This window comes from Petaurus breviceps, unplaced genomic scaffold, assembly GCF_028583685.1.
Source record: "Petaurus breviceps papuanus isolate PSGF00001 unplaced genomic scaffold, PetGlider_PUasm1.0 90330, whole genome shotgun sequence".
Classification (NCBI taxonomy): Eukaryota; Metazoa; Chordata; class Mammalia; order Diprotodontia; family Petauridae; genus Petaurus; species Petaurus breviceps.
The window spans coordinates 514,391-586,479 of record NW_027187219.1 but is presented as its reverse complement, the minus strand read 5'-3'; the positions used below and the strand labels follow the sequence as shown (position 1 = coordinate 586,479).

Sequence of the window (72,089 nt, the reverse complement as noted above, 5' to 3'; positions counted from 1 at the left end):
TATAGGTTTCTGGTATTAGAAAGGACTTTCTAGGATCTAGAATCCTAATAATCAATTCTTGTACTTTTTTATCTGAAGAATTCTTTCTTCTCTTAAAATGATCAAGGACTCTGAAAAGCTTTTGTTTATGTGGACCATATATTTTAACATTTATAATATTAAAATTAAAATGTCTTAGCATTGTTATGAAAATAATATGAATTTTGCAAATTCCTTAAAGGGTTCCCAAAGTCTTCAGGGATCCACAAAGAAAATTTTGGGACTGTTGTTCAAGAGCACCATTGGGGTTCAGTATTAGTAGTAAATAAAGCTTTGTAGAAGAATACATGGTGCCAGGCAATTCCAAAAGCAATAACTCTCTTATATTCAGGTATCTGAAAGTCCCCTGTTTTAGCTGGAAATACCCAAGAGAGTAAGAATAAGGAAGCAGGAACAGCACAGAAAAGATATCAGGAAAGAATATTCCCCCTAAGCATGTCCATGGCTGCCACATCTGACTAGGATAACTCTTTGATCCCCCTCTCTGAAGATTGATTTAGGCTAGTTGTGATGGAAACCCTCTTAATGATAGGCATCGAAAACTGGGATGAAGGAATGAGTGTCTTCCCCCTTACTGGGGGAGGTTGAATTGCTGAAAAACATTGAAGAAGGAATTCTTGTTCAAGCATGGGCTGGGATCAATAGCCACTGAGGTCATTTACAGTTCTAGAATGCCTCTGATTCATAAGATGAATATATCAATTTAGCTCTTTAAAGGAGTCAGGGAAGGAAGTCAGTCTGAAAGATTCAGGTTAGCATGAATCATGGTCCTTCATTCTTCTCAGAATACAGATTAACTGCTAGAGTAAGGAGGTACTCACATAAGATTGAACCACACACCACTTCATTCCTTCTCAAGATTCTTCTATTGATGGGACAGAAGACCTCTTTGAGGTTTGGGTGGTTGGATTAGGAAAACAACTTTAAGATGTGCAGTGTCCTGCAAAAGAAAGCTGTACTGCTCCCTCATTTTCCACCCGACTCATGACTAGCTTCTTTGGTTGATGATTACATGGACAGTATGTAGAAAAAATGAAAAAAAAACCTTTTTTCTCCCAAATAGACCAAACAAATCATGTTGAATTATGGGAAATCAACCACATTGCCTTGTCCCTGAGTCTTGTGTCATCCCCTCACTGTGATTCTCTAACCCATCTAGCATCTATGACCTCTTGATGCCCAGTGAACTCCATTATTTGTCCATTATTTCTTGACTCTTGTGGCAATAGTCATGTCTTCTATGAATCATGGAAAAGCCCTGACAACAACAGCAGAAAACCCCCAAGGACTTCTATCAGACATTAGGGCTGTGTCCCCAAAGATTAGTGGCATAATTACACGTTATACAGTTAGCAGGCTGAGGACTTCTCAGTGCCTCAAAGGAGCAATTTCCCTCTGCAAGCACCTACATTCTCATGCCTTTATATATGTACTTCCAGACCTCTAGATATGGAAATCTTATCCTGACACCATTTAGGCTCACTTTTTGAAACTAATGTGCATTCAAGTGGCTGACCATTATTATTATCATTGTGGAAAAACTATTTTTCCATACTTTAGTCTAGCTATTGATTTTGCTTACAGAAAATTCTATATGTAAGTATTGACACAGATTGATAAGAGTCAATGTGTGGGAGAATGCTGATCTTTCATCACCATTAACTGAGGAAGCGTTTCTCCAATGGGATCTCTTCTCTCTTCCCTGACTTATGATTCTGATTAGAGATGAGTAAATAAAGGTGCTCTGCCACTCCTATCCCTTGGAATTTTGCCAACGACTCTGAAGGATCCAGGTAGGTCTCTAATTTTTAAAGTGCTAATGTCAGAATTTACTCAGATTTACAATACTAGTGTCACATTTAAAACAAAACAAAACAAAAATATGGTGTGTGTGTAAAGGGTTCTTAACCTCATGTTTTGAACTCCAAATGCACATGTTCCCATATAATATAATCTAATGGATTATAAGACTCAGAACTAAAATGGATTTCAGAGGTTGTGTAGTTTTGTTGATGAGGAAATTGAGACCCAGAAAGTATAAGAGATTTATCCAACATCGTACATATAATAAGGAACAGAACCAGATGTTGAACTCATGACCTCTCACCCAATTTTTTATGTCACAACTAATTCATATATCTATTATTTGTACTTCTGTGCCCTTCAAAGTACATGATAAAGAATTTGAATTTTTAACTCTTTTCCAGATATTTTAAAGGATAGCGTTTATTTAATTACTAGAAAGCCTATAAATGACTACAGAATATAAATAGTATTAAACATAGAGACCATTTATTGTTCAATCATTTTAAGTCATGTCTAACTCTCTGTGACTTTGGGGTTATCTTGGCAAAGATACTGGAGTGTTTGCCATTTCCATCTCAAGTTCATTTTACAGATGAGGAAACTGAGGCTAGTAGTTAAATGACTTGCCCAAGGTCACACAAATAATAAGTGCCAGGCTAGATTTGAACTCAGTCTTCCTGACTCCAGGCCCAAAGTTCAATTCACCTAGCTGCCCTATAGACCATATAAATAATAAATCTAAAAAAAGATCATTAAAGTCTACTCCACAATTTTACAAATGGTGCCAAGACCTAGAGAGGAAATGTGACTTGATTAAGGGCATAGAACAATTTAGTGGTAGAAAGGACTGGAGCAGAGATTTCTTACCTCTGAGATCACTCAGATTTTCACTATGCTAAATATCCTTAAAGAGCATAGGATTTAAAATCAGTGTACTTTAGTTCATATCTGGATCTTCCACTTGCTGCTTATGTGATTTGGGGAAAGTCACTTCATCCCTGTGGGCCTCAGTCCATTCATCTATAAAGGAGGGGGTTAATAGAGATTTCTCTACTTTACTTTATAGCTCAGAATCTATTAAGCTATGAACTCCTCTTTAGAAATATTTTTTCTTAAGTACTGTTTACAAAGTCTTCCTTTCAATATTTTGTGTTCGATTGAAATCAATTAATTCAAATGAATTTGGTAGACACTTTATTAAATATTTATACTATTCTAGGCAATTTAATAGGTACAAGGATACAAAAAGAAAACAGATAATGCCCTCAAGTGGTTTATATTCTGCTGAGTGATGATGATGTTTTAAAGTTTGCAAAGCTCTTCAGACATGGTATCTCTTCTGATATTCCTGAAATCTAGAAACAAATGTACATAGAGAAATAAACACAAAACATGCAAAAGCAGAAACAAAGTAATTTCTTGAGGAGGGAATGCCCTAACCACCAGAGAAAGAATGAAGTTGTGTGTGTGTGTGTGTGTGTGTGTGTATTTGAAGGTGGTATTTGAGTAGAACCATGAAAGAAGTTAGGGATTCTAAGAAGATATGATGAAGCAGACCATTGTAAGTTATGAGTCACCTTGGATGAAGACACTGATGTGAAAGATATTAGTTTGTGTACAGAGAATTGAAAAGAGACCAATCAGCCTAGAATATAGATTGTATGATTTGAAATCATATAAAGTCAGTCCAGAAATATGGATTTAAAGCAGGTTATGAGGTACTTTACATCCCTAAAAGAGGAATTGTTATTTTATCATAGAAGTTATAGGAAGCAACAGAAGGTCTTTCAACTGTTTGGTACCATATGCTTTAGAAATGTAAATTTGGCAGATTTGTAGTAGTATATCAGAAAGAGGAGAGAATGACAACAGAAGGCAAAAAAGTAGATAAGTGTAATGGTCCAGACAAGAGGTTATGAATGATTGAATTAGAAAAGTGACTGAGTGGTGAGAAAGGAATAAACGTGAGATGTTGCAGAAACTGTAGGGGGTGAAGGAGAGTCAAAAGGATGAAAGATGATAATTTCTCAAATATTTACTAAGTGAAAGGCACTGTGCTAAGTTTTGGGTGTGCAAATATAAGAATGATCATAGCTGGTTATAGTGTATACTTGTATTTTTTAAAAAAGACATTTTTTATTTTTGCTTTTTGGAGGGGGAAGGCAAGGCAGTTTGGGTAAAGTGATTTACCCAAGGTTACATGGCTAGTAAGTGCTAAGCGTCTGAGACCGAATTTGAACTCAGGTCCTTCTGACCCTAGGGCTCGTGGTCTATTCACTATGCCACCTAGCCACCCCCAAAAAAACTGATAATACCACCATTTATTTAGAGCCAGAAGAGAACTTGAATGTGGTCTATCTAGTCCAATATCTACACTGAAATGTGAGGCAACTGGCAGAGGTTAGCAGACTTACTCTAAATCACTGCAGTAATAAGTGACAGAGGAAGAATCCAAACTGTTCTCTTATTCCAAGCCCAGAACTCTTTCTAGTTTAACATATATTTATCTTAGAAAATCAACAGGAATGTCAAGACTCTTTGTTTGCTTGCATTTCTTAGCCTTAAAGTGGCTTGAGATGATGTGAGAGGCCACTCCTTGAAAGTCAGACATAGGACTATAAACTTGATGGAGTGGAGTCCCAAAGGTGGGGAATTTGTGGCCTTAAGGTCACATATGGCCTTCTACATCCTTAAGTGCAAAATTTGGATTCAGTCAAAAGGCTGGACTTAAGGATTTAGAAGGCCACCTGTGGCCCTAAGGCTGCAGGTTCCACACTCCTTGTATGCAATGGGGACATCACAGAGCAACAAAGAACAGATAGGATGAAAGATATTATTTGAAGAGTTTTCAGAATAGATGGTGATTGACTTGATGGATTTAGATGAACTATCTGAGAGAATACAGAAAGAGAAGGGTAGAAGGTCCAGAGCTGAGTGATAAGGAATGCTTTTTAATAGGAGAAAGAGAACTTAGCAAAGGAGACAAAGAAAGAATAATTAGAGCTAACTGAGGAAAAACAAAAATGCCATCTCACAAAAGTCAGAAGAGAGTTCCAAGAACTGTCTTGAATGGCCAACAGGGAATGAGAATAAAGAAATGATGTTTGGCTGTACAGATAAGCAGGTTCCCACTGGTGAGAATGGATAGAGTAAGTTTATTTAGTAGAGTAGTAGGTTTACACAAGGTTAAGGAGGTTATATGTGCTGAGCAGATGGAGGTGTTAATTAAATACAAGTATGCACACATACACACATATATGCATATACACGTATATGCATACGGTCATATATACATTGATATACCACACATATGTGTATATACATACACACATATATATTTATATACATATGAGTACACCAATAGAGGTATTAACCCTATACAAGTGACCCTTATCACCAGAGGTCCTCAGCTCACTCACAACTGACCTTGTATTACTTTCTAGGGAGACAGAGCTATGAACCTCATTCCCTGGGAGGATGGCTCCACAAACACACAATCTTTTTAGGTTCAGTTTGGCATGTATTCCACAGTATTCTAATCTAATGCTCTTTCTTTGTTCTTGACTGGCAGCAGAAATCCATTAGCAAAGTTCAAAGATATCTGAGAGGGGATATCGAGAAAGTAGATGAAGAATAAAGAATATTTGTATCTGAAGTCATCCAGCATCTTCAATTTTTGTTAATGTATTATGTATTGCAGAGGATAATTTTTCTTTTTTTCTCCTGTTGTGACTGATGCCCTGAATCAAATTCCAAATCACCTCTATGGAGAACAGCACAGAAGTGAATGAATTCATCCTTGTGGGATTGACAGATACCCCAGAGCTTCAAGTGCCCCTCTTCATTACATTCACATTCATCTATTTTGTAACCCTGGTGGGGAACCTGGGAATGATAGCACTAATTTACTTGGATCCTCAACTCCATACTCCCATGTACTTTTTCCTCAGTAATCTCTCCTTGGTGGATTGTATTTATTCTTCAGCTGTTACTCCCAAAGTGATGGCTGGGCTTCTCACAGGAAACAAGGTCATCTCCCACAATGGCTGTGCTGCTCAGATGTTCTTCTTTGTGGCCTTTGCTAGTGTGGACTGTTTTCTCCTGGCTGTTATGGCCTACGATCGCCATGCAGCTATATGTAAGCCTCTCCATTATACCACCACCATGAGAGCAAATGTGTGCATACAACTGGTGATTGGCTGCTACATCTGGGGAATCATTGAGTCCTCCATCCACACTGGTTTTACCTTTCGCCTCTCCTTCTGTGGTTCAAATATAGTCCATCATTTTTTCTGTGACATTCCCCCAATTCTGGCTCTTTCCTGCTCTGATATCCATATCAATGAAGTGACACTCTTCATCTTGGCTGCCTTCAATGTCTTTTTTGCCCTCATCATCATTATGACTTCCTACCTGTTAATTTTCATCACCATTCTGAGAATGCATTCTGCTGAGGGCCGACAGAAAGCCTTTTCCACCTGTGCCTCACACCTGACAGCAGTATCCATATTCTATGGGACTGTGATCTTCATGTACTTACAACCGAACTCAAGTCATTCTATGGACAATGACCAAATGGCCTCAGTGTTCTACACAATAGTAATTCCCATGCTGAATCCTCTGGTCTATAGTCTGAGGAACAAAGAGGTCAATAAAGCCTTTAAGAAAGCTATTGAGAGGGCAAAGTCGCTAAATTTATGATTTAAATTGGGGAAAATATACTATATGTAATGGATGAATCCTAAGTCTACTTAAAATATCCTGTTTATTCTTCTATACCACAAAAAATTCTGTGTGTGTGTGTGTGTGTGTGTGTGTATGATTTGAAGCACTACTTGAGATTCACTTCACAGATTCCCTCAATAAACATACTCATAAATGTTCCTTTCTTCTCCTATTTTCTTTAGTTTTGCAGCTCTTTACCACATAATCTAACACATTGATGCATCTTTCATCATTTGCATTAGAAACTGTTTCAGATTTTTGTGTCTTGTCATGTTTATCAGATTATAAACTTAAGGGTACAGACACCCAATTCTATTTTCTTTTTAGGTCTGCAGTGTCTTGTATTATGATGGTCACAGCGTTGAATACAATAAATGCTTACAGGGTGATGGTGGTGTTTTTTTCTCCAAGAACTTTTATTTTATTTTTATTAATTTGTTTACTTTTAGTTTACAAGATTCAGTCACACAATCCTTCGAGTTCCAATTTTTCTCCCCCTCTCCTCCCTCCCATGGTGGCATGCAATCATATATAGTATCTGCAAATACCTTTACATTAAACATTAATCAGGTTGTAAAGAAGGATTATAACTGACAGAATGAACAATGGGAAAGAGGAAACAAAACAAAACAAGATAAAGAAAGAGAGCACGTAGTTTGCTTCAATCTGCATTCAAACTCTGTAGTTCTTTCTCTGGATGCAGGTATCTCTTTCCATCATGAGTCTTTTAGAGTTGTCTTATAACTTTGCATTGCTGAGAATAGCCTAGTTTATCAAAGTTGGTCATTGCACATACATTGTGTCTGTGATTGTGTACAAATTTCTCCTGGTTCTGCTCTTCTCACTCAACATCAATTTGTATAAGTCTCTCCTTGTTATTATGAAGTCCGTCTGCTCCTCATTTCTTATAGCATGATCGTATTCCATTACATTCATATACCACAACTTCTTCAGCCATTCCCCAATTGATGGGCATCCCCTTAATATCCAAATTTTTGCTGCCACAAAAAGAGTTGCTATAAATATTTTTGCACATATGGGGCCTCTTCCCACTTTTATGATCACTTTGGGACATAACCTTAGAAGTGGTATTGCTGGGTCAAAGGTTATGCACTTATTTATACTCCTTTGGGCATAGTTCCAGATTGCTTGCATCAGTTCACAACTCCACCAACAATGGATTAATGTTCCAATTTTCCAAATGCTCTCCGGCATTTATCATTTTCCTGTTTTGTCATCTTAGCCAATCTCGCTGATGAGATGTGGTACCTCAGAGTTGTTTTGATTTGCATTTCTCTAATCAATAGTGATTTAGAGCATTTTTTTTCATATGCTTATAGTTATCTTTAATTTCTTTCTCTGAAAACTTCCTGTTCATATCTTTTGACCATTTATCAATTGGGGAATGACTTTTATTCTTATACATTTGATTAAATTCTCTGTATAATTTAGAAATTAGGCCTTAATCAGAGGCACTAGTTGTAAAAAATTCTTTCCCAATTTTCCACTTCCCTCTTAATCTTGAAGTGCTACTAAAATGAAATTATACCTATGGACCTTTGTCTTCTGTCTTTTGAAGTCTTTTATGGATAATTTAGTGAATCTAGGTATAATTCCAAATTGTGTTTCATTTTGGTTGAAGAAATTCACAATTCTACCAAGAGTGTGTGAGTGCATCTCTCCTCCCATATCTTGTTCAACACTTGTCATTTTCATTTTTGCTGTCTTTTATAATCATATGAATATGTAACAAATTATTTTATTTAGAATTGTAGAATACTCTTTCATGTGATGTTTATAGCTTGCATTTCTTCTTTTGAAAACTGTGTAGCCATATAATTTGACTATTATTCAGCTAGAAAATAACATTTGTTCTTACATGTTTCTAGAAATAAGCTATCATCATTCTACATATTTATAAGATTATTCTACAATCAAAATATTTGTTGAAAATATTTTCCTATTAACTGATGCTTTTATAATTTTAATGACATTGATTTTGTTTGTTCAAAACATTGTCAATAACCTTGTCTGTTCAATCTTTTATTATCACCTCTAAACAATTTTTTTACTTAAGAAATCTGCTTCACTCAAGAAATGCACTTCCTTCCCTTATTATTAGAAGTTGGGAACAATTCAACCTTATATATTCTATCTAACTTTTTTATATGTTAGATTTATTGACCTGCTTTTTCTCATGGTCCTGTTTGTTACAAGGAATAGCTCATTGGATAAGGGAATAAGTTGGACTATATTTTGAAATGAATTGTAATATAAAAATAATATCAATGTAACTTTAAAAATATCTCCTGAATGTCATGGAAATATATAATTATTAATAGGTACTGCTGTGAATCAAAATTATTAATACAGAGATCTAGGAGGTAAAAACCTAGGTTTATTAATATATGCTTCAGCATTGGCCTAGAGTTCTTTATTAAATATAAGCTCTGAACAAAGCTTTCCTGAGGTATATATACTTTCTAATTATGTCAAACAACAAAATGAAAGGAACAGTTTTGTATTTGTAGCCACTAGGAGATAGGATTCACAAATGCCTAAGAAGATTAAACAGAGGGAGAGAGAGAGAGAAAGAGAGAGAGAGAGAGAGAGAGAGAGAGAGAGAGAGAGATTTACCTTTCAGGGATACATTTGTAACATTTACATTTCAAGTAGGCTTGTGAAATTTGCATTTCAAAAATATATTTATAAGTTCTATTGCAGGCTAACTAAAAGAAAGGAGGTTTACATGCAAAAGATAGCTGAAGAAGAAACTCAGGTCAGAATTAGTTGCAGTTTTATTAATAAACACAGAGAAGGTGATGTCTGGGATTTATAACCATCTGATAGGTATCATAAATTCCTTTACCCCCATCTGCTTTCTAATTTCAGTTAAAAATAATTGAGAATCTTAGCTAGTGAAGGACACCATAAGGAAATCCTCAGTCTGCTACACAACTTTCCTCACAAGGAAAGGGATCTGTACTGAATCCAAATAATAACAGAGAAAGGGGCATCAGAAATTCTTATGATAGATATGGTTGTGAAAGTCAACTCCATTCTTTAATTCTGGAAGTGATCTAACCTTTTATATTGGTAATTCAATTTATTCATATCATAATACATATCTATAGCTCTCTCTCTATATATACATATACATATTATTACCTATAGTGTTTAAGCATAGTGTAGTTTCCCTATCATCCATCCATCCACCCATCCACCTATCCACCTATGTATGTATGTATGTATCTATCTATCTATATCAAAGGAGAATGGATCTAGATAATAAAAGGTAAAGATGAGTACACAGGGATAACTAGACATTAAGACTATGATAATTACAAACCTCAATTTATACCTTTCAGGCCTAGATGCATATGAAAATATAAGCAAGAAAGAAGCAAAGGATATGAACAAAACTTTAGAAAAATAAGATGTAATGAAAATTGCTCGGAAAAATGGAAAGTAGTCAGAAAGTAGGCATACACAACATCTTGCACCATATACCAATATTAACTCAAAATGGGTACATGTTTCATACATAAAGGGTTATACCATGAAAAAACTCATTGAGCATGAATGGAATTATCTGTCAGATCTCTGAATAGGGCAAATAGTATACGACCGAACAAGAGATAGAGAGGTTCATGGGAGGTTAAAATGGATAATTTTGATTACATAAAATTTGGAAGTTTCTGTACAACCAAAATCAATGCCACCAAAATCAGAAGAAAAGTAGGAAACTTGGAAAATATTAGCAGTGTTTCTCTGATAAATAACTAATTTCTCAAACACGTAGTAACTGAGCCAAATAGTCAAAGGATAGCTTTCAGAGGAAGAAGTCAATGTTACATGAAAGAAGACAGTTACATGAAAAATGCTCTGAAATATCATTTTAGAATTAGAAAAATCCAAATTAAAACAATTCCAAGAAACCAAGTCATACCTATCAGATCGGCTAACATTACATAAAAACAAAATAGCAAATGCTGCAGGGAATATGGGAAAATAAATATACCAATACACTGTTGGTGGAATTAGGAACTTGTCCAACAATTTTCAAGAGCAAGATGAAACTATGCCCCCAAAACTATAAAACTGTTCATGTTTTTTGGTCCAGCAAAACAGCAACTTAGTCTAAATCCTATGAATGTCAAAAGAAATGGAAAAGGAGTTATATTTACAAAAAATATTTAATTACTTCTTTTATGCTGGCAAAGATTTGAAAACCGAGGGGATGTTTATTACTTGGGGAATGACTGGACAAGTTATGGCATATGAATATGTTGGAACATTATTATGATCTAATAAATGATGATGGTGATAGTTTTAGATGTGAAATGAAATGACCAGTACCAGGAAAACAATTCACATAGTAACAGCAATATATTATAAAGATAATTAACTGTGAAAAACTTAGGTACTCTGATCAATACAATTCCAAAGGAACAATTATGATAAATTATATCCACCTCCAGACAGAGAACTGAGGCTCCAGAGTACAGAGTAAAGCATACTTGTTCTCTTTCTTTTTCTTATTTTTTTCCTTTTGGGGGAAATTTGACTTCTGCATATATGTGTTTTGCATAATTTCATATAGGAATTTTATTTCTTGACTTCACAATGGGTGGGGGAGGGAAAGGGAGAGAATTTGGAACTGAAAATAAAATTAAATTGAATGTAAAAAAGAGGAGTTTGATGAAATAACTCTCTGGTGATTAGTGAATGGGAATAGAAAGTAGTACAAATTTCAGATTGCAGATATGAGTATATGTGAACAGTAACAGAATGGATTACATCACTTTAGGAGCACTGAAAATATCCAGATCCCCATCCTGAGATGCCCCTAACATTCTGATTCAGTTTTGGGTCTGAGCACTATGGCTATGGGCTTGTGCTTGTTTGAAAATTCTAGTACACTGATGCTGGACTTAGCATCTATCAGTCAACTAGGAAGTTTTGAATATTTTGAGGGACAGAACTGCTGACCTCCCCTCCCCTTCCACTCTCCCCTCCCCCCTCCCCACACACACACCTTGCTTTGGTCTGGGATTCCTGCCCTGATTATTTCACTTTAGGCTTCATCATGGTCTAGAAGCTAAAATGGGTCCTTGTTCTGCTCCTGGTTCAGAGCCACACAGCTATTATTTTCTTGTGAATGTGTTCCTTGCTTGGTAGACAGTCTAGACCCCATGACTCTACCCTCCATCACCCCTTTATGGAAGTCCCTTCCTCAATCTACCATTGATAGGTGACTTGAAGTGGGTGCTAAGCACCAGAGCTGCCAAGTAGCACCCTTTCCTTCAACATGCACTCATTAGAGGAGCCCTGGAACCTCTTCCTACCTGGTTTTCCTTTCCTGGTGCACAACTTTCGTCCTGTTTCAGTTCTTGGGAGATATGATGTTTTGCTCAGTGTATGTCTGGTCAGATCCCATCAGCAGTGGCCACACACCTCTGCTCTCTGTCTTCCTACCCTGTGCTGGAATGGAAAATGATTCACTGTGATTTTTTTTCTTGGATTTCTTTATCAGGACTCTTGTTGAGGTTTGTTTTGTCTTAGTTTATTTTTTAGATATTTGTGAAGGGATTTGACTTAGGAAACTGTGCTGTACTTCATCCTACTATGGATGGAGTTATATGTAATTATATGTATTGGAATTATATGTAATGTATGTAATATAGATATATGTAATTATATGTAATATAGATATACTAAATTTCTTTTCAATAAGATCAGAGTTGAAATAAGGCTTGACTTTATATAGTGCATGAAATGCTAGCTATAGCCATGTCACACAAAACAAGGAATAATCAGACAAAAATAAATCAGTTAACAATTTTTGCAGATAATTTGGTAGTCTATTTGAGGAACCATAAAAACCATCTAAAATCAATAAAACAATAATATTGGCAAAATAGTAGGATATTTAAAAATATATAAATTGTCAGACTTTTTGTATAATACCAATGAAATCAAGTATGAAGGGATAGATGATGTCCATTAAAAATAACCACTGTTGAATACCTCCCCATTATGTTGAAGGAGGCGATATTTTGTATTCAAGTGTAGAAATTTATACTTATCTGGTTATTTTTATCTCACCGAGTCTGACCCAACTTTCTACTCTATTGAAAACTTTTTGGATCCTAAATCTACCATTCCCTCAAAACAATAGCTAATGTTCTCAGATATGAGTCATCTGAAGATGTGACAAAATATCTTATTGCCTTTTTTGTATCATTTTTTAGAGTTTTAGTGTTTTATATCCCTAACACTTAACATAGCTCTTATCCTACAGTGATTAATAAATGCACAATTATTGTATCTGAAGTAGAATTTTAAATCTAGATCTCCCCAACTCCAAGATCAGAACACTCTTTGCTATGCTAGACTACCTCAATGTATTAGTAGTATAATATGATCTCTTCCCTTTATTCTTCATGTGTTCGTCACTTAATTTATTAAAATGTTATTTCTATTCAACAAAATGAATTGAACAAAGAAAATTATGAGGACATCTGACAGATAAGAGTAAATATTTGAGTTCCTCCAAATTACCTTTTTTAATGCTTCCAGAATATGCCACATAAAACATTTGTAATTATTAATTAGAATTCTATAAATTTGTGCTTAGAGTTTTATTTAGAATTATATGCAGAATAAAATTAAAATGTTTCAATTATAAATGAATAAGATGCATTTTCTTAAGAGTATTTTTTGGCAAAAGTTATTGTTTTTCTCTATATCTTGTCCTCAAGAATAGCTGGAGAAAGCTTGTCAGAGGCTCTACTTAAAACTTGAAAATGATTACTATAAGATTCCCCTAGTTACCATTGAACTAGAATTTTAAGTGTATGTGTCCACAGAGCTAAGAAGCAGAGAAGGATGAGATCAATAAAGTTTGGGGAAACAGGCAAATTGGGAGCTCTGAGTAGATATATTAAAAGAATAGCAATGATATTCAGAATAAGAATATCATTTATAATTTATAAATTACCATCCTGATAATGATCATGAGAATTAGAGTATGGAAATAAGCTTATTTGTGTGTGACAAATGAGGAAATCAAGGTTCATCTGGGATAAGTGATGTCTAATGTTTTTTTTTTGGTTGTTTTGTTTTTGTTTTGCTTTTTGAAGGGAATTGGGGTTAAGTAACTTGCCCAAGGTTACACAGCTAGTCTTTTTGTGGGGGTGTTAAGTGTCTGAGGCCGGAACCGAACTCTGGTCTTCCTGACTCCAGGCCGGCGCTTTACTCACTCATTTTACCCCCGATGTCTAATGTTTTACATTGATATCCAATTTCATTCCAGATCTTCTAACACCAAGTTCAGTGATTTTTTTTCACTGCCTCTTTTTGTAGAGAGCTTTTCAATAACTTACATCTCTTTCTTGTTCAATATCACATTTGATCTTTACCAAAACTTTTTGATTGCTTTCAGGTCTGATATTTCACCCATTTCAAAGAAGAATAAACTAAGACTTGTAGATGTTCCATGACTTAACCAATGCCACCTTAGAGATGGTAGAAGCAACACTAGAAGCCAGTTTCGTCAATGGTCTTGCCCAAGTCCCTTTTTACCTCATTTTGCTAATAAGAAGTTAAGAATGACAAAGTACCCATGAGAAAATGTTTTTTCTCCATGGTGAGAGCAGAATTTAATGGCTTGTTTTGCAAGTATCTGCCAAGTATTTCCAAGGTAGAACCATGTCCCAAGAGCTGCAGGGCTTCCAGGGCTACATAAAGTCCCTTTCTCTTCCATGCCATCAGCTATTGACATTGAAACATTCCACTATAAGGCTCAGTGCTGGGGAATGAGTTGGTGGATCAAATTCCCTTATTCATTCACTCACTCATCTAATTCCTTTTCTGTTTAATGAGGCTGAGCTGAATGGAGGGTAGGGGAGCATTGCTAACCTGGAGTGATGCCTCTGTCCCTAGAAACTTTTGAAATCTTCCCCCAATGACTAGTGAAGGGTTTCTCCAATACAATTCTATGTTTCCTAGGCCTGGGACTTTGAGGTCAAACCCTGAATATAATGTTCTTGGCTAACTCTGCTTTTGGAGTCTTGGCTACCTTTCTCCATAATCAAGCCAGCTAGGTTCTAGGATATCCAATTCCAAGACTGCAGTAGACTATAGACACCAAAATGGCATACTGGAAACATTGCTGGATGTGTAAGTAGGGAGACTTGCACAGAGAAACCTTCAGCACCTCAGACAGTGACTCACTTTCCCTATGGGTAAGTCACTTCACTTCCATTTTCCTTATCCATAAACTGTGCATAACTAGTCTTGTGGTACTTATTTCATAGGGCTGTGTTAGGGCTCAAATGAAATAATTTGTGGAAATTTTGTTCAGATGTCCAAGGGCTCTATGAACACCTGTTATTATCCACTACGTACAGTTTTTCAAGCTCATCATCCTTTAGTAACTGAAAGAGTCATTGGAGGGATGGGTGATTGTGTAGTCCAAATGAACACCTAATTTTATAATATAGATTAAGTATACTGTGTGAAAGGTGCTGTAGTAAAAACTTTAGGGAGGGATTTGATAAGAAATTTAGGTGAGATAGACTCCTTGCCCTGAGTAATAGTAGCTCACATTTCTATAACACTTAGAAAGAGCTTCAATTTTCTCATTTGAATCTCCCCAAAACTGTGTCAAATAATTACATTAATTATTATGTCCTTCCCCCTTTTACATATAAGTAATCTGGAGCTAATAGACTTTAGTGATTTGTCCAGACATATACAATTACTAAGCATCTGAGGTGGGATTTAAGTCCACATCTTCTAAACTCAAAGATCACAGTTTTCTACTAGACCACAGCGCCACCCTAGTACTTTGTAGCATAGTATTACCTCTGTCCTCTTTTCTTTGTTTTTGTGTTATTCGAGCACCTGCTCATTCATCATCATGTAAAAGCCCAATAACTTGTAGTGATCATGGTAAGTTTCTTGTCAATAGCATTTATTCTTGACATTTTCCTAACAAATGCTGGGTGACCTCCATATCCTAAGAAATATTATTCCCATTTTCCAAATGAGCAGACAGAGATGTAAAAGGATTAATTAACTTCCATGAAATCAAAGAAGAAATTAGTGAATATCCAAACAATATTAGAATCCAAGTCTTCAGATTTCTATTTAATAATATTTCCAAGACAGTGCTATTCACTAACATATGGACATTTCACAGTAGAAAACAAATCACTTCGTCAGCCCTGGTGACTAAGAAGGGCTCTCTCTAAACATGGGAACTCAGGAGGACCCATCCTTGAGTACATCAGTGAAAAGAATGCTCATAGACTATGTGCAACCATATTTAATTTAATAGTATCAATTATAAAAATGGTACAGGTGCCACGTATGAGACAAACAATACTATTAATCTATCTAAGATAGATTATACAAAGATATACTAAGATAGATTATACAAAACTATATATCCATCTAAGTTAGTTGTTTCCTACTTAATATAGCTCCTATTTTGTTAAAGGAAAAATAGTCATTGTCATTGGTTGAAAAAGTAGATTTTTTTCTACTCCTCTAAAAGTATATAAGATAAAGTTTTATTTATTTACTCTGTCCTTACCTATCTGTTTCACATTAACCACATTAGGATAAAAGCTTCTTCACTGTGGTGTTATGCAGACTAATAGATATATCTTTAAAATGAATACAGGTCAAAAGTGTAATAGGATCATTGACACAGAGATGGAAAGGCTGTCAGAGGTCATCTAGCCCAATGTCTTTTCTTTATCAATGAGCCAACTGGGGTCAGTGATGTCCTGGAAGTAAAAGTCGTTAACGGATTTGTGAAAGATAAAACTGATAGTAGCAGTACCGTTAATTCAAATAACAGTCGATAACTCTTTTATAGAGCTTTAAGGTTTCCAAAGCACTTTACAGAATCATCTCCTTCCATTCTCAGAGCAGTGCTATGGTGTAGGCGCCACTACATTTATCCTTTTCTGACTTATGAGTGAGCTGAAGCTCTGCGGTGAGGTGACTTCTCTGTGGTCACAGTGACAATAAGAAGAGCTAGGAGGCAAATTTTTCTACAAAATGAGAAAGAAACCTTTTCTGTCTCTGTCTCCATACCTCATAATATCTATATCTACTATATATATCTATATATGTATATATATACATGTATATATAGATGCATATATGCATGCATATGTATGTTCATATACATATATATGTATGTGTGTGTCTGTGTCTGAGTTGAATAAGAAATCAGCTCATCCTCCCCTCAAGACTTTAAGTGAGGGGAAATCCAGCACATGTTAATAATCCCTTCCACTTCTGAAGAGTAAAACTTTTGGAATCTTTTCCTTACATCAAACTTAAGTTTATTTCTTCTTACCTTCTAAGCTTTCCTCCTGATTCTTCCCTTTTTGTATAAATAAAACAAACCAGATCCTTCCTCCACATGTCAATCTTGCAGACACTTGAAGATAACTAATCCCAACACCATCCCCAACAACAATCTTTTGCCTTTTCCACACCAAACAGCCTCAGTTCCTTCCACCAATTCCAATATGGCAAGATATCAAAGTCCTTCTCCATCCTGGCTGAACTCCTCTGGAGAATTTCTAGCCTATCAATGTGGACCCCACAACTGAACATGTTGCTCCAGACATAGCCTAGAGAGGACCACCTCTGTATACCTGGATACTGTGTCTCTTTATGAAGTGTAAGGCCAAATTGGTTTTCTTGTTAACCATGCATGTCACAAGGTTGTTGTGGGGATCAAATGATCCAATCTATTTAAAATACTTTGCAAACTTTAAAAGGACAACTTTGGTAGAATGGTGAGATCACTGGTACTGGAGGCAGGAAGTCCTGAGTTCAAATCCAGTAACAAAAACTTAAGGTATAACCCTGGGCAAGACATTCAACACTAGCCAACCTCTGTTTCCTCAACTTTAAAATGGGGATAACAACATAACCTACTTCACAGAAGTGATATGAGAATCAAATAAGATAATACTTATGAAGCTTGGCTCAGTGTTTGACACATAATAGATGCCATATAAATGCTTCTCTCCAGTAATAGAGGTATTAATTCTTATTAACTTTGGTATCAACTCTTCTTTGTTCTGTTCTTCTCAATCCAAATATTGGCAGAGTAAATGGAAACAAAAGATAAACTAAGCAGCTCTGCTTGTCATTAGTTGTCCTCATCTCAGTCTTGAGAGTCAGTTCAGTTCTTTATTTAATTATCCTTTTCCCAAATGCCCAATTTTTCAATGAAACAGCCACCTTTTGGTAGTCTTTATCTTTCTGTGCTTCCCTCTGCTCATCCTAAGCCCTGACACTCCTCTGACACTATTACTATAAAATAGCATCTGCTTTTCCATTCATCTTTGGTTAACTCTTCCTTTTTTTCTTTTCTGTAAATTTATTTTCATATCCAAGTTTATCTAATTGTCAGTTTTTCCTTCAGTATCATCAAAATTTCATTCTTGAGATCTTTCTTTTCCTTCAAGTTTAAATTCCTTACACAATTATCCTTTATCCTTTCTTTAGCCTGAAATTGACTCTTCCCAAGTTTAATGTGCATGTCTGATAATTCTAGTTCTCTTTTTTTAATCTATTTCAAACTATAGGAGGATTTAATTACTTTCCCCCTACTCTTGTAAAATTTCTACTTATTTTGATTCTACCTAATAATTCCTCATGATTTATGAGAATCAAGGCAGGATAGAATTTTCTCATATTTGTTCCTTCATTTCACACTTTTGAAGTGCTAAAATATAATTTTCTTCAAGAAATAAATAGCTGTCCTTTGAAGAGCTAGCAAGATATGTAGATAGAAAGAGACAATGGAAGAAACAGACACACAAAGAAAAGGGTAAAAAAGAGCCAAGAAGAGACAGAGACAAATGCAGAGAGGCAGAGATACAGAGACAGAGAGAAGCACTGAGAGACAGAATTAGAAAAAAACATTCTGGCATATGGTCACATAATTAAAGACTCCCATCAGTAATATACTGACAATATAAATGCTTTCCCACATGTTTTCCCACTGTGGATCCTGTATATTTATCAGTATATTTTTTCAGTTAAAAAATGTTTTAGTAGTCTACTATAACTTATCCTATTTCATTCAAATAAGGGAAAACCTTTCCAGAACCATATTCAAGTTGAGTCCCATCCCTCAAGTTCTAAATGGTAGCTTGGCAGCCAGATTTGTTTTCACATGTTAGAGATTCTAATTCATCTTCTGTGTGAGGCACAATTCCTTGGGGATCCCAACATGCTATTAGATCTATATGTCTCTTATCTTTCATTCTTCTTCCTTAATCAGCTCTTTTCTAGTCTTTCATACCTTTTAACAGGCTCTTGTAGAGGAGACTCCTGGTCACATGTAGCTGAAGTAGATGACGTCTAAGAGGAAACATATTGATTTGAAATTTACTGTTTCTGTTTAGTATTGATAGATAGATCGATTGATCAATAGATCAATAGATAGATGACTATAGGGATATACACACACACACACACACACACACACACACATATATATATATATTTAAAGATACAAATTGGTATAATTAGTATGTGGGAGTCTATGACTTCTACAAAAACATCTAATAACTCATGGTGGTAAAGATGAAAGTAAGTACTCTAAGACTGAGTGATGGACAGCTGTAGCAGGTCCTTCCAAGCTCTAAAGGCTTAAAGTGGTGCCTCGAAAAGTGTTACTAATGTAGTTGTCTGATGCCTAAAGGTCAAGTTAGCTTAGTTCAGACATTGAAAGTGACCACTAGCCAACTGATGAGTCAATAAGCATTTATTAAGTGCCTATAATTTGTCCAGCCCATGCCAAGCAGAGAGAATACAAAGAAAGCTAAAATTCCTTGTGATCAAGGAATCCAGAATCTCTACACAAATAACATGCCAATATCACTTCCCACACAAGCTATATTCCAAATAATTTAGAGATAACCAAAAGACTGAAGGCACTGAAATTGAATCAATGGATCAAAAAAGGATTCCTGTAGGTGAGATATGAGCTCAAACTTGTAGGAAGCTAACCTAAAAATTGGTGATTTCTGTGGGACCCAAAAAACTATATAATCAATGGAAGGACAAAAAAAGCCCTATTTGCAATTGCCTTCTGTTTTCACAGTGGCAGTGGTGAAGAATTAGGAAAAGGATAGACTGTGTAAAGGAAACGAATTTAGAAATCATGCATTTATAGTTAAGTGATCCACCAGGGGTCTTTTGGATGAATGATGTTCACAACTATGCAACTGGTGTCCACTGGCAATTATTCCAACTTAGGAACTGGTGACTTCAGCCTATTGCATAACTCTTAAGTTACAATGATTCTAGGACTAAGCAGGATCCCAGTGAATTCTTAGCCAAACTTCTTTGATCCTCTCCCTTTGGATTTTTAGCTTTCATTTTATTTGGTCTCTCCCTCTTCTCTTTTATTCTTCTTTTCTTTCTTCTTCATCAGAGTGAAGCATATTCCTAAGAAATTATCTATTTCTACAACCATGACCAACAGTAATCTCGTCTCTTATACTAATTTTTGCCAGAGAATAATGCACTTCCCTTTCATGAAGAGGGAAATGTTACTTTGGGGGTGGTTAAATTTGTAGTAGATTAAACAAAGTGAGAAGTAATACATGACAGATTCTATGAGAAAATGGATGAGTTTTGGGGGACCTAGAATAATTGCTATGATAACTACCTAGATGTTCTTGGTCCCTTAATTACCAATTTCTAGACCTCACAGAAGATAAGTCTCTAACCATGTTTTATGTCTCGGAGTCCTTCATCATGGAGAGTAGTTTTTTCTGATATTTACTCTTTTGTTGTAGGTGAATGACAACACTGTCATATGATGTCTATGGAGAACAGATCTAAAGTGAATGAGTTCATCCTCACTGGATTAACAGATGCCCCAGAGCTTCAGGTTCCTCTCTTCATAATGTTCACCTTCATCTACCTCATTACCCTGGTAGGGAACCTGGGGATAGTAGCTCTGATCTCCTGGGATTCCCACCTCCATACCCCCATGTACTTTTTCCTCAGTAATCTTTCTCTGGTGGATTTTGGCTACTCCTCAGCTATTACTCCCAAGGTAATGTCTGGGCTCCTCAAAGGGGACAAGGTCATCTCCTACAATGGGTGTGCTACACAGTTTTTCTTCTTTGGGGCTTTTGTTACTACTGAAAGTTTCCTCTTAGCTTCCATGGCTTATGATCGCCATGTAGCTGTGTGTAAGCCCCTACATTATACCACCACCATGACATCAACTCTATGTGTACATCTGGCTAGTGGTGCTTACTTATGTGGCTTTCTGGCCTCCTCCATAGTCATAGGAAACATGTTTAGCCTTTCCTTTTGTAGGTCCAACATCGTCCATCACTTTTTTTGTGATATTCCCCCTCTCTTAGTTCTCTCTTGTATTGACACTCACATCACTGAGTTAGTATTCTTTATCTTAGGCTCATTCACTGCCTTTTTCCCCTTTCTTGTCATCTTTACTTCTTATTTGTTAATCTTCATCGCCATTGTAAATATCCATTCTGCTGAAGGCCGCCAGAAAGCCTTCTCCACTTGTGCTTCCCATCTCACAGCAGTGTCCATATTCTATGGGACGATCATGTTCATGTACTTCCAACCCAGTTCAAACCATTCCATGGACATAGACAAAATGGTCTCAGTGTTCTACACCATGGTCATCCCCATGTTGAATCCTTTAGTTTATAGTCTGAGGAACAAAGATGTCAAGAATGCTTTTAGGAAAGCTGTGAAGGGACAACAACTTCAGTTGGGCCATATTTTTCCTTAGAGAGAAAATCCAATATGTACCTTCCCCACTCTGGGATCCAGCCCGCAACTCAGCCCATTTTTCATACAAAGGTATAATCCAAACTTTTACAATGGCAATACTATGTAACAGAAAGTGTCATAGATCTGGAGTTAGGAGAGACCTGAATTGATATTGTCTTAGACACTTTTATGATTCCAGCCCCAATCTCAGTTTCCTTATGAATAAGGGGCCTTAGTAGTGTCCCCCTCTTATAGGATTGTTACAAGGAATGAATAATATGTGCCTATTATCTTCTTTTTCTTGTTCAGTTCTGTCTGGCTCTTCATGGCCCACTTTTGGGGTTCTTTGTTTGTTTTTTGGCAAACATACTGGAATAGTTTTCCATTTCCTTCTCCAGCTCATTTCACAGAAGAGGAACTGAGGCAAACAAGGTTAAAGGTCTTTCCCAGAGTCATACAGCTAGCAAGTGACTGAGGCTTTATTTGAATTCATGAAGATCATTCCTCTTGATTCCAAACCCACTCCAATCCCAGTGCTCTCTCCACATCACCACCTAGATGTGTGCCTGATCATGAATGCGCGCACTCACACACACACACTCAAGTTCAAGACAGCAATTGTAGTGATTTTCTTAGAAAGCAGGGATCAGTTACATGACTTCTGAACAGTTTATTACTTTGAGAAAAAAAGCCTGAACTGTTCGAAAGATATAGCTTTAATGCTAATAGTATTGCTTATTCCACATCCCTTAATGCAGAATTGAGTTGGTAAATGCTTAAGAATCAGTTCTTCAGAAAAAAAAAATGTATACACAATACACTTTGAAATTTAACCTGTTATTTTCTTCATCACTTTCTGATATATAGATCATAAACAAACAATAAATTAAGTCTTGATTTGTAGCATTTATTAATTTTTACAGTCTGGGTGCTCATACTCAGTGTAATTATCTCTTGGAGTTGGTTTCAGAACACCACTGCAGTATGGCTGCCGTTAGGAAGGAATATAGGCCACAAGATGGGCCTAATGACCTAGAAAGACCTTTGATCCTGTAGGAGAGGTGTGTATCATTGTAATGTCAATGTAATGTACTGATACCAATTTCAATATTAATACCATCCTAGCTAATTGGTTCTTTATCTGTTTCCATGTCTGAATAAGGGTTCCTTATAAGATTTTGTTTTTACATGTTTTGATTTTTCTATGGGAAGAAATAAAGGCTGACCAGGATTTTCTAATTTGAATTATTTTATAAGAGCTGCAGACCCATCTTGACCACACTGGAAGAAATTTAGGAACAAACTATAAAAAGTATTATTTTTCAGGAACAATGCTATTCAGGTGTAATAAGCTAAGGAGAGAGATGGAGGGGGAGTGGGGAGGAAGAGAGGGAGAGAAAGAGGGAGAGAGAGAGAAAGAGAGAGAGGAAGAGAGAGAGAGAGAGAGAGAGAGAGAGAGAGAGAGAGAGGAGACCCAAAAAATATTGAAGAAAATAACACATTAAAAAATAGACTAACTCAAATGGCAAAAGAGGCCCAAAAAGCCAAATGAGCAGAAGAATGACTTAAAAAGTCAAATTGCCCCCATGGAAAAGGAATTTAAAAATCTCACAGAAGAGAGTAATTCTTTCAAAATTATATTGGAGCAAATGGAAGCTAATGACTTTATGAGAAATCAAGATACTATAAAACAGATCCAAACAAATGAAAAAATTGAAGGTAATGTGAAATATCTCATTGGAAAAAACCACTTACCTGGAAAATAGATCCAGAAAAGATGATTTAAAAATTATTGGACTATCTGAAAGCCATGATCAAAAAAAAGAGCCTAGAAATCATCCTTCGAGAAATTCTCAAGGAAAATTGCCCTGATATTCTAGAACCAGAGGGCAAAATAGAAATGGAAAGAATTCCCCTATCTCCTCTTGAAAAAGATCCCAAAAAGAAAACTCCTGGGAATATTGTAGCCAAATTCCAGAGTTCCCAGGTCAAGGAGAAAATATTACAAGCAGCCAGGAAGGACAATTTGATATTGTGGAAACACAATAAGGATACCATAAGATCTAGCAGCTTCTACATTAACAGATCAGAGGGCTTAGAATATGATATTCCAAAGGTCAAAGGAACTAGGATTAAAAGCAAGAATCATTTACCCAGCAAAACTGAGTATAATGCTTCAGGGGAAAATATGTTCATTCAATGAAATAGAGGACTTTCAAGTATACTTGACAAAAACCCAGAGCTGACCAGAAAATTTGACTTTCAAATACAAGAAGCAAGAGAAGAATGAGAAGGTAAACAGGAAAAAGAAATCATAAGGAACTTATTAAAAAATCCTTTCAAAGTCCTTCTTGAGCTCCTCCATGGCCTGTCACCAATTCATATTTTTTCTTGGAAGCTTTTGATGCAGGAGTTTTGCCTTTTTTGACTTCTTCTGGTTCCATGTTTTGATTGTTTTTGTCCCCAAAAAGGACTCTGTAGTCTGATTGTGCTTCCTCTGCTTGCTCATCTTGCCAGCCAATCACTTGAATTCTGATGCCTTTGCCATTGTAGAGCTCTGCTTCGAGAGTGGAGAGAGCTGTGTTCCAATTCACTGGGGTTTTTCACAAATGTTTTCAGAGATTCGAAGAGGGTGCCCTCTCTACAGCCACCACACACTCTGGCACACTGGCATTTCTCACCCCAAGACTATCACCCAGACAGTGACCCAGTGTAGCAGCAAGCACCCCAAGTGTCCTCAGGGTCGCTGCCACCACAGGTTCTTGGATCTGCTTTGTTAAAGGAAAGCAACTCAAAATGGGTTAACAAGCTTACTTTAATCAGTCAAATAAGTATCGTTTACCTAGTTCAGGGGAAAGAGGTCAGCAACCTGAACTTCAGAATATACAGACAGAATTATCAAGACAGAAACAGGTCAAGTAGACAGTTTTCCAATCTGTCCAACCATTACATCCATACCAAACAACATCTGGGTTTCAAAGCCGGGGGGCTCTGGACAACGGCTAGCCCAGAGTTTCATCAAATCACAGAATGCTTCTCAAAGTGAGCCCCAAAACAAATCTACACATCAGGGCTTATATTGCCTTCTCCTGGCTCAGAGAATGTAACAACCTCATTGACTCACTGCCCAATCAAAAAGTATCTACTGAAAAACAAGCCTCCCGCCCCAGGCTCCAGGTGCACTTTAGCCTAGGGGCAGGGAAGATCTTAAAAATTTACATTCCCATTACATTCGGCCCCAAGATCTTTCATGCTCATAGCATAGTCAATTTACTTTTGAATTAGCATTAAACATCTCTTAGGTCACATTTTTAAGATACATAACTAAAGTTACCAAAGTGGCTGCTGGGCCTTAGACAAACACAAAGTACATTGCATTATCACCTCAATTCAAAACAAGAGTCCAAATAAAGTTCTCTTGGGGGGAGGGAGTGTCCTTCCCCTCACACAGCTCCAGCCCCTGCTTCCAAGTACAGAGAGGGGGCTGGGCAACAAAACCAACAAGGTGGGGTCCTTGGGGGTCCAAGGTACTTCATTCCATCCACCATAGTCACAAGTCCATCCTCCCCCTGAGTCCCAAACTGTGGGATGCAACAAGGAAACACATTCAGTGCCCCTGCTTTGCTGCTCAGTTCTTATCTTTTCCTGTGGATGTATTCTGAACTCCTGGGTTCCTTACACCCAGTTCCAAGCAGGTCAAAGCAAGAGCGATTACCTTCTGAATGGTTGCTTGTTCCCCCTACAATTTATAGGCCAAGAACTCTGGAGGCAGCCACATGTCAGCAGCTGCAGCTGCCATGACTCCACCACCCTTTGCCCCAGGGGCAGGGACTGCACCATGCTTTTCTACCACCCAGTTGTAACGGAGTTCTTCACTGACCTTTTAATTTCTCTTTGGTGTTTATGGTTTGAGAAGTCTGAAAACCACAACAGCTGCTGGTGATTCACTCTCCTCAAGTCTGCTCCAGCCAGTCTGGGTCACTGGTTTTGGACACCCTGGGCAAGAACAGCTGCACTCAGCTCCTATCGGTGTGATGGACCTTTCCTGTTGGCCTGCCAAGGTGGCTTCAGTGGGAGATTTGTTTTCTCTGTCACTTTGTGGGTTCTGTAGCTCTAAAATTTGTTTGGAGTCATATTTTATAGGTATTGGAGGTGGTTGGGGCAGGAGCTCAAGCAATTTCCTGCTTCTACTCCACCATCTTGGATCTACCCATGGTCCCTACTTTGAAAGAATTTATGATTCAGGAAGCAGCTCAGTCATATATAGAATAGAGATCTGGAATTGAATCCAAGGAGACCGAAGTTTGAATGCTACAGTAGTCATTAAATAACTGTGTGACCCTGGCCAAGTCACTTAAACTTTATCAGCCTCAGTTTCTTCAACTGTAAAATGAAAATAATAATAACATCTGTCTTATATGGTCATTTATCAAGTATTTATTATTATCTGTCACCCTGTGCACTTTATTGTCTTTTCCTCCATCTTATCCTCAAGAATACCAGGAGGGAGCTTTTCAAAGGCTCTACTTAAACCTTGACAAATGAGTACTTCAGGATTCCCCTAGTAACCATTGAACTAGAACTTTAAGGGCATGTGTCTTTGAAAATCAGAGCTACCAAGCAGAGTGGGACAGAATGAGATGGAGTTTGGACACATATATAAATTGGGAGCTTTGAGTAGATGAAAAAATGGCATATTAATAAAAACATCATTTATAATTTACAAATTACTATCCTCACAATAATATTTAGAATTAGATCATACAATTATGTTTATTAGCATGTCACAAATGAGGAAATCAAGGTTCAACCAGGATAAGTGACCTGACTATAGTTTCACAGTGACCTCTACTTCCATCTCAGATCTTTGAAACACAGTTCAGGGACTTTTCCACTACCCCATTTTATGAAGATCTTTTCACTATCCCACATCCCTTTCACCTTCAATATCATATTTGATCTTCACCAAAACATTTTGGTTATATTGAGCTCTGAGATTATTATACCCATTTCAAAGATGAATAAACTGAGACTTGGAGATGTTCAGTAATTTATCTAATGTCACATAATGAGGACTAAAATCCAGTTTTTATTAATGTCCCTGGCCAGTAACTTTTCTTCTTCACTTTGGTAATATGCTAAGAATGACAAAGTCCCCTTGAGGAAATGGTGTCTAAGGATAGTCACCGTTAACCTCATATTCATAGCAGAATTTAATGGATTGTTTTGTTCACAAGTTGGCAGCAGAGCAGCCAGGTGTCTTGAGGGAGAAGCATCTCCCAAGAGCTTCAGGGTTTCCCAGGTCTGCTTAAAATATTGGCCTCATCCCTGATGTCAGCTACTGATATTGAAACATTCGACTATAGGGCTCAGCACTGAAGTACCAGCTTATGGGTCAAATTCCCTGAGTCATTGATTCATTCATTGAGTTTCCTATGTGTATGCATGTGTATTTCCTAAAGCTCAGCTGAATGGAGGGTAGGGATGGGTGTTGCTAGCTCTATGCCATTAGTGCCACAATGATGACCAGGGCTGATCTCTCTGTCAATAGGAACCTTGAACTCTTAACCCCAGAGACTAGTGGAAAAGGTTTTCCAATAGGATCACATATATCCTAGGCTTGGGACGTCAGGGCCAAACCTTGAATATAAAGTTTTTGGCTAACTCTCCTCTTTGGAGTCATGGCCACCTTTCTCCATAGCAAGTCAGCTAGGATCTAGAACATCCAATCCAAGGATGCTGTGCTTATGTATACAGCAACATGGTAGAGTGGAAACATCACTGAGCCTGAAGGCAGGAAGGCTTGGATGCAAACCTTCTCCGTCTCAATCATTCCCCGTAGGTAAGTCATTTTACTTCTTCCTTTTTGTTATCCATAAACTGTGGGTAATTACACTTATGTTTATCTCATTGGGTTGTGCTGGGGCTCAAATGAGTTCATGAATGTTAATTGTGTCGAAACACCCAAGTGTTCTATAAACACCAGCTATTGCCTTCTATGTGCAGCTTCTCAGGGTCATTATCCTTCAAGTAACTGAAGGAGCAATTTGAGGACTGATGTCCCTGTAGTGCTAAGGAGCACTTAATTGAGAAATGGTGCCTAAAGGGATACTGTGTGCAGAGCCCTGTATTCAGTTCTTGAGAGAGGGGACTACTAATAAAATTTAAGTGATGTAATCCTTGCCCTCAAAGATAATAGCTCACAATTATGTCAGACTTAGAGCTTTGCAAAGAGCTTTATAGTGGTTTTTTCATTTCAATCTCCCAAGAGATAAATACCATTATTATTATTCCATTTTTACAGAGAAGTAATTTGAGAATGAGTGACTTAAATGACTCGTTCAGACATATAGTTAATAAAGGTCTGAAGTGGGATTTAAATCCACACGTTCTTGATTTAATGATTAAACAATTCTCTCTCCACCACATCACATTGCCACACCAGTACATCACACTGTAGTAATGCTTTATCCTCTTTTGTGTCTGTTCTTCTCAGAGAACTCTCATCCATTATCATGTCCAAGCATGATGACTTTTGTTAATCATGGTGACTCTCATATCTATAGCCCTAGTTTCTTTGCATACACTTCACATCCACTATGTGATTTCCATACTCAAAGAATAGAATTCCCATTTTCCAAATGAGGAAACAGGCTCAGAAGGAGTGACTAATTTCTGTGAAATCACAGAAGAAATTAATGAAGATCCAAGCAAGATTAGAGCCTGTCTTCAGACTCCTAATCAAATGTTCTCTCCAAAATACTATTTACCCACACCTCCACATTTCTTAGTGAAAAATAAATGACTTTATCTGCCCTGGAAACCAAGAAGTGCTCTCTTTAGACAGAGGAACTCAAGAAGACACAACTTTTACTACATGTGTGAGATTGTCACAGACTATATCAACGCCTGTTTGATTCAGTAGTATTGATTACCAAAATGACTCAAGGGTACCATGTAGGAGACAAACATAATGATAAATCTTGACTCTAGGTTGGTTGTTCATATTCTATTTAATACAGTACCTATTATGTTAAAGGAAAAATCTTATTATCCTAAATAATTAAAATAGATATTTTCTACTCTCCTAATGGTCTATGAGATAAAGTTTTAATTATTTTTTTGTCCTTACTTACAAGTCCCACATTACTCACGTTAAAACAACAATCCTTTTACTATAGTGTTATGAAGAATAATGAAAACTTCCAATTAATACAGGTTAAAAGTATCACCGAATCATGGATTTATAGATAGACAGGATCTCTGAGGTTATCTATTCTAACATCTGTTCTTTATCAGTGAAGAAACTGAGGTCCATAGTATCCTAGGAGTAAAAGACCTTGAGGACTTGTCAAAGATAACACATACAATACCAACATTGCTAATTAATGTAATAGTAGATTACACTTATGTAGAAGTTTAGAGGTTTCAAAGCACTTTTTAGGAGTATCTCTGTCTATGCTTAGAGCATTTGTGTGATGCCCAAAGGCCACCTTGGCTTAATTCTGACAGGGAGGATTACCAGTGGTTAATCAGGGAGCCAATAAAAAAGTATTAAGTGCCTACTATGTGCTCACAACCATGCTAAGCACTAAGAACACAAAGAAAGGTCATATAGAATCCCTGCCCTCAAGGAGAGCATAATTCTAAATACTATGCAAAATACTGTACAAACAAACTATATCCATGAATTAGAATTAATCAAAAGAGTGGAGGCACTGGACATGAGGTGGGTCAGGAAAGGCATTTGGTTCAAATTTGGAGGTTAAGCCAAAGATCGGTGATTTTCCAGGACCTAGTAAACTACATGAATGAAAGGAATCAGTGCCCCTGTTTGTGGCCACCTTCTGCTTCTACACTGGCAGTGGTGTAAAACTGAAAAAGGGACAGACTGTGTAAGGGAAACCGATTTAGAAATCATCATTATGTGATTCTTTTTTGTGGTTTTGACAGACAGCTCTGGCTACAAGGCAACTAGTGTTCACTGGCAGCTGTCCTTCTCAGAAAATTGTGACCTCTGTCCATTATATAGACCTTACAGCCACAATGATTCCAGAGCTAAGCAGGATTCCAGTGAAATCTCAACCAATTTCTTTGATCCTCTACATCATTCTCTCTGTCTTTTAATTTTCCTCTTATTTTATTCCTCCCTCTTCTCCTTTTTTCCTCTTTTCTCTCATTCTCCATCAGAGTAAAGCATATCTTAATGGAAATCAAGGTAGTACTTTGCTGCTTGTTGCAGCTATTCAAGTGCCTTTGAACCTTGCCTTTGATTGTGTCAAGTCTTTTGGACACAATATACATTATGTTGCCCTTAATAGGTCTAATATCATCACATGGGGGCCATGGTGGGAAGAACTTGCCAAAAAAGTGGAACAGGGAGGGTGGAACATGAAGGAGCGGAGCAGATATATACTCGAGCAGGATCTGGGACCAAGCAGAACTGAAAGGGAGAATGTTTGTGATGTCCACACTCTGTCTTTCTGTTCTGTCTGTGTTGATGTTACTTTGTCAGAATGAAACATTCTGTATTTTGAAAGAGGACCTTCCTCCTGATAGGGAAGCCCGAAAGAGGACTTGACTGCTGATACAAAAGCACTGAAAGAGGACTTCACTGCTGATACAGAAGTTCAGGAAGAGGACATCACTGCTGTTTACAGAAATCCTGAAACTTTACCATTGACTTCTGTTTGATTTCTCAGATAGGAGCTTTGTCCGTTTGTTTGTGTTACTTTGTCAGATAGAAAGTGAATTGATATGATAGTGACAGCAGTGGGTGTAAATATTGTGTAAATAAACGTTGTAGTTCAGTTAAGGTTTGTCCTCCTAGAAACAGAAACTATGAAGGGCTTGGAGTGGAATAGTCCCCATGGGCTGAGATATAGAAGCAGAACAGAGAGTTGCTTGTGTGTGAATCCAGGCAAGAGACAGGTGGATCCGGGGAAGATCTGGGAGAGCTGCCTACCTGTGAATCCAGGCAAGAGCTAAGAACTGCCAACCGCTGGAAAAGGAGTCCTGGGGTTTGGAAGCCAGCTTCAGGTTGAGATGAAAGAATACTTTACTTGGGTCCTCAGTGCTAACAGATGATATTGTAACTTACTGTGACCTAGAGGTGGATAATATTTGTATTTTCTGCTACTCCTTAAGGATGATTGGCTCAAGGATGATTAGAAGCTAGCTTTGGGTCAAGATGAAAGAAGACTTTATTTGAGTACTCTATATTGATTGAGGAGATTGTGATTTACTGAATGATGTATTTTATTTAATACAATTTAGTAATAAGTTGTTATGTTATATTACTGTGAATGGTGTGCTTTAGTTTCTTGAATATTTTGCTTTAGTTTATTGCTGAATAAATAGACCGTTCACTATATTATGCAAATAGATTCTTAAAGTTATTCACAGTAGCAGTCCTCAGGAGAGCTGCTCCTGATTGACTTTACACATATTCATAGGAAAAGGGCTCAGTCTCCAACCCAAAACAGCAACAATCCCCCATCTTATTCTGATGTTTTACCAGGGAATAAGGCATTTCCCTTTCCTAAAGCTGGACATGCCATTTGGGGAATTGTTAAGTGTGTACTAGACTGTAAAAGAAAAAGTGGGAAGTAATACATGAGGAAGTCTATGTCTATATGAGAAAGTGGATCAATGAATTTTGGGGACATAAAGTAATTGCTATGACTAATACTAGTTGCTCTTTGTCATTTAATTCTTTATTTCTTCCCCTCATAGAAGATAGGTCTCTGATCATGGTTTGAGTCTTAGAGTCATTCATTACATAGAGTGGATTTTTCTGATGGTTACTCTTTTGTTGCAGATAAATGATATTTTCAAATGACATCTATGGAGAACATATCAGAAGTGAATGAATTCATCCTCATTGGATTAACAGATGCTCCAAGGCTTCAGGTTCCTCTCTTCATCATGTTCACCTTTATCTACCTCATCACCCTGGTAGGGAACCTGGGGATAGCAGCTCTGAGCTCCTGGGATTCCTACCTCCACACCCCCATGTACTTTTTCCTCAGTAATCTCTCCTTGGTGGATTTTGGCTACTCCTCAGCTGTTACCCCCAAGGTGATGGTTGGGCTCCTCACAGGGGACAAGGTCATCTCCTATAATGGTTGTGCTACCCAGTTGTTCTTTGTTGGGGCCTTTGCCACTACTGAAAGTTTTCTCTTAGCCTCAATGGCCTATGATCGCCATGCAGCTGTTTGTAAGCCTCTACATTACAGCACTACCATAACTTCAACAGTATGTATCTATCTGGCCAGTGGTGCTCATATTTGTGGCTTTCTGACCTCCTCCATAGTCATAGGAAACACATTTAACCTTTCCTTTTGTAGATCCAACATTGTCCACCACTTTTTCTGTGACATTCCACCTCTCCTAGTTCTCTCTTGCTCTGATATTCACATCATTGAGTTAGTATTCTTTATCTTAGGGTCATTCACTGTCTTTTTTCCATTTCTTGTCATCTTTACTTCTTACTTAATAATCTTTATCAATATCCTGAAGATCCGTTCTGCTGAAGGCCGCCAGAAAGCCTTCTCCACCTGTGCTTCCCATCTCACAGCAGTGTCTATATTTTATGGGACAATCATCTTCATGTACCTTCAACCCAGCTCAAGTCATTCAATGGACATAGACAAAATGGTGTCAGTGTTCTACACCATGGTCATCCCCATGTTGAATCCTTTAGTTTATAGTCTGAGGAACAAAGATGTCAAGAATGCTTTCATGAAAGCTGTGAGAGGAAGACAATTTCAATTAGATCATCCATAGAGAGAAAATCTAATCTATTTCTTGCCCGCTCTGGGATGCAGCCCCCCAGTCAGTCTATTTTTCTTATGCACAGAGAAGTTTTATCCATTTTTTAATCAGAGACAGCATCACTTAGTAGGGAATTTAATAGAAGTGGCATAAAGGAAGCCCTGAATTTAAATTCTGTCTCAGATATTTTTATGTTGTTTGACTTAGACAAGTCATTTAAAATTTCAGCCTCAGTTTCCTTGTATTTAATGGGTCTTAATAGTATGCCCTATCTTATAAGATGGTTGTGTAGAATGAGTGAATGATATATGTGTGTGGAGAGGGATGGAGGGAGGGAGAGAGAGAGGGGGGGGGAGAGAGCACTGGCCCTGGAGTCAAGAGGACCCGAGTTCAAATCCAGCTTCAGACACTTAATACTTACTGGCCATATGACCTTTGGCAAGTCACTTCCCCAATTGTCCTGCCTTCCCCCCTCCAAAAAAAAAGCACAAAAAATATTTATAAAGGAGAGAGAGAGAGAGAGAGAGAGAGAGAGAGAGAGAGAGAGAGAGAGATGTTGCTACAGCAATTCTAGCTATTATCCTTTTAGAAAGAAGTAAGTCTATAACAAAATTTTGAACAGTATAGTACTTGTAGAACAAAGCCACTGAGCTGCTTGGAAAATATAGCTTTGACGTTAATAGCATTGCTTTTTCAACAGCTCCTAATCAGAGGTATGCTGGGAAATACTTAAGACCCTGGTCTCTGTGAAAAATGTGTCCTTTACATACTTCAAATTTAATGCACTTTATTATTTTCTTTATCATTGTGTAAAGTAAAAATCATGCACAAAACAATGAATTATGTCCAAATTTGTAGCCTTTTCTGATTTCTTCTATCTAATTGCTCATACTTGAAATTCAGCTATGTCTTAGTGAGTCCCTTTGTGTTAGTTCCCAAACCACCCTACTGTATAGCTGACTGTTTTAAAGAAATACAAATCACAGGGTGGGCCTACGGATCTGGAAAGAACTTTGATCCTGTGAGAAAGAAGAATGTCACTATAATGTCAGTGTAGTATAATGTAGTATAGTGTAGTATAATGATAATGTCAGTGTAGTATCTTGATGTCAACCTCAGCATCAATACCTTTCTAACTAATTAGTTTTTTTGGGGGTACTTTATTTCTTTTTGTCCTGAATAAAGGCTCCACTGTGGGTTTTTAACATCTTTTGATTTTCTGTGAGAGGAAATAAAGGCTGTCCAGTATTTGGTAACTTAAGTGATTTAGTAGGAGCTGGAGATGCATCTTGGCCATAGTGGGAGAAACTTAGGAATGTGCTATGCATGTAAGTTGATTTTCCAGAACACCTCAATTCGGAGGGTAATGTGAAATTGCAAACGATGGTCCATTTTATTTTTTCTTGTTGCTTATTTATTAATTGACAATTGTATCTAATCACTGGAACCAATATTTGTGTATCAAGCATAGATTTAATTGTATAAGTCTCATTAGCAAAATTTGTAAAGTGTAACTTCCACGTTCCTCTAGGCTTAAGTTCAACCACAAAGACTTAAATCTTTAAGTTTTGCTGACCATTGGCAGAAATGAGTCAACCTGGTTATAAGATTTGTATCCACCATAAGACTTTCAGATGCAAAACAGTTCTGTGTTTTGTCTGTTGCCAAAGGTTATGTTCCCTGAGACAAGACAAGCAAAACCCACCCTTCCTATCTGTGTGACCGATCACAGATTTTTGGAATTTGCTTCACTGGATTGCTTCTGGTGCCTTATATAACCCAGCCACTGCTCTGACTGTTGGTGAATCTTCATCTACCAAGGAACATTTTTGTTGTCAATTGCTTGCCTTGCCGGTAAATTGACTGTGCTCAGATATTTGTGTCTCAGTTTCTCTTTATCACATTTTTTCCAGTAGTAATAAGCTAACAGGAAGTAAAAAACATTTTGCAAGTCATTTTCCAGGATTAAACAAGGTCCATCTGAGCCCACAAGTTTTTGTGAGGCATGAGGGCCTTTGGTAGGACTTTAGTGTTCCTTTCCCTACTTTGACTCCATACATTTTCCTTTTGGAATTCAAATTACTTCGGACTCAGAGTAGCACTAAGTCTATATAAATGAGGCATAATTAGTTCAAAAAAAGTTTAATTGGTATTAGTGGGCTACTAACATAATATCTGTCAATAGTATGAAATCTTTTGCCCCAAATGAGAAAGGTGATGGTACTTACCTCCTCTGTCATTTTCAGAGCATATCTGAATGCTTTATTTTGTCCTGGGTGTTACATTTTAGAAAAAATATCTTGATTGCTGGACCATGCATGGAGGAGATTTATTGGAGTCTCTGCCATAGAAGAAACAGTTAAGGAATTGAATAAAATAATTTTGGACAATGAAAATTCAGTGTGGGTGGGTGAAGGATTTGAAGATGTGTCTTGTGTGAGAGGCATTAGACATATTCTTCTTGATCTTAGAAAGCAAAACGAAGGTATTGGCATTGCCAAACGGTTAGCTAGTAGACATTACACATCGGTGTAGTTTGTGATTATTAAAATGCTAAACAGATAATATGAGTGGAAACGATATTTAGGAAGAGGTGTTCCCATTTGCTCTGTCAATGCAGTTTAGTCCTTTATATGACACTTGTATCTGAAAGAATTTATATGTGTCATCTCCTTGATTAGAATGTGAACCCTTGAGTGCAGGGACTCTTTCGTTTTTCAACATGCATCCACAGCACTTGGCACAGTACCTTCTTTGTAGGCACTTACATTCAATGACTGCCAGTACAGCATAAAAGGTGGACACACAAATACCTTCAATAAACACAATAGGCTTCACTGACCAGGACAATTACAGTCATTATTTTTTTTAAGCAATCGAGGTTAAGTAACTGGATCAAGGTTACACATTCAGTTATTGCTGGGTGTGGTGCTAAGTATATGAGCCCGGATTTGATCCCCAGGTCATCCCGACACTGGAGCCGGTGCTCTTACTTGCTGTGCTACCTGGCCGCCCCAAATTACAGTCATTATTGTCAGGCAAGAATGAAGGTTTTGAAGAATGTGCATTCTACAGTTATCACTAACACCCTACCCATGGTGCATCTGAGTCAAAGTTGAACTTCCATTCACTTTTTTTTCAATGAAATTCAACAAATATCTACTAAATACCTACTTTAGGTAAGGCTGGAGTGGGAGCCAGAATAGCTAGACAGATGAGAGGTTAAATGGCTTAGTTACTGCAATGTTTTCCATTCAGTGGTTCATAAATACTTTGGGAATTTGCAATCATCATTCAAGGAGTCAGAGCTAGCCATATTTTATTGTTACTGTAAGTAGTAAATTATCTCTCAGTTGTGTTACAAATATCATTTTCCTCTGTGATCACAAATAGGCACAAGTTGGAAGCATTTTAGGTTTGTTACTGTAACAATTTGAAATTGCCATGACCATGTGCAAAACAACTTAGGGTTATGTGTAAATATTAAATTAAAGTTTCAGCCTGTTTTTAAAAATAAATATGAGTCATTCTTTGAGATTTTCAATATTTTGGGTTATTTCCACACTACCACAAGGGCTCCACATTTGGAAGCAATTTGATTCCTAATGGATAGTCATGCCATTGCATTCCATACTTTTCACTCTGTCCAGTGCCTCCAGAGGAGCTCCCTTATTTCCTTCAGTCGTTCTATAATTATATTTCATTAACCAAGAAACCTTTGACTTTATATTATGAAGATGTTGTGAAATTTTGTATTCTTGAAGCCAAAATATCTGGAGGTTTGTAAAGCAGATTGAATTGGAATTCTCTTTAAAAGTCTTCTTGAAACTGTCATGGACCATCAGAAATGCTCTGAGGAAGCCAAATATATTGTCCCTTATGGTAGTATCAAGGCTGAAATTTTCCAGTTTAAACCCAACTTCTGGATACGTTATTGTTCTACTACTTGGTAAATTTTCAAATGACTCATTTGGTATCACTGGTAGGTCATGTGATAGACAGAATTTCTGTGAGAGTATAACCAGGATACCAGTGGTAGGATGATTATGATGCTAGTTAACAGCTATATAGCACCTACTATGTTAGAGGTACTGGATTAAGTACTTTACAAATACCATTGCATTTGATACTTGGAGGCAGGGCATTAGGGTAGACCACCTTCCAAGATAGAGTGATCCATTATTAAGTTTTCTTGTGTCTAAGTATTTAACACATTCTGAATCTGCCACACTGTGCTCTTTCCTATCTTTCTCTGCATCTTGTCCTCAAGAATAGCAGGAGGGAGATTTTCCAAGATTCTACTTAAACCTTGACAAATGATTATTACAGTATTGCCCGACCTACCATTGAGCCCAAACTTTAAGGACCTGTATCCTTGAGAACCAGAGCTACCAAGTAGAGTGGGACAGAATAAGATGGAGTTTGGGAAGACAGAGAAATTGAGAGCTTTGAGTATATTATAAAGAACAGCAGTAATATTCAGAGTAATAAGAACATCATTTATAATTTACAAATTGCTATCCTCACGAATTTATTAATCACTCTCCTCACAATAATCCTCAGAGTCAGAGCACACTATTATGCTTATTTGCATGTTAAAAATGAGAAAATCAAGGCTCATCCAGGATAAGTGATTTGCCTTTTGTTTCACAATGACAATCTAATTTCATCTCAGATCTTTAAAACCTAGTTCGGGGACCTTTTCACTACCCCATTTTCACTATCTTTTCACTATCCCACATGTCTTTCATTTTCACTATCATATTTGTTCTTTCCCCAACCTTCTTGATTGTGTTCATCTCTGAGATTATTATACCCATTTCAAATATAAATTATCTAAGACTTTTGACTATCCTACATCTCTTACATCATCACCAAAAGTTTTTGATTGCATTCAGCTCTGAGACTTTTATACCCATGTCAATGATGAATAAACAAAGACTTGGAGAATTTTAGTAACTTAGTCACATAGCTAGGAGGACCAGAACTCAATTTTTTATTAATGGCCATGTCCAGGTCCCTTTCTATTTCACTTTGGTAATAACAAGCTAAGAATGACAGTCCCCTCAAGGAAATGGTCTCTGTGGGTACTCTTGACTTTCCCCCCATGTTCAGAGCAGAATTTAATGATTTGTTTTGTTCATGATTTTGCAGCAGAACTGCCAAGTGTCTACCATATCCCAAGAGTTACAGAGTTCCCAGGACTGTGTATAGTCCTTGCATCATCCCTCACTTTTGCTATTGACATTGGAACATTCTACTATAGGACTTTTGGTAGTTATATAGGACTATATAGTGTTGTGCTAACGGTTTGTGGGACACATTCTATGAGTCCTTGATTCATTCATCGAGTTTCTTTTGTGTTTCCTGAGGCTGAGCTGAATGGAGGATAGGGACTGGCATTACTAACTATGGCATTTGTGCCAAAATGGTGACTAGAAGTGAACTCTCTGCCAGTGGGAACCTTGAACTCTTTACACCAGTGACAAGTGAAAAGTTTCTCCAATAAAATAACATGCTTCCTAGGCTTGGGATTTCAAGGTCAAACCTTGAATATAAAATTCTTGGCTAACTCTCTTCTTTGGTGTCATGGTCACCTTTCTTCATATCAAGTCAGCTAGCATCGAGAACATCCCATGGAAGGATGCAGTGCTTACGTATACAGCAACAGGGTAAAATGAAACAACGCTGGACCTGGAGTCAGGAAGATCCAGAAAGAATCCTTCTCTATCTTACTGGTTCCCCATTTGTAAGGTACTTGACTTCTCCCCTTTTCTTATTCACAAATTGTGCATAATTATTCTTTGTACTTATCTCACAGGATTGTGTTGTGGCTCAAAGAAATTCGTGAAAGTTGATTGTGTTCAATCAAATGCTCTATAAACACCAGTTATTACTTTCTATGTTCAGCTTTTCAGGGTCATTATCCTTCAGGTCATAACTGAAGCAGCAATTTGAGGGACTGATGTCCCTATAGTGTTAATGAACACTTAATTGAGTAATAGTGACTAAAAGGATGCTGTGTGCAGAGCACTGCATTAAGCTCTTGAGAGAGAGGACTGATAACAAAATTTAGATGGTATACAGTCCTTGCCCTCAATGATAATAGCTCACATTTATATAGGTCCCAAATATTTGGAAAGAGATTTGTATTGCTTTTCTCATTTAACTGTCTCAACAGCTGTTAGATACAATTGTCATATTGGAATTGGTGGAAGGAAATGAAGGTGTTTAGGCTAAAGAAGATAAAAGGTCGATGTCAGGACTGGGGTTGGAATTAGTTATCTTCAGGTGCCTACAGGGCTGGCATATGGGGGAAGGATAAATACCATCCTCAATTTTCCACTTTTTACTCCACCACACCACATTGCCACACCAGTGAATCACAGTGTCTTAATACTCCATCCTCTTTTCCATCTGTTTTCCTCACAGCACTCATTTACCCATTATCATGTACAAGTCCAATAACTTTTGCTGATCATGGTAACTCTGTATATAGCATTCTTGGCTTATACTTTCTTCAAAACCAGTATGTGACCTCCATACTTGTAAAATATAATTCCCATTTTCCAAATGATGAGACAGAGGTCTAAGATAACTGATTAACTTCTGCAAAATCACAGAAAAGATGAATGCAGATCCAAGCAAGATTAGAACCCAATTCTTCACATTCCTATTCAAGTCTTCTTTCCAAAATAGTACTATCTGCCAACACCTCAGAATTCCTGAGTGAAAAACAAATAACCTAATCTGCCCCGACAACCAAGAAGTGCTCTCTCTGTAGACATGGGAACACATGAGGATATAACCTTTAGTACATCAGTGAAATTGTCATGGACTATGTCTACACCTATTTGATTCAATAGTAGTGATTGCCAAAATGCCTCAAGAGTACTATGTAGGAGAAATATTATTATAAATCCTGACTCTAAGTTGGTTGTTTGTATGCTATGAAATGTAGTTCCTATTATGTTACAGGAAAATCCTTCATTGTTTTAAGTTAAAAAATATATTTTTTACACCCTGATAATCTTTGGGATCAAGTTTCAATTATTTATTTTGCCTTACCTACAAGTTCCACATTAACTACATTAGAACAACAATCATTTTACTGTAGCATTGTGAAAACTAATGAAAATCATTCTTTAAATTGATTCTTGTTTATTTTTTAATTTTCCCCAGTTATATGCAAAAGATTTAATATTAATCTTCAAAACTTTTAGTTCCAAATTCTTTCCCTTCCTCCCTCGCCACACCCCCACCACACTGAGAAGGCAAACAATTCATTATAGGTTAGACATGTGTAATCATGCAACACATTTCCATAACAGTTATGTCGTGAAAGAAAATGTAGACCATAAAAAATCAAGAAAAAAATTTTTTACATATGCTTTTGTCTCTATTCAGACACTATCACCTCTTTCTCTTGCGTGGATAGCATTTTGCATTATAAGTCCTTCAGAAATATTTTGAATTGTTGTTTTTATGTGAATAGTTAAATTGTTCACAGCTGACCATCTCATAATTTTGCTTTACTTTGTACATAGTACAGTTCAATTTGCATCAGTCCATGAAAGTCTTTCCAGGTTTTTCTGAGAGCATCTTCCTCATCATTTCTTATAAAATAATAGTTTTCTATGATAATCACATACCATAAATTGTTCAGCCATTACCCAACTAATGGGCATCCCACCAATTTCTAATTCTTTGCCCCCAGAAAAGAACTGTTATATTTTTGCACATAATAGGTCACTTTACTTTTTTCTGTTTTTTATATCTTTTGTTTTAGAGAGCCAGTAGTGGTATTGCTAGGTAAAAGGGTATGCATAGTTTTATAGCCCTTTGGGCACAATTCCAAATTGCTCTACAAAATGGTTGAATCAGTTCACAACTCCACCAATAATGCACTAATGGCTCATCCCCTCCCCCCCACATACCCTCCAATATTTGTTATTTTCTTTTTCTATCATATTAGTCAATCTAATAAGTATGAGGTAGTAACTCAGTATGGTTTTAATTTGCATTTTTCCAATTGATAGAGATTTAGAGAATTTTTTCATTTGTTTATAAATAGCTCTGATTACTTCATCTGAAAACTGATCAATATTTTGATCATTTATCAATTGGGGAATGATTCTTAGTTTTTATAACTTTGAGTCAGTTTTCTATATGTTTGAAAAGTGAGATCTTCATCAGAGAAACTTGCTTCATAGTTTTTCACAATTACCATTGCTAACTGTATCTCCCTCTATCCCATCCCCACCATTTATTTTCTTCTTTCTCTTTTCACCCTGTCCCTCCTCAAAAGTGTTTTGCTTCTGACTACCCCACTACTACCTTGTCCTCCCTTTTAACACTCCCCCTTCCCCTCCTACTTTACTATGGGGTAAGATAAATTTCAATAACCCAATTCAGTACGTATGGCATTACCTTTTTGAACCAATTCCTATGACAGTAAGGTTCACTTACTGCCCCTCCCCTTCCCTCTCTTCCTCCCTAGTGTAAAAGCTTTTTCTTAACTCTTTTATGAGAGATAAATTACCCCATTATACCTCCCTCTTTTTATCTCAGTACATTCCTTTCTCATCCTTTACTTTTGTTGAAAAAATCTTTAAAATGAGTACAGGTTAAAAATATCACTGATTTACAACTATAATGAATCCCAGAAGTTATCTAGTCTCATGTTATCCCTTGTTCAATGAATAAATTGAGGTCCATAGTATCCTAGGTGTAAAAGACTTTGAGAAACTTGTCAAAGATGTCACAGACTGTAAATATCTCTGCCAGGAAAACCCTATGGACGGTATTGGCATGCTATAATCCATGGAGTCCCAAAGAGCTGGACATGAACAACAACAGATCTTGTATGAGCCTTGGTAGATTGACTCCAAAAAATTTATATGATTTTAGTTACTTTGAGTAAAATTTTTTTGTTATTCCCTCTTCAAAAAAAAGATATCACAGACTGTAGTAGTATACCTAATTAATATAATAACAGTAGATAACATTTACATAGAGGTTTAAGGTTTCCAAAGAACTTTATAGAACTATCTCCTTCTATACTTAGAACAGTCCTGTGATTCAGGAGTCATGAATATTATCCTCTTTTCACATATAAGTGAAGAGAGGTTCTTAGATGAGGTACTTTTCTATACATACAGGGACAACAAGAAAATCTAGGAGACATATTTTCCCATACAGTGAGGAACTTTTTCTGTCTCTGCCTCTGTTCTCTTCACTAATACATACACACACACACACACACACACACACATATATATATATATACATATATGTCTTTTTATATTATGTGTATACACATTTATGTGTGTGAATGTTTATAGAATTTATGTGTTTGTATATATATTTATGTATATACAATATATAATATACACATGTTCATATATTAGTGTATATGTATCTATATAAAAATATTGAACAGGTAGTCCACTAGCCCTTTCCTCAAGATTTTAATCAAGGGGAAATCCAGTGTATGTCAAAGCGCTCCCTTCCACCAAATAGTAGTTTTGGAACATGTTCCTTACTTCAAATATAAGTTTGTTGTTCTTCACTTCTATAGTTTACTCCCAGTTCTTCCCTTTAGGTATGAAGAAAACAAACTGAATCCTTCCTCCATATGTCAGTCTTGCATCTACTTGAAGATAACTAATCCCACCCCCTGCCCTGACACCCCTGTTTTATCTTTTCTCCACCAAACACCCTCAGTTCCTTCCACCAGTCTTAATATAACGAGATTTCAAAGTCCTTCTCCATCCTGGCTGAACTCCTCTGGAGAATTCCTAGCCTATCAATGTCCTTCCTAAAGTGTGGAATGCACCCCTGCACATAGGGCTCCAAATGCAGAGTACAGGGGACCACCTCTGTACATCTGAATACTATGCCCTCAAATCAGTGTTTTTCTTGTCAGTCAAATATATCCCAAAGTTCTTGTGGGGTCAAATGATTCAATGTATTCAAAGTACTTGGTAAACTTTAGAGGCAGCTTTGGTACAATGAATACCATGCACTGGGGCTGGCTGGAGTTAGGAAATCCAGAGTTTGAATCCAACCCCAGATACTTAGGATGTGACCCTGAGCAAGTCACTTAAGCTCTGTTTACAACATTTTCTTTGATTTTAAAAAGTTCCCTATCACTGATGTTTTATTCCTTCATGCCAACTTTCTGATGTTTACTAAATTCTTGATTTTCTCTCTTTTTAAATATAAATAATGGCTATAATAATATACTTTTATGCTGATAGCAGTATAAATGCTTTCCATCATGTTTTCCAACACTACTTCCTAGGTATCCATATATGATTCTGTATTCTCAGTTCTAAAGAAAGTATAACGGCGTACCATTAACTATCATGTTTCATTCACATAAGATAGAGAGATTTCCAGCACCACATTCCAGTCATGAGTTCCATCTCTCTAGTCTAAATTTTATCTTAGCAGCCATATTTGTTTCCTTGAGTTAGAGATTCTAGTTCATCTTTCTTGATAGGCATAATTCTTTGGAGACCTCAATAGGCTACTAGAGTAATATACATTATATATATATATATATATATATACTATTTTTCATTCTTCCTACTTAAGAAACTCTTCTCTTTTTTCCAGTTTTCCATGACTTTTGACTGCCTTTGGTGGAGGTGACTGCTGGTCAGATGTGAGCTGAGGTAAGTGGTAGAGGAAATATACTGACTTAAGATTCTCTTAATCTGCTTTCTATGTTTTGTTTTTCAAGGTAAAACTTGATATAGATAGCATGGCGCAGGCTACTTATAACTTCTATGAAAACTTTCTCCTAATATCTGATGGTTCTTAGAGATGAAGCTAAATTAGTGAAACCTAACTGTGACAGATTCTTCCAAGCTGTAAATGTTCATGGTGGAATGTGGAGATGGACTATGTATTTGATGCCCAAAGTCCACCTTGCTTAGTTCTGACAGGGAAGGTTATCACTGGTCAATCAAGGAGTCAATAAGCATTTATTAAATGCCTACTGTATGCACAGCATCACTCTGAGCATTAAAAACAAAAGAAAGGGAAAATAGAGTCCCTGCCCTCAAAGTGCTCACAATCTCTATACAACATTCAAGTAACAATGTACAACAAACCTATATACAGGATAAAGGGAAGAAACCAAAAGGCAAAAGCAACTGGAATTGTGGTGGATCATGAAATGTATCCTGTAGGGAGGATTTTAGCTCAGACTTGAAGGAGGCTAAATCAAAGGTATAGTGATTTTTCTGGGACCCAGAAAGCTTCAGCCAATGAAAAGACAAAATGACTCTTTGTGGACACTATCTGCTTCCACAGTGGTAGTGAAGAAGTGAAAATGGGACAGACTGTGCAAGGGGAATAGATTTAGAAATCATACATATTACTATGTGATCAACCAGTGGTCTTTTTGAAAGACAGCTCTCACTGTTGGCAAGTAGTCTCCACTGGTGCTTCCTCCTCCTCAGGAATTAGTGAATCCAGTCCATTGTATAGACTTTATGGCCACTATGATTCTAGGACTAACTAGGATTCCTGTGAAAGCTCAGCCAACTTTCTTTGATCCTCTTTCCCACTCTCTCAATCTTTTTTTTTTAATTTTCCTCTTATTATATTACTTCTTTACCTTTATTCCTCTTTTCTCTCTTCATCAGAATGAAACATATTCATAGGAAAAGAGCTCATTTCCCTTCTTACCCTGATTTTACCACGAAATAAGGTATTTAGCATTCCTAAAGTTGGATATGTCACTTTGCAAGTCAAGTATGTAATATGGAAAAGTATGCAAGATAGAAAAAAAGGCGGTAACACATGGGAAACTATGAGAAACCAGATAAATGGATTTTGGGGACATAGAGTAATTGCTATGAAAACATATCTAGGTGCTATTGGTCCCTTAATTCCTTATATTTGCCCCTCATATAAAATATGTTTCTGACTATGGTTTGTGTCTTGGAGTCATTTATCATGCAGGGTGGATTTTTCTGATGGTTATTCTTTTGTTGTAGGTGAATGACTCACTCTCAAATGACATCTATGGAGAACAGATCTGAAGTGACAGAGTTCATCCTTATAGGATTAACAGGTACCCAAGAGCTTCAGGTTCCTCTCTTCATAATGTTCACCTTCATCTACCTTATTACCCTGGTAGGAAACCTGGGGATAGTAGCTCTGATCTGGTGGGATTCCCACCTCCACACTCCCATGTACTTTTTCCTCAGTAATCTTTCTCTGGTGGATTTTGGCTACTCCTCAGCTGTGACTCCCAAGGTGATGGCTGGGCTCCTGACAGGGGACAAGGTCATCTCCTATAATTCATGTGCTACACAGTTTTTCTTCTTTGTGTCATTTGTTACTACTGAAAGTTTCCTCTTAGCCTCCATGGCCTATGATCGCCATGCAGCTGTGTGCAAACCCCTACATTACACCACCACCATGACATCAATGGTATGTTCACATCTTGTTAGTGGCGCGTACATCTGTGGCTTTCTGACCTCCTCCATAGTCATAGGAAACATGTTTAGCCTCTCCTTTTGTAGATCGAACATAGTCCATCACTTTTTTTGTGATATTCTCCCTCTCCTAGAACTCTCTTGTTCTGATACTCACATCACTGAGTTAATAGTCTTTATCTTAGGGTCATTCAATGCCTTTTTCCCCTTTCTTGTCATCTTTACCTCTTACTTGTTAATCTTCATCGCTATCCTGAAGATTCGTTCTGCAGAAGGTCGCCAGAAAGCCTTCTCCACCTGTGCTTCCCATCTCACAGCAGTGTCCATATTTTATGGGACAATCATCTTCATGTACTTACAACCTAGCTCTAATCACTCCATGGAAACAGACAAAACAGTGTCAGTGTTCTACACCATGGTCATCCCTATGTTGAACCCTCTGGTCTATAGTCTGAGGAACAAAGAGGCCAAGAATGCTTTTAGAAAAGCTGTTAGGAGACAGACACTTAGATTAGATCATCTTTTTCCTTAGATAGAGAATCCAAACTGTAACTTCTCCACTCTGGGCAAGCCCTGAAATCAGGCAATTTTTCTTATGCATATAAAAGTGTAATGGAAAATTTATCAAAGCCAACATTATGTAGTAGAATGAGTCATAGATTTGGTGTTAGGAGAGAGGTGAAGTTATACTGAAGATTTATATAAACATTCTTAGTTACTTTTGTATTGGATAGATAGAGGTAAGTTCCAGTCTTGGTTTCCTTATGATTAAGGGGCCTTAACAGCATCATCTATCAAATAATATTGTTATGTGGGATGAATAATATGTGTTGATGGCTTCTTGTTTTTGTTCAGTTGTGTCTGATCCCTCATGACCTCATTTTGATGTTTCCTAGGAAAAGATACCAGAAACTTTTCCTATTTGCTACTCCAGCTCATTTAACAATTGAAGAAACTGAGTAAACTGGGTTAAGTGACTTTCCCAGGGCCACACAGCTAGTGAGTGACTGTGGATTCCTTTGAGTCATGAAAGTGACTCCTCTTGAATCCAAGCCCAGTGCTTTATCCACTGTGCCACCTAGATGCCTCCCCCCTCACACACATACACATATGGCCATTGTAGAAAAATTTCTAGAAAGGGAAAACTAAGCTACAGACTTTTTTTTCTTTTTAGAGGATGGAAGGCAGTGCAATTGCAGTTAAATGACTTGTCCAAGGTCACATGGCTAATAAGTGGTAAGTGTCTGAGTACGGATTTGAATTTAGGTCCTCCTAACTCTAGGGCTGGTGCTCTACTCACTGCACCACCTACCCACCCTGATATACTTTTTAAAAAAAACATTTTCAAGAGGAAAGTCCCTGAGTTTCTTGGAAGATAGAACTTTGATGCTAATGGTATTGCTTAGTCAGCAGTCCCTGAAGCAGAGATGAGCTGGGAAATGCTTAAGAACCAACTTTCCAAGAAAAAAAAAATTACCCAACAATGTGCATTTGTAACACACTTGGAAATTTAGTCCATATTATGATTTTCTCTATCATTTTATGGAATCTACATCATCAACAATAATTTAAGTCCTGATTTGTAGAATTTCTTGATTTCTACAATCCAAGTGCTCAGACTCAAAATGTAATTATGTCTATAAAAACACATGAAGCTGAATCCTGACTTCTACTGCAGTATGGCTACCTTTGGGAAAGAATACAACCCACAGGATGGTCTTAATGACCTAGAAAGACCTTTGATCCTGTGGGAGAATTATATTTCATTGTAATGACAGGCAGTATAATATTTTGATGCCAACTCAATGTCAGTTCCATTCACGCTAATTGGTTCTTTTGTTACTTTATCTATTTCAGTTTCTGAATAGGGGTTCCTGTGAGGGATTTCTTTTACTTCTTTTAGTTTGTCCATGAGAAGAAATAAAGGTTGACCAGGATGTACTAACATGAATTATTTTATAACATCTGGAGACCATCTTGACCACATTGGAAGAAACTTATGAACATGCTATATATTATCAGCATGAAAATTGATTTTTCAGGAGCACCTCTATTCAGGGATAACAAGCTAAGTAGAAAGAGACAGAGACAGAGGGAGAAATAGAGAGAGAGAGAGAGACAGACAGACAGAGACAGAGACAAAAACAGAGAGAGATTATTAAGTTTTTGTGGGCCATTAACCATAATTAAACCTGGTCTATGTGAGCCCAGAAGTCTTCATGGGCACAGAGGGACTTTGAAAGGGGTTATAGTGGGACTTCAAATTGAAAGCAAGAATAGATTTCACAGAAGAAGTAACTGAGGCCCAACTATGTAGTAAGTCTTTGGTGGTTCTTCCCACACTTTGACACTTCGCATTCTCCATCTGTGAATTGAATTGGGAGATCCTGAAAGCAACTGGTACCAGGTCACTATGAAAAGGCATGGTTTATCTGTAAAAGTACAGTGGGTATTAATGGGCTATGGATATCATGTCAGTCAATAGTGTTCTTGGAAGAAAATGTAGTAATACCATACTCGACCACATCAAGAAGCCACTTGCCCCAAATGAGGGAGGTGAGGGTACTGCTATCCTCTGCCCTTTTCAGATGTTTTCATTGTCCAGTCATTCCATTGTGACCAACTCTAAGTGAGCCCCATGGACATTGGTTTCGAGGTGTTCATGAAAAAGATGCTGAAATGGTTTAACTTTTTCTTCTCCATTGCCTTTGTTATGGGCTGCCCTGCCCCTAGGCCCTTTGATAGGCTTAAGTGACTCTGAGAACCTTCCTTGATTTGAAAATATAATCTTCCCCCTAATAGGCAGAATGGGGTCACCTGGAGCCTGTGGGGGGAGGCTTGTTTTTCAGGAATACTAAGGCCTTGTTGCTTTGTGAAGTGGGTCAAGAGGGTTTTGACATTCTCTGAGCAAGGAGAAGGCTACATATACCCAGATGTGAAGCTTTGTTTTGGGGCTCACTTTGAGAAGAGTTGTGTGATTTGACCAAATGAGACTCTGGGCAGCCATTGAGCCCCCTGACTTTGAAAACCCAGATGTTGATGCTTCCCTCTCTGGTAACTGACTAGGTATGTATGTAATGGTCAGACAGTTGGAAGCCTGTCTTCTGATCTGTTTCTCTGTCTGCTTGTAATTTCTGCTTGTAACTTGTTTGCATTCTCCAAAGTTCGGGATGCTGACTTTTTCCTCTGAACTAGGTAAATGATATATGTTTAATTGATTAAAGTAAGATTGCTAATCCATTTTGAGTTGCTTTCCTTTAGAAAAGCAGATCTAGGAACCTGTGTTGGCAGCTACCTTGGTTATGCTAGGGCGCTACCATGTTTCCCCAATAATAAGACACTGTCTTATTATTTTTTTAGGACAGAAAAACACTGGAGGGATTATTTTCAGGGGAGGGCTTATTTTAATGAACATTGACAGCAATTTTAATAAACAGGTAAATGTGAACAAAAAAATGTACCTTTATTCAATAATGAATTCAATAAAGAACAGGATGACGCGCTCACTGCTGCAGTTCTGATTGGATGCAGCTCGGAGCGTGTCATGCGTTTCACCGGGGGGGGAGGGGCAGTGCATACAGAGGGTACCGTAATGTAGCATGTAGCGCAGGGGATCACCTTCACTACAGTAGCAATCTCAAAGGGCTTATTTTCGGGGGAGGGCTTATTTTAGAGGAATCTTACACAGTAAGGGGAGGGCTTATTATCGGGGAAACATGGGTAGCTGCTATAGCCTTTGTATTTTACAGATGAGAAGCTAAGGCAAATAGAGACTAAGCAAATTGCCCAAGATTTCATGGTTAGTAAATGTCTGAGACTGGATTCAAACTCAGATCTTCATGACTCCAGGCCCAGTGCTTAACTTACTGCAACATCTAGCTGTCCCCTCTCAGAGTACACCTGAGTATTTTCTTCAGTCCTTATTGTCACATTTTAAAAGGACATTGATACCTGGATCATGCAAAGGTGAGCTTTACTGGAGATGATTCTACATAAAGAACAATTAAAGAATGAATATATTTATCCTGCTGAATAAAAATTTCAGTATGGTTAGGTGAAGTACTTGAAGATATGTCTTCTGGAAGAGAGATTAGGCCCATTCTGTTGGGCCCCAGAAGGCAGAATAGGAAGGAATGGCTGCAATACTCACCAGCATATTTTGACTTGAAATAATGAAAAGCTTTCCTAACCAATGGAGCAATTCATAATTAGCAACCTACATTGAATAATTCATCACTGAAGGTCTTCAGGTGGATTTTCCATATATTGGGTGTGTTATAGAGAATATTCCTGTTCAGGTATAGAGTAGATTTGATGATCTCTGAGAGTCCTCTCACTCTAGGATTCTGTGATCCTTTCCCTCCATCCCTCTCAAGAATTCCCACTGGAGGGGCAGTTAGGTGGCTCAGTGGATAGAGCACCATTCCTGGACTAGTAGGATCGAAGTAAAAATGAGTTAAAATGAAGACCCTTAGACCCTTACTAGCTGTGTGATCCTGGGCAAGTAACTAAACCCTGATGGCCTCCCTGCCTCCAACTCCCACCCCTCCAACACACACCAAAAGAAAAGAATTCCTTCTGGGTCTTTGGTGCCTGCTCTGGTGTTTACCTAATATCACTGCTTCCAGATACCTCTCACTCTATTTAATATTATCAAACATATACCTTCTGCTTTGTCCATTTAAATACTCATATACCATCATGAACAGCATGAAAAATTCCAGTACTCTTATGTTAGCTCTTAGACATGAGTAATCATAAAATTTACTAAGTCTGGCACATTTGTCCATGTTATTGATGGTTTGATTCAATTCATTTGTATCAGTGTGCATTGGTAGCTACTAAAAAGGGGCAGAACAAAGTTTGGAAACCTGCATTTCTATCTGAAGTTCAATAACCCTTTCCCTACACCACAATGCATTTTTTTATGTCCAAGTATACATTGATCCTCACAATATTCCTCCAAGATATACACAGCTGGGGTTTTTATCCTTACTTTACAGGTGACTAGAATAAAACTTTGAAAAGTTCAATGTCTTTCCTGAGGCCTCACTATAAGGAAATGCCATGACTAGAAACTAGGCCTTGGTTTCCATATCAAGGGTTCTTTCTAACAATGAGTCAGATTTACAAAGGAACACAGTTAAGAAAATGGTCTCCTGGAAGATTTGAGTTTTGTCCCTATGGTCAGAACAGAGTTTAATGGCATATTTTATATCTGGTGACCGTAAAGCAGCCAGTTGTCTCTAAGGGAAAATAGTCTCTTAAGAGCTGCTGTGCTCCTAGTTTTGTCTAAGGATCCTGTTTAATTTAGAACTTCAGCTATTGACTTCCAAGGATTTCACTACTAGGGTTCATGGACATAGGACCAACCCAGAGACAGCAATCACTAGAGTCACTCACTCATTCATCTGCTTTACATCCTGAGACTGAGCAGGAAGGAAGGTCACTAATTCTGCCTCCATCCTTGCAGCAGCAATGGCCGTGGATAATATCTCTTGATTTAAGGCCTTTGGAATAGGTAGCAACAGGAATTGGGGAAGTGTTCATATAAAAGTTGGGACTTCACACCCAAGACACTCATATGAAGGTGCTTGGAAAACTCTCCCTTTTGCCATCTCATCCACCTATCTCCTTATACCAGCTAGGTTCTAGAAAGTGTAATGTAAGGGTTAGTGACTCCTCTAGAGAGCATATGCAGCAAAGTGGGAAAAGTGATGGACCTGGAGTCAGAAAGATCTGGATAAAAACCTTGCCTGAACAAGTTGTGGTATATGACTGTGATGGAATACTTTTGTGCTAGGGGAAATAATGAGCTCAATAGTCTTCCAAAAACATGGACAGACATAAAATAATGAAGAGGGAAATGAGTAGAACTGAGAGACTGTTGTGTCAGTAATAACAATAGTGTTTTAAGAACAACTGAACAAATAAGGTACATTGACTATTATAGATACCCAAATGGACTAAAAAGGACCTTGCTCTTGCCTCTTTGGTATCCCCAACACTTAGCACAGTGCTATAGTAAGCAAATAATAAATGCTTGTTGACTAACATCTTTACCTCTGAAACTTGCTAGCTGTTTCCCCATGGACAAGTCACCTCATCTTTCAGAGTCCCATCTTCCGCCTCCAGAAAATATGCATAATAACACCTATCAAATTAACACACAGGCTTGTCATCAGGATTAAACGAGTTAATTTACATAAAGTGCTTTTCAAACATGAAAATGTTCTATAAACACCAGTTATTCTCTATTTGTGGTTATCCAAATGGACATTCTTTAGTAACTGAAGAGGAAATATGAGGGGTGGGAGACTGCATATTCCTACTGATCCCTTAACACACACACACCTACATATATAGGTGTGTGTGTGTGTGTGTGTGTATCATGATAATATACTCTAATTTGTCATTTTAATGAATGTTATTTCAATTCAACAAAATTAATAGAAGTAATTTATCATGAAACCTGACAGGTAAGAGTGAGAATTTGAATTCTTCCTGGATTATTTATTTTAAAGCTTCTAGAATGTGCTACATGAAATATCTGTAACATTTAATTGAAGTTTTATAAATGTTTATTTAGAATTATAGGTAGCATAAAATTAAGAACTTTATAATTATAACTGAATAATATGCATTTTCCCATGAGATTTTTAGGCAAAACTTATCATCAATAGCAATTAGAAGAATGCAAAGATGCCCCCATACTAGCAAAAAAATACATTTACAAACAGATCCTGAACTTGGTTGTATGAGTTAGAACATGAGGTACAATTTCTGGGAGGAAACACAATTGGACAGTAAGTAACCCAAGTGTCAAATTTTGCTTGTTTATTTTCACAATTTCATCACCTTAGATTTAATTGTAAATCCTGCCCTACTGAGATATTTTTGAATCTTGAAAAGATCACTCCATGTGATAGTTGTCCCTCCTGGATTTTTGCCATCTGGGAGTTTGATAAGAAGGACAATACTGGTTTATCCAAGTAAGTGATATATCAATTGAATTCTACAATAATTTTAGTCCACTATTTTAATTAAGGCCTACTGTAGGTTCTGAGTATACCAAGACAAAAACAATGTAGCATCTTGTACATGAGGAACCAAATTTTTGCATAAAAAAACATAGACATGTAAGTGAACATAAAATGTATCGAAGGCAAATAAAACATTGAATTTGCATAGTCGGGGAGATAAAGCAGGCAGGGGATTAGGAGATACCAGCTTCTAAACTGATGTTGAGCCCTTATTGAATCTTTCTTGAATCTAAGTATTAAAAAATTCTGAATCTGCCACACTGTGCTCTTTACTGTCTATTTCTGCATCTTGTCCTCAAGAATTAAAGGAGGGAGATTGTCCAAGGCTCTTCTTAAACCTTGACAAATGATTACTACAATATTCCCCTAATTGCCATTGAACCAGATGGAGATGAAGTTTGGGATGAAATGGAGTTTGGGGTAATAGGTAAATTAGGAACTCTGAGTAGATTTTCAAGAAAGAATAGCAAAAGTGTTCAATATAATAGCAACATAATTTTTAATTTATAAATTACTATTCTGACTAGGATCATGATAATTAGTCATATAAATGTGCTTATTTGTATGTTACAAATAAGGAAATAAAAGTTCATTTGGGATGAGTGACTTGCCTAATGTTTCACAGTGACCTCAAATTCCATCCCAGATTTTCTAGCACCAACTACAGTGATTTTTCTCACTACATCACTTTGTGGAGAAGTTTCAATAGCCCACATCTCTTTCATGTTCCTTATCACATATCATGTATCCTTATCTTCACCAAAACCTTCTGATTGTTTTCAGCTCTGAAATTATTACACAAATTTGAAAGAAGAATAAGAGAGACTTGGAAATATTCAATGATTTGGTCAATGTCACCTAGCTAAGAGATGGTAGAAGCAGGAATAGAAGCCAGCTTTTGTCAATGGTCTTATACAGGTCCCTTCTCTGTCATTTTGCTAACAAGAAGCTAAGAATGACAAAAGACCCATGAGAAAATGTTTTCCCCCCATAGTGAGAGGAGAATTTAATGGTTTATTTTACTCATGAGTTGACAACAGAACTGCCAGGTATCTCCAAGGTGGCACCATCTCCCAAGAGCTTCAGCACTCTAGGTTTGCATAAAGTTTCTGCCTCTTCAATGACTTCAACCACTGGCATTGAAACATTCAACTCTCAGACTCACTGCTGGGAATCGAGCTGGTGGGTCAAATTCTCTGAATCATTCCTTCACTCATCTAGTTTCTTTTCTTCTTCCTGACACTGAACTAAAGGGATAATATCAGTTGGCATAAGTAACTCTACTGCCATCCATGTCACAGCAATGGCCAGGAGTGACCTCTCTGCCACTAGGAACTTTTGAACTCTTTAACCCAGGGATTAGTGAAGACTTTATCCAATACAATTATATGCTTCCTAGGCTTGAGACTTCAAGGCCAGAACTTGAATAAAAATTTCTTATCTAACTCTCCTTTTTGGAATCTTGGCCACCTCTCTCCATATCAAGTCAGTTAGGTTCTAGGATATCCAATCCCAAGACTGCAGTGCAGTGTGGACACCAAAATGGCATAGTGGAAACATTGCTGGACATAGAGGCAGGAAGACCTGCATAAAACCTTGTGTTTCTCAAACAGTGACTCTCTTTCCCCATGGATAAGTCACTTCACTTCCATTTCCTTATCCATAAACTGTGCATAATTAGACTTGTGGTACTTATTTCATAGGACTGTCTTAGGGCACAGATGAAATCATGGATGGAACATGTGTGTAAATATTGAAGGGTTCTATAAACAACTGTTATTATCTACTATTTGCAGCTTTTCAAGCTCTTCATCCTTTAGGGATTGAAAGAGCCATTTGAGGGTTGGGTGATTGTGTAGTCCAAATGGATACCTAATCTAATAATGTTGATTAAGGGTATACCGTGTGCAAGGCACTACACTGAAAACTTTAGGGAGGGGTTTGATATGAAAATTTAGGTGAGATAGAGTCCTTGTCCAGAATGTCAATAGCTCACATTTGTATGACATTTGGAAAGAGCTTTATACTGATTTTGTCATTAGAATCTACCAACAAGAGTTTGAAATAAATAATATTATTAGTATGTCCTTTCTCCTTTTGCACATAAGTAACCTGAGATTGATTGACTTAAGTGTTTTATCCAGAGATACACATTTAATAAGGGTCTGAGGTGGGGTTAAATCTACATCGTTTGAACTCAAAGATCAAAGTCCTTTCTACTATGCCACACTACATCCCTAGTACTTTGTAGTGTATTAGCACCTCTGTCCTCTTTTCTCTACTTCTTTGTGTTTCTCAGTACCTACTTATCCATTGACACATACAAGCCCAATAACTTGCACTGAAGCACAGTGTTCAATCTCATGTCTATAGCATCTATTTCTTGATAAATACTTTTCTCACAATCATTGTGTGACCTCCATAGCATAAGAAATATTATTCTAATTTTCAAATGGACAGAAGTGCAGAAAGATTGATTAACTTCCAGGAAATCTCAGATAAAGTTAGTGAGTGTCCAAGCAATATTAGAACTCAAGTCCTCAGATTTATAATCAATAATCTTTCCAAAAGAGTATTGTTCACCAACACCTGGGCATTTCAGAATGAAAATCAAATCACTTTGTCAACCTTGATGACCAAGGAGGGCTCTCTCTAGACATAAGAATTCAAGAGGACCCAACCTTGAGTACATCAATGGAAAGGACTGTCATAGTCTATGTTTAGACATTTTTGATTCAATAGTATCCATGACAAAAATGACACAATACCATGTCTGAGACAGACATTACTATAAATATTGACTCTAAATTTGGTTGTTTCCTTTCTAATTAATATAATTTCTATTATGTTCAAGGAAAAATCCTTTATATTCATTAGTTGTAAAAATAGATTTTTTTCCTACTCCTTTAGTAGTCTATAAGATAAAGTTTTATTTACTTTGTCCTTTCCTATCAGTCTCACATTAACCACATTAGGTAAAAGAAACTCTTTCACTGTAGAGTTATGAAAACTAACGATATCTTTAAAATTAATACAGGTTAAAAAAAGGCATAATATCATCAATTCAGACATGGCAAGGACAACAGAGGTCATCTAGTTTAATATCTTTTCTTTATCAATGAGTAAACTGAGGTCAGTGATATCCTAGGAGTAAAAGACATGAAGGAGTTTGTAAAAGATAACATACAGTAACACTAGTGTTAATTCAAGTAACAGTAGACAACTCTTTCACTGAGCTTTAAGATTTTCAATGACTTTACAGTATTATCTCCTTTTATTCCCAGAACAGTTCTATCATGTAGGTTTCATTCCTTCTGTCCTCTTTTGCCTTTTGAGTAAATTGAGGCTCTAAGGTGAGATGAGTTGTTCATGGTTACAGTGAAAAAGAGAAGGTCTAGGAGTCATTTTTTTTCAATAAAATTAGAAAAAAAACCTTTTCTGTCTCTATCTCAATGCCTCAAATGTCTATGAGTATACAAATATATCTATATCTATATATAGACGTATGTATCTATGTCTCTGTGTGTCTCTGTACGAATCTCTGTGTGTCTGTGTATCCATGCAGTGTTGAACTAGTCCTATGTTCAAGACTTTAAGTGAGGGGAAATCCAGCACATTTTAAGACAGCCACTTCCCCTTCTGGATAGAAATATTTTTGGACTATTTTCATTACATGAAACCTACATTTGTTTCTTCTTATCTTCTAATATTTCCACATGGCTATTCCATTTGGATACAAATAAGACAAAGCAAATCCTTCCTCCATATATCAGTCCTGCAGATAACTTCAGACCCTGAAGATAACTAATCCCAACCCCTGCCCTAATGCTCATCTTTTATCTTTTTACACCAAATGCCCTCAGTTCCTTCCACTAATCCCAATATGGCAAAATTTTACAGTATTTCTCCAACCTGATTAAACTCCCCTGAAAGATCCCTAGCCTATCAATGTCCTTCCTAAAATGTTAAACCTACAACAGAACATACTGTTCCAAATGTAGACTAAAGAGGACCACCAGTGTGGGTCTAGATATCGTGCCTCTCTTCAGTGTGATGACAAATTGGTTTTCTTTATTGTCATGTACATCACAAAGTTGTTGTGGGAATCAAATGAGCCAATATATTTAAAGGACCTTCAAAATTTAAAGAAGCAATGCTGGTAGCATAGATAGAGTTCTGGGACTGGGCTCAGGAAGTCCTGAATTCAAATCCATCACAGACATTTAGGATATTACCCACCTCCATTTACCTCAGTTTCTTCAAATTTAAAATGGGGATAATAATAGTACCTACCTCACAGGGTTGTTGTGAGACTCAGATAAGACAATATTTATGAAATGGAACAAAGTGTCTGGCACAAAATTGATGCTACAAAAATGGTTCTTCCATTCTCCCACCAATATGAGTTTTAGTTCTTATTATCTTTGGTATCAAATCTTAGTTTTTCTCTTTTTCTAAATCCAAAGATCATTCTCTTTGTTGAAGAAAATAAAAAGAAAATGCAAACAGAGAAGTTTTACCTTTCCTTGTCATTCCTTGTACTTCTCATTAACCTTGAAAATCAGTCCAGTTCCTCATTTGATTATCCTTTTTTCCCAAAATAACCTTTTCTTTCAATTAAACCACACTTTTAAAAAATATTTGGCTTTCCATACTTCTTTAGCCTTGGCACTCCTCAAAATCTATTAGTATGAGGTAGGATTTACTTTTGTATGCATGATGGTTACATTTCTATTTTTTCTTTTCTACAAATTTTTTTCGTATCAAAATTTGCCCAATTTTCCATTTTTCTTTTTGTATATTCAAAATTTTCTTCTTGAAATCTTTCTATTCCTTCAAGTTTGAACTCCTGATAAAATTAATCCATAGGATCCTACATTACCCTTCCTCTAAAATGTCTGGAATTGACTCTCCCCAAGCCTAATGCTGCTAGTTTTCTTTTCTTTGTCTCCCTCAAACTTTAGGATGATTTAATTACTTTTCCCCTACTCTTGTAACTTTTTCATTTATTTTTATCCTATCTAGTATTTCCTCATGCTTCATGAGAGTCGAATTCAGGATAGAGTTTTCTCATATTAGTTCCTTCATTTCACACTTTTGATATATACAAATATGATTTTCATGAAGAAATCAATAGCTGATCTTTGAGAAGAGAGCTAGCTAGCTAGATATGCAGATAAAGAAACACAGGGAGAAGCAGGCAGACAAAGAAAAAGTGGGGGGAAAGAGCCAGGAAGAGACAGATACATACACAGAAATGAAAGATGGAGACAGAGAAAGGGAAAGCATTGAGAGATAGGGAGGCAGAATAAGGGAAAACATTCTGGCAGATGTCAGACACCCATCAGTAATAAACTGATAGTAATATAAATGCTTCGCAATACACTTTCCCACTGTGGTTACTGGATTTCTTTATATGAATACATTTCATCACTTTAAAAAATTAAGGTAGCCTGTTGTAATTTATTTCATTCAAATAAGGGAAAAACCTTTCCAGAACCACATTCAAGTTATGAATCCCATCTCTGAAGTTTAATTGTACCTAGATTGCGGCCAGATTTGTTTTCATGTATTAGAATAACTAATTTATTTTGCATGGAATGCATAATTTTGGTGGGACCCCCTGGTGCTACTAGATCTATATATCTGTTATCTTTCTTTCTTCCTCCTTAACCAGATCTCCTTTTCCACCCTTTCATGCATTATGACTGGCTTTGATAGAGGTGACTACTGGTTAGATGTGAGTTGGAGTAGATGACTTCTGAGCAACCATGCTGATATGAGATTTTCTGAGATTCTGTTTACTATACATATTTCTAAAGATACAAATTATTATAGATAGCATTTGGAAGTCTACTTATATAAATTTGAAGAAAACTAATAGTAACTCATGGTGAGAGAGATGAAATAAAATACTCTAAAACTAAGTGAGTGAAGCACAACTGTGTCAAGTTCTTCCAAGATCTAAAGGCTTAAAGGTGGGAAGAGCTGGGAATGGACTATGTAGTTGTCTGTTTCCTAAAGGTCAACTTAGCTTAGTTTGGACATTGAAGGTTAGTACTTTTTCACTAGTGTGTTAATAGACATTTATTAAGTGCCTGCTATGTGTTAAGCACCATGCAAAGCAAGGAGAATACAAAGAAATGTAAAATGCAGTCCCTGACATCAAAACATCCATAATCTATTCAAATAACATGGAAACATCAGTTTACAAACTAGCTGTATCCAGGAAAAATTAGAGATAATCAAAATGGGGAAAGCACTGAAATTGAGATCAATGGATCAAGAAAAGCTTGCTGTAAGTAAGATTTTATCTTAAACTTGAAGGAGGGTAACTCCAAAATTGGTGAGCTCTCTGGGACCCAAAAAGCTATATAGTGAATGAAAGGACACACATCCCTGTTTATGACCTCCTTCTGTTTCCAGAGTGGCAGTGAAAGAGAATTAAAAAGGTGCCAGACTGAGTGAAGAAAACAAATTTCGAAACCATACATTTATAGTTAAGTAATCCACCAGTGGTCTTTTGGACGCATAATTCTTACAACTATGCGCTTTGTGCCCATTGGCAACTGGTGACTTCAGTCTATTTTATAACCCATATTGCATAGCATATAAAGTTACAAAAAATTCAGGATGACGGAGGATATGAGCAAACTCATAGCCAACTTTCTTTGATCCTATCCTCCCTTCTCTCAGTTTTTTTTAACTGAACTCCTATTTGGTTCCTCCATCTTGTATTTTATTGTTCTTTCCTCTCTTCATCAGAGTGAAGCATATTAATAAGAAATGATCTTGTTCTCTACCACTGACCAACAATAATGTCCCTTCTTAAGCTTATTTTGACAGATTAACACATCTCCCTTTTCTGAAGTAGGAAATGCTACATTGGGGATAGTTAAATTTGTAGGAAATTAAATGAAGTGAGTAGTAATGCACAAAGGATTCTCTCTTTGTGAGAAAAAAAGATGAATGAATTTTGGGGAACTAGCAGATTCTAGGAGAAGATAACTATATCTTCTATGGCAAGTACAGAGATGTTCTTAGTTCCTTGATGGATTATTTCTACCCCCTCACAGAAGATAGGTCATTAAGCATGTTTTATAAAATGGAGTCCTTCATTATCCAGAGAGGATTTTTCTGACAGTTACACTTTTGTTGCAGGTGAATGATATTACTCTCAAATGACACCTATGGAGAACAGATCAGAAGTGAATGAGTTCATCGTCACAGGATTAACAGATGCCCCAGAGCTTCAAGTTCCTCTCTTCATAATGGTCACCTTCATCTACTTCATCACACTGGTAGGGAACTTGGGGATAGTAGCTCTGATCTCAGTAATCTTTCTCTGGTGGATTTTGGCTACTCTTCAGCTATTACTCCCAAGGTAATGTCTGGGCTCCTCACAGGGTACAAGGTCATCTCCTACAATGGATTGCTACGCAGTTTTTCTTCTTTGGGGCTTTTGTTACTACTGAAAGTTTTCTCTTAGCCTCCATGACCTATGATCACCATGCAGCTATTTGTAAGCCCCTACATTACACCACTACCATGACATCAACTGTAGGTGCACATTTGCTTAATGGTGCTCACATCTGTGGCTTTCTGACCTCTTCCATAGTCTTAGGAAACATGTTTAGCCTTTCCTTTTGTGGGTCCAACATAGTCCATCACTTTTTCTGTGATATTCCCCCTCTCCTATTTCTTTCTTGCTCTGATATTCACATCACTGAGTTAATAGTCTTTATCTTAGGCTCATTCACCGCCTTTTCCCCCTTTCTTGTCATCTTTACATCTTATTTGTTAATCTTCATCACCATTGTAAAGATCCATTCTGCTGAAGGCCGCCAGAAAGCCTTCTCCACCTGTGCTTCCCATGTCACAGCAGCGTCCATATTTTATGGGTCAGTAATCTTCATGTACTTCCAACCCAGTTCAAACCATTTCATGGACTCAGATAAAATGGCTCCCGTGTTCTACACCATGGTCATTCCTATGTTAGATATATATATATATATCTGATCTATAGTCTGAGGAACAAAGAGGTCAAGAATTCCTTTAGAAAAGCTTTGAGGGGACAGTGACTTCAATTCGATCATATTTTTCCTTAGAAAGAAAACCCAGTCTGTACTTTCCCCACTCTGGGATCCAGCCCCCAAAGCAGGCTATTTTTTATGCATACAGAACTGTAACACAATATTTTTCAAAGGCAACATTATGTTTTAGAAAGTGTCACAAATTTGGTGTTAGGAGAGACCTGAATTTATACTGTCTTAGATACTTTAATGTTGCAGGTGTTTTTCAATGAGGCACGTCCCCATTTCAGTTTCCTTATGTTTAAGGGGCCTTAAGAGTATCCTCTATCATATAAGATTGTTATGTGCAATGAATAACATGTGTGTGTTGTCTTCTTGTTGTTGTTCAGTTGTGTCTGATTCTCTGTGACCTCATTTGGGGGTTTCATTAGCAAAGACACTGGAATGGTTTCCCATTTCCTTCTGTAGCTCATTTCACAGTTGAGGAAACTGAACAAAAGGGGTTAAGTGACTTGTCCAGGGCCACACAGCTAGTAAGTGACTGAGGCTCCATTTAAGTCATGAAAATGACTCCTCTTGATTCCAAGCTCAGTGCTCTAGCCACTGTGCCACCTGGATGCCTTCCCCCACACACACATTGAAGGGCAATATGGCACTTGTAGCAATATTCCTAGAGAAGGGAAAGTCAGCTACACAATTTTTGAACAGTTTCAAGGGGGAACTTTCTTAGACATAAGTCATCTTAAAATGTAATATGTACAACACCTTTGTCCATGTGATTGATGGTTTGATTCAATTCAATTTTTATCAATGTGTATTTGATACCTACTATAAAGGGGCAGAACAAAGATTCCAAACATGTATTTCTATCTGAAGTCCAATAATCTTTTCCCTACACCACAATGCATTTTCTTGTCCAAGGATACATCGATCCTCACAACATTCCTTCAGTTTCAAGATTTTCTTGGAAGATAGAGCTTCAATGGTAGTGGCATTGTTTATTCCGCAGCCCCTGAAGCAGAGATGAGTTGGGAGATCCTTAAGAACGAGCTCTCCAGAAAAAAAAAAAACCCTGTATCTGTGACACACTTGGAAATTTAACATATGTTATTATTTTCTTTATCACTTTCTGAAATATAAATCATCATCAAAACAATACATTATGTCCTGGTTTGCAGAATTTCTTGATATCTTCAGGCCAGATGCTTAGATTCAAAATGTGATGATCTCTATAAGAGTCACATGGAGCTGAGTCCAGACTACCACTGCAGTATGCCTACCTTTGGGAAGGAATATAAACCACAGGATGGTCCTAACGGCCTGGAAAGCCCTTTGATCCTATGGGAGAGATGTATTTCACTCTAATTCCAGTGCAATATTCTGATGTCAACTTCAATATCAATTCCCTTCTAGTTAATTGGCTCTTTTGCTGCTTTATCTATTTCTGTCCCTGAATAATATTTCCTGTGAGGCATTTTTTCCTCTTTTGATTTTTCTGGGGGAAGAAATGATGGCTGACCTGGATGTACTAACTTGAATTTTTTTATAATTGCTCAAGACCCATGTTGAACACATTGGAAGAAACTTGTGAACATGCTGTTCTATCAGCATGCGAGTTGATTTTTCAGAAACAACTCTATTCTGGGATAATAAACTAACAATAGAAGAAAGAGCAATATTTTTTTTAGGTCATTGTCCAGAATTAAACATTGTCTATGTAAGCCCAGAAGTCTTCATGGGATACTTTGAAACTGTTTACAGTTGGGCATGAAGTTGAAAACAATCATAGATTTCACAGGGGAAGTAATTGAGGTTTAACTATGTAGTAGGTCTTTGGTGGCTCTTCCCACACTTTGGCAACTACCCATTCTCCATTTGTAAATTGAATTGGGCCATGCTGAAATCAATTGGCACCAGGTCAGTCGAAAGAAGGCATGCTTCATCTGAAAAAGTACAGTGGATATTAGTGGGCTACAAGTAAAATATAATTCAAAGATATACTTGGAAGAAAAAAGTAGCAATGCCATATGTGACGGCATTGAGAAACCATTTGTTCCAGATGAGGGGGGTGTTGGTACTGCTATCCTCTGCCCTTTTAAGATTTTTTGTTGTTGTTGTTCGGTCATTCAGTTGGGTCCAACTCTAAGGAACTTCATTGTTTTCAAAATTTTCTTTACAAAAATGCTGAAATGCTTTATCTTTTCCTTCACCAGTGCCTTCCCATTTTACAGATGAGAAGCTAAGGCAAACAGAGCCTACATGAATTGCCCAGGATTACACATTTAGTCTCTATCTGAGCCTGGATTCAAACTCAGATCTTCTTGCTACAGGTCCGCTGTTTTATCTGCTGCAGCACCTGCCTGTCCCCTCTCAGAGGACACCTGAGTATTTTCTTCCATCCTTATTGTCACATTTTAGAAAGCATTGATGGGTGAATCATACAAAGGTGAGATTTGCTGGAGATGATTCTATAAAAAAGAACAGTTAAGGAATAAGTATGTTTATCTTGGTGAATGAAAATTAAAGTGTGACTGGATGAAGTACTCGAAGATATAGCTTGTTGAGGAGTGATTTGACCCATTCTGTTGGACCTCAGAAGAGGGAGAAATGGCTGGAATGTTCACAGGCACATTTTGACTTGAAGCAAGGGAAAGTTTTCCTAACAAATGGAGCATTTCAAAATTGTCAGCCTACCTTATATAATTCTTCATTGAAGGCATTCAGGTAGATTTTCCATTTATTAGGTATGTTATAGACAATAGGAGTTCATGTATGGATTAGATTTGATTACTTTTGGAAGTCTTCAGACTATAAATTTCTGTGATTTCTTCCCTCCATTCATCTCAAAAATTGCCCCTGTAGGGGCAATTAGTTGGTGCAATTGATAAAGCACAATTCCTGAAGTCAGGAGGACCTGAGTTAAAATGAGTTAAAATTGCCTCAGACCCTTACTTGTTGTGTGACTCTGGACAAGTCACTTAATACTGATTGCCTTCCCCACTACCCACAACAAAGAAGATTCCCCTCTGGACCTTTGATGCCTGCCCCAGTGTTCACCTAATATCGATGTTCCAGATACCTGTCAACCTATTTGATTTTATCTAACCTGTAACTTTGTCTCTCTAAATCCTCACATGTCATTATGAACATAGAGTATAAAGCATGAAAATATGCAGAACTCTAATGTTAACTAACTTTGTTAGACATGAGTTATCTTAAAATGTAATGAGTTCAACATCTTTGCCCATGTTATTACAAATGTGCATTTGGTACCTACTAAAAAGGGGCAGAACAAGGATTCCATATTTGTATTTCCATCTGAAGACCAATAATCTTTCCCCTACACCAAGCTGTATTTTTCATGTCCAAGTACACACTGATCCTCACAACATTCCTTCAATATATACAGAGCTAAGGTTTTCATCCTTACTTTGGATACTAGTTATCCAAAGTATATTTGGTGAATAGACTAAAACTGAAAAATTCAGTGTCTTTTCTGAGGCATTACAACGAGGAGATTCCATGATTAGAAACTAGGCTTTGTCTTTGTGTTCCATGTTCCATGGCCCTTTTTTTTTAAAGCAATTGGGTTTAAGTAACTTGTTCAAGGTTACTTGACCAGTTATTTTGTGTGGGTGCCAAGTATCTGAGGCTGCAGCCAATCCTGGATCTCCCGACTCTGGGGTTGGTGCTCTTACTCACTGTGCCACATAGCTTCCCCATCAAGGGCCCTTTCTAAGAATGAGGTAGATTGAAAAAGAAACACAGCCAAGAAAATGATCTCCTGGAAGACTCCAGTTTGGTCCTTAAGGTCAGAGTGGAATTTCAGGGCATGTAGAGCAGCCAGTTGTCTGTAAGGGAAAATTGTCTCTTAAGAGATTGCTGTGCTCCTTTTGTATAAGAATTGTGCTTACTTTAGGACTTCAGCTATTGCCTTAACAAGAATTGCACTACTGGGGTTCATTGATAAGGGACCAACCATGAGACAGCAATCCCTAGAGTCAATCATTAATTCATCTGTTTTCCATTGTTCATCCTGACAGTGAGGAGGAAGGAACATCACTAATTCTGCCACCATCCTTGCAGGAGAAATAACTAGGGATAATTTCACCTGATTTAGTGTCTTAGGAATAGCTAGAAGCAAGGACTAGGGAAAAGTTCATATAAAGATTGGGACTTCATGCCCAACATGCTCATGTGAAGGTGCTTGGCCAACTCTCCCCTTTGCCATCTCATCCAATAGGAAGTGTAATGTAAGGGTAAGTGGCTCATATAGAGAGCAGAATACTAAACTGGAAAAAGTGTTGGGCCTGGAGTCAGAAAGATCTGGATAAAAACCTTGCCTGAACAAGTTGTGGTTTATGGTTATGATGGAATACTACTACGCTAGAAGAAATGATGAGGTCAATGGTTTTACAAACCCATGGAAGGACCCAAAATAATTCAGAGTGAAGTGAGCAGAATGGGCAGAACATTGTATTAGTAATAACAATAGTGTTTTTAAAATGATGGAGCAAGTAAGTTACATTGACTTCTATTAATACCCAAATTGACTAAAAAGACATATAAAGAAAAATGGTATCTGTATCTAGAAAAAGAACTCATAAAAGGAGAGTATATTGAATTATTTTACACACACATACACACACACATGTCTAATGATATCCATGTCAGGGCTCAGGGGAGGAGGAGAAGAAAAGATTCACAGGATAACTTTATTGTATATTTAAAAGAAAAATCAAGGTATAGATAATGAATTTGCAGTTTCATGTGCAATTATCTTTCTTTATTACACTATTAAGGAAATGCTTGTTTTATTCTATAAATTAAATAAAAATAAAAACCCCTTTGTTTCTGAGATTTCCTTCTGTTACTCCTCTATATCCCTTGCAGCCACATGGTTATTTGTTTATCTCCCTTTTAGAATGGGAGCTTCTAGAGGACAGGTCCTTGCTTTTCCCTCTTTGTTATCCCCAACACTGAACACATTGCCTGTTAAACAGTAAATGATTAATAAATGCTTATTGAGTAAGCATTTACCTCTGAATCTTAGTAAAGTTTCCCTATGGTTAATAAGATGCCCCATTTCTCGGAGTCCTAGTTTCCTCCTCCAGATAATGTACATAATAACACCCATGGACTTATATCATAGGATTGTCCTCAGGATTAAATGAGTTAATTCATATGAAGTGCTTTGCAAACATGAAAGTACTCTACAAATATGAATTATTTTTTATTTGTGATTACTCAAATTAATGTCCTTTTGTAACAGAAAAGGAATTCTGAGGGGTGGGAGACTGTGTATTTCTTAAACACCTTTAACACCTTTAACACATCCACAAATACACAGACAGATACATACATATGTATATAAAGAGACATTTAATAAAAAGATAATATACTCTAATTTTTTCACTTAATTTATTAAAATATTATTTAATTCAACAAAATTAATAGAAGAAAGAAATTTATCATGAAATCTGACAGATAAGAGAGAGCATTTGAGGTTTTCCTGGATTACTTCATATAATGCTTCCAGAATATGCTACATAAAATATTTGTAATAATTAATTGAAACTTTATAAATGTTTATTTAGAGTTTTATTTATAATTATAGGTAGAATAAATTTATGATTTTTTATAATTTGATAATATGCATTTTCTCATAAAATTTTTTATTCAAAACTTATCATTAATAGCAATTAAAAGAATGAAAAGATGCCCACACACTTGCCCAAAAATACTTTTACACATAGATTCTAAAACTGGTTGTATGAGTTAGAATATCAGCTACAATTCTGGGAGGGAACATATCGGACAGCAGGTAACCCAAGTGTCAAATTTTGATTGTTTCTTTTCACAATTTCATCTTCTTAGATTTAATTGAAAATTCTGGCCTGCTGAGATATTCTTGAATCTTGAAAAGATTACTCCATGTGATAATTTTCCCTCCTGGATTTTTGCCATCTGGGAATTTGGTAGGGATGACAATGCTGGTTGATCTAAGTAAGTGATAAATCAATTGAATTTGACAAAAATTTATTAGTCCACTATTTTAATTAAGGCCTACTATAGGTTCTGGGTATACCAAGACAAAAAGAATGTAGTGTCAGTCTATGAGGAACCAATTTTTTTGCATAAAAATATAGATATGTACATGAACTTAAAATATATGGAAAGCAAATAAAAATTGGTTTTGCACAGTGGGAGAGATAAAGCAGGCAGGGGCTTAGGAGAGGCCAGCATCTAAGTTGATGATGAGCTTTTATTGAATCTTTCTCAAATCTAAGTATTCAAAAAATTCTGAATCTGACACACTGTGCTCTTTACTGTCTTTTTCTGCATCTTATACTCAAGAATTGCAGGAGGGAGCTTGTGCAAGGTTCTACTTAAACCCTGACAAATGATTGCTACAAAATTCCCCTAGTTACCATTGAACTAGAACCTAGGATGAGATGGAGTTTGGGATAATAGGTTCAGGAACTTTGAGTAGATTTTCAAGAAACAATAGCAATAATGTTCAGTATAACAGCAACATCATTTGTAAGGTATAAATTACTATCCTAGCAATGGTCATGAGAATTAGAGTGGGCAAACATGCTTATTTGTGTGTTACAAATGAGGAAATCAAAATTCATCTGGTATAGGTGACTTGCCCTAATACTTCACAGTGACCTGGAATTCCATCCCAGATCTTCCAGCACCAACTTCAGTGATTTTTTTTCACTACCTCATTTTGGGGAGAAGTTTCAATAATCCACACCTCTTTGTTCATTTTCACATTTGATCTTCACTAAAATCTTCTTATTGCTTTCAGGTCCGAAATTATTACAACCTTTTCAACGAAGACTAAATTGAGACTTGGAGATGTTCAATGACTTGACCAATGCCACCTAGCTAAGAGAGAGTAGAGGCAGCTTTTAACAATGACTTTATACAGATTTTTTCCTACCTCACGTTGCTAACAAGAAGCTTAGAATGACAAAGTATTCATGAGAAATATTTTTCCCCATGGTCAGAGCAGAATTAAATGGTTTGTTTTGCTCAAGAGTTGGCAACACAGACTGCTGGTATCTCCAAGGTGGCATCATCTCCCAAGAGGTTTAGCACTCCAGGTTTGCATAAAGTTCCTGCCTCTTTGATGACTTCAGCTCCTGGCATTGAAACATTCCACTATTAATTCAGAGCTGGTGATCAAGCTGGTGGGTCAAATTCCCTGATTCATTCACTCACTCATCTAGTTCCTTTAATGCTGAATTAAAGGGAGGGTAGCCATTGGCATTAGTAACTCTACTCCAATCCATGCCACAGCAATGACCTGGAGTGACCTCTCTGCCACTAGGAACCTTTGAACTCTTTACCCTAGTGACTAGTGAAAAGTTTCTCCAATACAATTACATGTTTCCGAAACTTGGAACTTCAAGGCCAACTCTTGAATATAAAATTCTTGGCTAACTCTCCTTTTTGGAGTCTTGGCCTCCTTTCAAGTCAACTAGGTTCTAGGATATCCAATCCCAAGACCGCAGTGCAGTGTAGGAAGCAATATGGTATAGTGGAAACACTGGTGGACATAGAGGCAGGATGACCTGCAGGAAACCTTGTGTATCTCAGAAAGTGACTCACTTCCCTGTGGGTAAGTAACTTCACTTCCATTTCCTTATCCATGAACTAAGCACAATTAGACTTGTGGTATTTATTCCATAGGGCTGTCTTAGGGCACAGATGAAATTATGGATGGAACATTTGTGTAAATATTCAAGGGCTCCATAAACACCTGTTATTATGTACTACTTACAGCTTTTCAAGCTCATCATCTTCAGGAATTGAAGGAGCCATTTGAGGGATGGGTGATTGTGTAGTACAAATGGACACCTAATCTAATAATGTTGATTAATGGTATGCTGTGTGCAAGGCACTACGCTAAAAACTTTAGGGAGGGGTTTGATATGAAAATTTAGGTGAGATTGAATCCTTGCCCAGAATGCTAATAGCTCACATTTATATGACATTTGGAAAGAGATTTATATTGATTTTGTCATTAGAATCATCCAACAGTTTGAAGTAAATAACATTATTATTATGTCCTTTCCCCTTTTGCACATAAGTAACCTGACATTGATCAATTTAAGTGATTTATCCAGAGAAATACATTTAATAAATGTCTATGGTGGGATTTAAATCTACATCTTTTGGACTCAAAGATCAAAGCCCTTTCTACTATGCCACATTACTTCCCTAGTATTATGTAGTACATTAGCACCTCTCTCCTCTTTTCTCTACTTCTCTGTTTTTCTCAGAGTACCTATTCATCCATTGACATGTATGAGCCCAATAACTTTCACTGATGTGTAATGTTAAATCTCATGTGTATAGCATTCTAATTCTTGGTAAATACTTTTTTCACAATCATTGTGAGACCTCCATAGCATAAGAAATATTATTCTCATTTTCCAGTGGCAGAGGTGCAGCAAGATTGGTTAACTTCCAGGAAATCTGAGATTAAATTAGTGAGTATCCAAGAAATATTAGAACCCAAGTCCTCAGACTTTAAATCAAGAATCTTTCCAAGAGAATGCTGTTCAGCAACACCTGGGCACTTCAGCATAAAAAACAAATCATTTATTCAACCCTGATAACTGAGAAGGGCTGTCTCTAGGCACAAGAATTCAAGAGGACATAACCTTGAGTACATCAATGGAAAGGACTGTCATAGTCTATGTTTAGACATATTTGATTTCATAGTAGCAATGACAAAAATGACCCAATGCCATGTCTGAGACAGACATTACCATAAATATCGACTCTCCATTTGGTTGTTTGCTTTCTAATTAATATAGTTCCTATTATGTTCAAGGAAAATCCTTCATTGTAATTACTTGTAAAAATAAATTTGTTTTTCTATGCCTCTAGTAGTCTATAAGATAAAGTTTCCTTTATTTACTCTGTCCTTTCCTATCACTCTCACATTAACCACATTAGGAAAAAGAAGCTCTTTCACTGTGGTGTTATGAAGACTAATTCTGTTTACTATACATATTTCTAAAGATACAAATTATTATAGATAGCGTGTAGAGGAAGACTTATAAATTTGAGGAAAACTAATAGTAACTCATGGTGGAAGAGATGAAATGAAGTACTCTAAAACTAAGTGAGTGAAGCACAACTGTGGCAAGTTCTTCCAAGATCTAAAGGCTTAAAGATGGGGGGAACTGGGAATGGACTATGTAGTTGTCTGATACCTTAAGGTCAACTTAGTTTACTTTGGACATTGAAGGTTACTACTGGTCAATTTTTGAGATAATAGACAGTTATTAAGTGCCTACTATGTACTAAGCACCATGCTAAGCAAGGTGAATACAAAGAAATGTAAAATGCAGTCCCTGCCATCAAAACATCCATAATCTCTATACAAATAACATGGAAACATCAGTTGACATGCTAGCTATGTCCAGGATAAATTAGATATAATCAAAATGGGGAAAGCACTGAAATTAATATCAATGCATCACGAAAAACTTGTTTTAGGTGAGATTTTATCTCAAACTTGAAGGAGGGTAACTCCAATATTGCTGAGCTCCCTGGTATCCAAAAAGCTGTATAGTGAATGAAAGGACACATATATCCCTTTTTATTACCTACTTCTGTTTCCAGAGTGGCAGTGGAAGAGAATTTGAAAGGGCCAGAGTGAGTGAAGAAAACAAATTTAGAAACCATATATTTATAGTTAAGTAATCTACAAGAGGTCTTTTGGATGCATAATTCTCACAACTATGCAGTTGGTGTACATTGGCCACTAGTGACTTCAGTCTGTTTTATAACCCATATTGCATAACCCATATAATTACAAAAAGGTTCAGGATGGAGCAGGATCCCAGAAAATTCATGGCAAACTTTCTCTGATCCTCTCTTCCCTTCTCTCAGTTTTTTAACTGAACTCCTATTCGGTTCCTCCCTCTTGTCCTTTATTGTTCTTTTCTCTCTTTTTCATCAGATTGAAGCATATTAATAAAAATGATCTTATTCTCCACCACTGCCCAACAGTAATGTCCCTTCTTAAGCTTATTTTTGCCAGATTAAAACACTTCCCTTTCCTGAAGTGGGAAATATTACTTTGGGGATAGTTAAATTTGTAGTAGATTAAACAAAGTGAGTAGTAATACATGAGGGATTTTCTCTTTATAAGAAAATAGACAAATGAATTTTGGGGAACTAGCATAACTTCTATGACAAGTACAGAGATGTTCTTAGTTCCTTTATGGCTTATTTCTAGCCTTCACACAAGATAGGTCACTAAGGATATTTTATTAAATGGAGTCCTTCATTACCCAGAGAGGATTTTTTCTGACAGTTACACTTTTGTTGCAGGTGAATGATATTATTCTCAAATGACACCTATGGAAAACAGATCAGAAGTGAATGAGTTCATCCTCATTGGATTAACAGGTACCCCAGAGCTTCAAGTTCCTCTCTTCATCATGTTCACCTTCATCTACCTCATTGCTCTGGTAGGGAACCTGGGGATAGTAGCTCTGATCTCCTGGGATTCCCACCTCCACACCCCCATGTACTTTTTCCTCAGTAATCTTTCTCTGGTGGATTTTGGCTACTCCTCAGCTATTACTCCCAAGGTAATGTCTGGGCTCCTCACAGGGGACAAGGTCATCTCCTATAATTCATGTGTTACACAGCTATTTTTCTTTATGGCTTTTGTTACTACTGAAAGTTTTCTCTTAGCCTCCATGGCCTATGATCGCCATGCAGCTATTTGTAAGCCCCTACATTACACCACTACCATGACATTAACTGTATGTGCACATCTTGTTAGTGGTGCTCACATCTGTGGCTTTCTGACCTCTTCCATAATCATAGGAAACATGTTTAGCCTTTCCTTTTGTGGGTCCAACATAATCCATCACTTTTTCTGTGATATTCCCCCTCTCCTAGTTCTCTCTTGCTCTGATATTCACATCACTGAGTTAATAGTCTTTATCTTAGGGTCATTCAATGCCTTTTTCCCCTTTATTGTCATCTTTACCTCTTACTTGTTAATCTTCATCGCCATCCTGAAGATCCATTCTGCTGAAGGCCGCCAGAAAGCCTTCTCCGCCTGTGCTTCCCATCTCACAGCAGTGTCCATATTTTATGGGTCAGTAATCTTTATGTACTTCCAACCCAGTTCAAAGCATTCCATGGACACAGACAAAATGGCTTCAGTGTTCTACACCATGGTCATCCCTATGTTGAATCCTCTAGTCTATAGTCTGAGGAACAAAGAGGTCAAGAATGCTTTTAGAAAAGCTTTGAGGGGACAGCGACTTCGATTTGATCATCTTTTTCTTTAGAAAGAAAATCTAAACTGTACCTTCCCCACTCTGGGATCCATCCCCCAAATCAGGCTATTTTTTATGCATACAGAACTGTAACAAAATATTTCCAAAGGCAACATTATGTTTTAGAAAGTGTCACAGATTTGGGGTTAGGAGAGACCTGAATTTATACTGTCTTAGATACTTTAATGTTGCAGGTGTTTTTCAATGAGGTACGTCCCTATCTCAGTTTCTTTATGTTTAAGGGGCCTTAAGAGTATCCTCTATCTCATAAGATTGTTATGTGGAATGAATAATATGTGTGTGTTGTCTTCTTGTTGTTGTTCAGTTTTGTCTGATTCTTTGTGACCTTATTTTGGGGTTTTCTTGGCAAAGACACTGGAATGGTTTCCCATTTCCTTCTGTAGCTCATTTCACAGTTGAGGAAACTGAACAAAAGGGGTTAAGTGACTTGTCTAGGGCCACACAGCTAGTAAGTGACTGAAGCTCCATTTGAGTCATGAAAATGACTCCTCTTGATTCCAAGCTCAGTGCTCTATCCACTTTGCCACCAAATGCATCCCCCCCCACACATTTAAGGATAATATAGAACTTGTAGCAATATTCCTAGAGAAGTGAATATCAGCTACACAATTTTTGAACAGTTTCAAGGGGAAACTTTCTTAGACATGAGTCTTCTTAAAATGTAATATGTACAACCCGTTTGTCCATGTAATTGATGGTTTGATTCAATGCAATTTTTATCAATGTGCATTTGATACTGACTAAAAAGGGACAGAACAAGGATTCCAAACATGTATTTCTATCTAAAGTCCAATAATATTTTCCGTACACCACTATGCATTTTCTTGTACAAGGATACATCGATCCTCACAACATTCCTTCAGTTTCATGAGTTGCTTGAAAGATAGAGCTTCAATGGTAGTAGCATTGTTTATTCAGCAGCACCTGAAGCAGAGATGAGCTGGGAAATGGTTAAGAACCAACTCTCCAGAAACAAACAAACACTTCTATCTGTGACACACTTGGAAATTTACATATGTTATGAATTTCTTCATCACTTTTTGAAAT

The 72,089-nt window shown here is 37.1% G+C and overlaps 5 protein-coding genes and 1 pseudogene across 6 annotated transcripts; all 6 read left to right on the top strand.

Moving 5' to 3' along the window:
• Positions 1-5,607: 5,607 nt before the first annotated feature.
• LOC138177038 (olfactory receptor 5B12-like) lies at positions 5,608-6,546 on the top strand. The gene has a single exon (XM_069108019.1). It carries the CDS (start codon positions 5,611-5,613, stop codon positions 6,544-6,546), a length of 936 nt encoding a protein of 311 aa, XP_068964120.1. The 5' UTR covers positions 5,608-5,610.
• Positions 6,547-20,443: 13,897 nt separating this feature from the next.
• Positions 20,444-21,400, top strand: LOC138177037 (olfactory receptor 5B2-like). Its single transcript, XM_069108018.1, has one exon. It carries the CDS (start codon positions 20,444-20,446, stop codon positions 21,398-21,400), a length of 957 nt encoding a protein of 318 aa, XP_068964119.1.
• An 8,823-nt stretch (positions 21,401-30,223) lies between these two features.
• On the top strand, positions 30,224-32,169 carry LOC138177098 (olfactory receptor 5B2-like). The gene has a single exon (XM_069108086.1). The coding sequence runs from the start codon at positions 31,219-31,221 to the stop codon at positions 32,167-32,169; it is 951 nt and encodes a 316-aa protein (XP_068964187.1). The 5' UTR covers positions 30,224-31,218.
• Positions 32,170-44,089: 11,920 nt separating this feature from the next.
• On the top strand, positions 44,090-51,425 carry LOC138177036 (olfactory receptor 5B12-like). Of its 2 annotated transcripts, XM_069108017.1 has the most exons (2): positions 44,090-45,102; positions 51,423-51,425. In XM_069108017.1, the coding sequence occupies exons 1-2, from the start codon at positions 44,176-44,178 to the stop codon at positions 51,423-51,425; spliced, it is 930 nt and encodes a 309-aa protein (XP_068964118.1). In that variant the 5' UTR covers positions 44,090-44,175. The 2 variants fall into 2 exon arrangements, with proteins under 2 accessions (XP_068964118.1, XP_068964117.1); XM_069108016.1 differs by lacking the exon at positions 51,423-51,425 and having other exon boundaries at positions 44,090-45,147.
• A 7,423-nt stretch (positions 51,426-58,848) lies between these two features.
• On the top strand, positions 58,849-59,739 carry LOC138177035 (olfactory receptor 5B2-like; annotated as a pseudogene).
• A 10,112-nt stretch (positions 59,740-69,851) lies between these two features.
• Positions 69,852-71,033, top strand: LOC138177097 (olfactory receptor 5B2-like). Its single transcript, XM_069108085.1, has one exon. It carries the CDS (start codon positions 70,077-70,079, stop codon positions 71,031-71,033), a length of 957 nt encoding a protein of 318 aa, XP_068964186.1. The 5' UTR covers positions 69,852-70,076.
• Positions 71,034-72,089: the final 1,056 nt, after the last annotated feature.

What these genes read in the sequence shown, in the direction of transcription:
- LOC138177038 (XM_069108019.1), top strand. Translation starts at nt 5,611, where the DNA reads ATGGAGAACAGCACAGAAGTGAATGAATTCATCCTTGTGGGATTGACA.
- LOC138177037 (XM_069108018.1), top strand. Translation starts at nt 20,444, where the DNA reads ATGATGTCTATGGAGAACAGATCTAAAGTGAATGAGTTCATCCTCACT.
- LOC138177098 (XM_069108086.1), top strand. Translation starts at nt 31,219, where the DNA reads ATGACATCTATGGAGAACATATCAGAAGTGAATGAATTCATCCTCATT.
- LOC138177036 (XM_069108016.1), top strand. Translation starts at nt 44,176, where the DNA reads ATGACTCACTCTCAAATGACATCTATGGAGAACAGATCTGAAGTGACA.
- LOC138177097 (XM_069108085.1), top strand. Translation starts at nt 70,077, where the DNA reads ATGACACCTATGGAAAACAGATCAGAAGTGAATGAGTTCATCCTCATT.